Below are 71,706 nucleotides of genomic sequence, written 5' to 3'. Positions count from 1 at the left end.
AATGACTCGACTGTTAACACCATGATGCATTTTTCAATTTTTTACCAAGTAAATGACACGTCTGCTTGGGGGATGATCCTTGTCACTAATATTTAGAAAAGTTAATGACACGTCTTTGGTAGGGTTGACTCATGTTAGATTGGCTCAAACTGATTAGATCATTGGTTTAAGTTGGTTCGACAAGTTTTCATCAAGCCCATTTCTTAAAAAATCCAAGTTGAGAACCAAACCTGGGTCAATTGTGTAAACAATAAAACGATGTGTTTTTGGCATGCTGTGGAAAGGAATGCTACAAAATATATTATTAACATGAAAGAGATATCTTTTATGGAAATCTCAAATTTTATGGAATATTCCACACACATTTATATATATATATATATATATATATATATATAATTTGAATTTAAGAAATGTGTTTTATGTTTATGAAAAATAACACAACTTTTTAGGGAAAATTCATTTAAATCATAGAAACGAAGATCGCACTGAATTAGCTAGCTTTTCAGACACTGCCCTCGGTGGACTATGACCAAGCAGACCCTAAAACTTATCCAAATGGATCCGCATTGTACTTGGAGATTTCATGAGTTGTTTCGAAACTAAAAAAGTGGAAACAAACACAAATATGTTTTTATTAGACAAATGACATAATATTTGTGTGGAAAGGCAGCTTGAACCAACCGACAAACAGGGAGAAGCATGAGTTTTTAGTTTTCTTGGCTTGGAATTGAAGGGATATGAATAGGCATGGCAGTTAGAACCACTACTCTCTTCCCCTTTCACTCCCTCACTCACCACTCTCTCTTTCTCCCACAGACGTACGGACCTAAGCTCCTTGGTTTGTTTGACCGGTGGCGCCACCACCACAATGTAATAGAAAAAGTCTCTAGCCCTCTTAACCTCCCACCACTTGGCACCATATTCTCAACTATTATTTACTCTTACCTCTCTCTAAACCATGGCTATATCTAGAAGCTAGGTCTGGCTAGCACTCCTCTTAACCATACAACCCTACAGCAAGTTGCGCTACGAGAACAAACTTCGCCCCATTCGATCTCTTACACCATTAGTTAACCTCACTTCATTGATTAATATTCATTAATTCTTTCTCTCTTAGTTTTTCATTTCTTTCGTTTATTGTTTTTTGTTTCCCACTTTATATGGCTTTGCTTGTGGATCAACAACCAAACTTCAAGCACTTTTGTAAAATATGCAAGAAAGGATTTATGTGTGGAAGAGCACTAGGAGGGCACATGAGAGCACACGGAATAGGTGATGAGAATGTCAACATGGAAGATGAAGATCCTGCTAGTGACTGGGAAGATAAGTTGGGAGCCACCGTGCCCCCTGGAACCAGGCGTATGTATGCGTTAAGAACGAATCCAAATCGATTAAAGAGCTGTCGGGTTTGTGAAAATTGTGGCAAAGAATTCTTGTCATGGAAGTCTTTTCTTGAACATGGAAGATGCACGTCCGAGGATGCAGATCAATTGCTTGTTTCCTCTCCAGGATCGGACGAGGAGGGTGGAACTCCAAGAAGGGACTGCTGTTGGTCTAAAAGAAAACGATCATTGAGAGCTAAAGTTGGCAATTTTAACTCCAGCTGCCCGTCAAGCGAAGAGGAAGATCTTGCTAATTGCCTCATGATGCTATCTAATGCAACAGTTGATCCCTTAGAAGCCGAGCCTGAGGAGTCTTGTGCATCTGCTAGTAAAGAAGAAGAGCGAAGAAATCCGTTGAATTTTATGGCTAATGTGGAATACAAGCCACCATTAGACAAGGCCAAGGTGATTGCTAAAGGAATGTTTGAATGCAAAGCATGCAAGAAAGTTTTCAATTCACATCAAGCATTGGGTGGACATAGAGCTAGCCACAAGAAGGTTAAAGGATGCTATGCAGCCCGGCTTGATCAGGGAATGGAAGATAGCCTAGCTGATCATGATGAAGATTTCATCACAAATGATGAATTCTTTTCAACAAAATCGACATCGACTTTGCAATTCGATCATGGTTCAACTCCTCCATTGGCTTCCACTTCGAAAAGGAAATCCAAAGTGCACGAATGTTCCATATGTCATCGTGTATTTTCATCCGGACAAGCATTAGGTGGCCATAAAAGGTGTCATTGGCTCATTTCAAATTCTCCAGACACTTCATCTTTCCCCAAGTTCCATCAATTTCAGGATCACTTGGACCAAATTCAACGACGACCGAAGTTTATCAACAATTCTGAGCCATTAGATCTCACACTTGATCTCAATCTTCCTGCTCATCCACCTGTTGCAGACCCTTCAAATATTGAGGTTTCTACTGAGATTTACCTACAGCCTTGGACGAGAGTTGATGCAAAAGTAAAGGACGACAACAATCATCGGCACCAAAATGAAAAGGATCATCGTGACACCAAAGACAACAATAACGATGATAATAATAATAATTATAGTTCAGTCCAGAATGTGAATGATGAAGCAGATAGTAAGGTGAAGTTAGCAAAACTTAGTGAATTAAAAGGCATGAGCACTAGTGGAAGTTCATCTCCATGGTTGCAGGTGGGAATTGGTTCAACTACTGATGTGAGGGCTGACCAGTTATAAAGTCTTGAGACCCAACACGGGCCGGGTTTCAAGTTTTTCTTTTCTTCTTTTTTCATTTGTCCAATTTTGTATTTAAAAACTGTAATTACAAGAAAATTTTGTAACTATAATTGTTACACCAATCACTGCAATTATGTGTTCATTGGGCTGGTAATGTGGCGCCCTTCAAATAATTTTTGCCTTTTGTTGGTACATCGATGAACAGGTGTGGAAATGAATTAAATTAACAATTTTAATTGTATTTCTTTTACAAGAATCATTCTTTGCTCCAGTTAATTTCATGGCAGACCCTTTGTATTTCTTAGTTTTCTGTCTTATATTGATTCTAGCTGCAACTGCCCATAATCTTCAATCCAATGAAGATGGATACATCTCTCTAGTATTATCCAGCAAAGGAGTTGACTTTGCTGAAGATATACTGATAAACAAGGCACAGTATCCACCATAATCCCACTTCAACTACCTGATATTAAAACGTCTGTCAAAATCCCACTGATTGGCAAAGTACAATTTTAGCGTCGATATTTCTTCTTCGAATGTTGAAACTAGAAACCCGGGTTTTGTCCTTGTTGCTTGAGGTGCTGCTGCCAGCCTGAGCTTGAAATGGGCTTTACTCTTATTGCACCTGGTTGCTTGTCATTTCAGACAGCAGATATGCTTTAGTTCAGCTACCTATATATGGCACAGAAGTTTATTTATTTACGTCTTTTTTCCCATTACATGTGTGTTTTTTTTCAAGTCAACACAAGTACTTGGATTCGGTAAAATATGAAATGGTAAAGAGTAGTTATAGGGGTTTTGACAGAAAAGAAAAGGGTATTTTTAGAATTTTATTATTTGAAAATTACCGTAATAAATTAGAGCATCTTCTTTCTTATTTGCTTTTACTATTTTTTATTATTTAAATTATATTTGAAGTTCATTTTAATATCTCCAGAAGAATTTTATTAAATTTTCTATTAGTTTTTTTATTAAATTTTATTTAAATCAATGTTATTTTTAGAACATAAAACGTGCATATTAGACAAATCATTTAAAGAATTGGTAAATGCCAGAGTTGATAAATGTGGGAGATATTTGAGGTTTAATCTATAAAATTTATAAATCCGGTACTACGCTGAGTTCATTTTCCAAAGCTTAAAGAAATCATCGGAATTAAGTTCATTTCCCTATACGGTCAAAAGAAACCACCCTATTAGATCTAGCATATTCTTGAGAATTTCATTTCTCACGACCGAATCTAAAGTTCGAAACATAAAGAAAATAAAAATAGCTCTTGTTTAAATTGATTTGTTGCTGGGATCGGAACATGATGGAAGGTATATCAATCTCGAGGGTTGGTGAGTCCTAAATCAAATTTCTTAATCAATCTGTAAGAACTGTCCTATTAAAAAAAAAAAAACTAAAAATAGCAAGAAAGAAGACCTTAATTGCTTATATATATATATATAAAAGAAGACGACGAAGAAGACTTGCAAATGAACGATGGAATCGTGTATGAAGACACAATTAATTATTCCACTGCGCAACTTGTCCACCATCATGTAATTTGAAGATATGCCGTGCTTAAAAAGTATTAGAATAAATGATCATAAAGATTTGCACAATATATCTTGACATAACAATCAAGATTATTTGCCAAGAATAACAGTACATGGTATCTCTGACCTGGTAATAAGTTCAATTGAGGAAAACATGCTAGAACTCACTACGAACAGCCACCACTCCTCCACCTCAGGAGTAACCAATCTGTTACCGCCAATGGAATCGAATACTTTGTTATATAAATCCTCTCTGCTAAGTTAACCGACATTTCAACAGGTTAAATGTTGGAGAACGCAGCTCTGCTAAGTTAACCGACATTTCAACAGGATAGATGCCGGAGAGTGCAGTAAAAATTATTTTTTAAAATAATTTTTACTTGATAATATATTAAAATAATATTTTTTATTTTAAAAGAATATTTTTAATATTTATACTTTAAAACAAACAAAAAATAATTAAAAAATAATAAAATTTAAAATTTAAAATTAAAGTATTCCAAACATATCTTTAATTAGTAACTCCCATATAAATGTATTTATAATTTGGTTTGATTTAGTTTAAACTAAAATATCTAACCAAATCAAAAAATATTATTTTTAAAAATATAACTTGAATCGAACCGAATACTAGTTTGCTTTGGTTAAAATTAATTTTTAAAAAAAAATAAAAAAAAATAAAAATATATTCTCAAATAACACCCATTTTCAATGGGTGAATCTTAATGTAAAATCAGGAAAACTGATTTGAAGTTTAGAACAATACAAGATTAATGGATTCTTCGTGCCTTCTCTACTCGTCGCCCTCCTTATCTTGGAGTTAGAATCTTCCAATAAAGTACATGCCACTAAAAACTTTGGCTATAAATACTCGATTGTGTTTCCAGCACTTGCAACCATGTTTTGGCATGTTGATTGGGCACCCTGCCCTAGCTAGCTAGCTAGCTCTTCCTTCAACTATGCAGGGATCAGCTCCGAATAGGATCGTTAAGATGTACCAAATAAAAATAAGGTATTCTTTCACTTAACAATCGATGCTCTTGACAGCAATAAAGTGTAGCCGTTTTGTTGGACTGGGGGAGTAGTGAATGATTCTCCATTTTGCTGTTGTAGGATTTGGCAACATTTTAGAGTTGCTGGATAGTATTTCCATTAGTTCAAATCACCTTGTAAATTGTAACCACGTTTGTCAATTTATGGTAGGCCTGTTGAAAACATTAAGTTGCTTGTAGTACTTCCACTGTCGGATACAGCTCAACCCATAAAAATTGTGCAATTTAGATAAAATAGCTCACAATAATAGGTTAAAAACTCTATGAAATGGATATTTTAGAAACTTAGTTAACGCATGATTTGTTAGCACTTAAATCACAACTACGAGGTTGCGGGTTCAAGTGCGCTAGCACTGTTATTTTCAGATAGAGGACTTGTCATTTGAGTCTTTTTTGAAAAATAAAAGGCGTACATCCCCTTAATAAAAAAATAAAACAAGGAGCCTAAATTTGCTAGGCCAAGTGCTAGGGTTGGCCTCTTTTTTTATTTTTCCTTTTTTAAAAAAATGTTTTTTTTTGGCACTCTAAACAAATATTTATTAGATTACTCTATTTTTCAGTTTTGATATAGTTTTTAAATATTATTATAATTTTTTATTTGAATTTTAATAATTTTTTAAATTATTTTTTTCTAATATGAAAATAACAATACTAATAATAAATTGTTTATGAAGATTAGACTCAAATGATTTTGTATTCTTAACATTTTTAAATAGGTTTTGAAAATAATTTTATTACATTTATAATTTTTTTTAGTTTTCAAATATACTATTTTAATATTTTTTATTAATTGCCTTTAACAATCATAAACTAATTATGTTTTAGGAGAAACAATGATTCATATAAAAACATTACACTTGTTAAGATAAATAAAAGATAGTCAACAGAAAAATTATTTTGATCGAAGACAAAATCAATCGACTATATTTTCTTATATAATAATAATACTAAAGAATTTCTCGAGACCTGAATATTTTTTTATATTTAAAATTTTTTTATCCTAATAATGTAACACTTTAGTGCTCGTTCAGGGTTGTATTTGCTCCGAAATTTCAGCGTACTTTCAACAATATACTCCTAAACCTGGCTTTAGATGGGTGGACGCCTTGGCCCTCTCGCTCCAGCAGAATTCTCAATTATTTGGTGGCCTTCTTATCAAGCAACAGTTGAAATTATGAATGACTCGGAATTCAAAACTCTGGTGCAAGGATACTATTTCCTGGTTAGCGAGGGCCCATCAATCCCATCTCAGCCCCGGTCCATCATAACTAGCTTTTAACCTCTCTAATTTTTTTTACACCAAGCTTAAATCAAATCCGATTTGTGAATGCATAATTTGATTTAAATCCTAGAAGGTTAGCGTATTGCTTAAATTTAAGAATGTATGCTCTGTTTTTTTATTAAAATTCAAATTTAAAATGTGCAAAGTAATTTTTTTATAAATTTTGAATCCAATATAAGTATAAATATGAGACAGTTCAACACGCCAAATAATAATAAAACGTCAAGAAAGAAATGGCTGCTTGGTTTAGTATACATGTACAAATGATCCAGCTATATATAGTCTATATGAATATTATCAGATACCATGAAAACCAGCCTTTTGGAAATAAGTTTTGAAAAGTGCTTTCCGTTTCATGGCGGCAGGTGCTTTTCGCAGTTTGCGTACCATTGCCACCGATAAAAAAGAAAAGCAAGAACAAATCCCCGGGTATTGGTGACTTTACAACCTTTATCTCATTCAGTCCCTTCACTCTTTAAATTCTCTTAATATGGTTTCTCTAGTTTTATTTTTATTATTTTCATCCCTGTACTTTTGGTCTGTTGAAATGTAGTCCCTCTATCACTAATATTGTTATCTTACAATAATTCAAGTCAAATTCTCTTATTTTAATCTCGAATTGACCGAAAAGGAAAGGCATTAGAGGTGGAGGGAGCACATGCTCGAGAAGCCAAGAGTAGAAGGACATGTCTAAGCAAAATTTAATAGCAGAATAGACGATTTACTCATTGACCCGTTCTAATTGTATTTTTTTTTTATCGAATTTACCTGTCGTGCAATAATCTTTCAAGGCAATAATCATGAAAGAAGCTTTTTTTTTTTTCGTGGAAGGACCCATGTTTTTTAATGCTTCATGGACTCCTGAAGTCTAATATCATATTAATTAATTTGTTAATTCAATGAGATTATAGTTAAACCCCGTTTAGAATCATGGTGGTTGAGCATAATTTTCTTTTTAAAAAAATAAGGGCCAATTAATAGCAACATGCTTTAGGAGGTTACCTGACCGATCCTCCAAGCATATCTTTAGAAGCTTAAACAAATGAATCTATCCCAAACAGTTGACCACAGGCTCTTCTCTTGAAAATGATCAAAAACCTTTCTGGCAATGGACTAGCGAGCAGACTTTCTTCAGAGTAATTATGAGGCCTTCTACTTAATCATATATGTTTAAATTGTACCTACTTCATCTCTCAACCAAAAGAGGGACCTCGCATGATCACAATGAGATTTCGAAGATCTAAAGTTGTTAGTGTGCTGCATAAAGTGTTCAAGGTTCCTAGCATTGAAGAAAATTATCGTATTTATTTTCTGTTTAGATTTTTTTTTTTTAAGATCTTTGAGAACATCTTCTTTTTTTTTTAACATCTTGATTTTGTTGATGGTGGACTCTAGTTGTGCCAAGATTGATCATTCCATGGGGATCCTAGGATTTAATTTTCATTCACTCATTTCCCAAAGTACTGGGTGTAAAATATTAAGTTAATTGCATCACGTTTAATTTTGATCAATGCCATGGAAACTGGAGCAAAATGGGGTCCGAAAATCCATCCCAGATGATAACGTCAATTATCTATGGTGATTTATTTTTTTGTAATAAAAATAAAAACATCAAGACCTATAACAGGTTCAAAATTAGTCTTTTTAACAATTTGTGGTAGCTAAATCGATCGGCTTTACCAGTTAGGATGGATTCGATAATATTTTTCTCCTAAGAAATTGTAAATTCCATAAAATATTAATTATATGTATACATGCAATTTCAAAGAACAAGTATGGTGGTAAAAAAAAATGTTCATTTTCTTCAGATTCGAATTTTAAATTTATTTTTTAATTTATTAATCAAAACGAGAACTAAAAATGTTTAAATATAAAATCTTGTCATAATTAATGTATAAATTGTTTTATTTTTAGTCGGTGTTGAATAGCTCCCACAGTCGAAATAATTCGAATGCCCAATCATTTGGAAATCCCGAAAGGTCACCCTGATCTCGACTTATAATCAAATTTAGAGTCTTAACAAGTGATCATAATATGTGATTAGACCAGCTCTACTTGCTTAACCTTAGCTAGTGAAGGTGAAGGTTTGATGGGATTATCTCACCAGTTGGTGGGTCCTTCCTCCTTATAGCACCCACCGTGTCCTTGTTAGATAGAAGCTCCAGTGATAAAATACTGCTTCTGAAAATACCTTTTTATCTGGTAAAATATTAAAATGATTAATTTAAAATAAAGAATAATAATAAAAAATATTAAAATAATTAATTTAAAATAAAGAATAATAATATTTTTTTTGAAAGATTATCATCTAACCGCATGTACATGGTCAGTCCATGTTGTGCCACATCAACATGGCTCTATGCATGGTCTCTGCTCATGTTAAGCCACATAACCATGATGGATATGTACAATAGATATACATTTTGTACTTGAAAGCTTACACAATCTGCCTCTACTGCTAACGTGCACTGTGGTGAGCTTCAGTTCACTCCAAATTGAGTGGCTGTGCAAAACAATTGGTACAAGACCTTCTTTTTTCACTGTATTTCCATCAAACTCCAGCAGTGGTTGGTTCGTAATTTTGCGAGAATATATCAATAAAATAAAGGGTAATTTAAATTAATTCTTTTTTTTTCCATGGTGTATTTTATGGAAATTAAGAATGTATTTGTCCTCGGGGGTAGTTGAAAGTTATGTTTTTAGTGTGTGTCATCCCTAAAAATAAAACACACAGCAGCAAAAACATGATATATATATATATATGATAAAATATTATTTTGCTATTTTTTAATTACATACTTCTCGTATATCAATACATGTAAAAAGTTAAAATTGTAAGTTATTAAACTTAAAAATGAAGCTTTTCTCCTTTCTATTACGGGCTTAGTAGAATTCAACGATGGCATTGATGTAAAAGCCCCACAATCTTATCCCAAACGCGGTCCCAGCATAGTAAAGTCTAATTCAATCTCAATTATTATTTTTTGTAATTATAATTGCAAAATTTATTAAAAACAAACTTTCCAGAAGTTGGTTTAGAATTTGAATAATGATAATTAAAAAGAAAGAAAGAATGTGTATCCTTGACCATTAGATCCAACAGGATTCACAAAGTGACTAATGAACAATTATTTCTTGTGATATATTTCATGGCAATCTTGAAAACACCTGTTTTCAACATGAGAATTTTATTTTATTTTATTTTATATATTAATCCAAGTTCTTGGTGGAGTTGACTCGGTGTGTTTTAGCATTGCGTGTTATTACATGCTGTCCTTTTGTAATTATAGAATTTGCTCGCTTTTACTATTAATAATAATAATTTTCTCGACTGGTAAAAAAATTAACCAGAAGCATTGATCTGGTGTTTTCGATTAAAATACGTCATGAATTTATCTGCCAGTGAAACCATGCGGTGGCCCCATACTATTTATGGTTTTCGGCTTCACAAAGCTGTTAACATCGTATACATAAACAGACAAAAAAAAAATGTAATCAATCAGCAGTACCTGATCTTTAATTCAGAAAAATATATATATAGTCAGGCACTAAATTCAAATAATCTGTAATGTAACCCCCTTGAAATAATTAAAAGACTAATATTGTTTATTATTTTATAAGATTGAATAGTAATATTTTACATCATTGAAAAACGATATCTTATATTCACTATATATTTTGAGTCAAGTATTAATTTTTCAAATTAATACATGAAAATCATAGATACTTTTTAAATATCTTGATAAATTTATTTGTTTAGTTAAAAAAACCCGTTAATATTTTTATTTTAAATTTTTATTTTATTTTTTAAAATTAATTTTTTTTTAAATTGTTTTGATGTGTTGATATTAAAAATAAATTTTAAAAAATAAAAAATACTTTAATATGTTTTAAAATAAAAAATATTTTAAAAATAACTCAATTAGCCATAAAAATATCTTGATTAATTGCATAAACAGATAATAATTTAAGACCAAACTAAAAATCTCAAATATTTTTAGTGTTTTCTAAAGAAGATAAACTTTTTGGACACATGATCCCTCAATATATGGACATTGGACAGGTCAATTTATGAACATCAATGAGTTTGTTTATATATTAATCAACATATTAATTAATATATACACTGTTATATATCATAATCATATTAATGTATCCATGTACACAACAAGTAATATATTTATACTATGGTTGTCACTTTAATAAAATTATTAATATGGATATGCTAATATGTCCCGGTCTTGGACCCTCGTAATGATGACATAGTTAAGCATTGAACTGGTATTTCAATTTGTGATTAAATTCATAATTATGTTTTACTGATTAATTAATCCTTCTTTACGGCGTTGAATGAAGTAAAGAATCCTCTCCTCTGTGCCTTCCTGTTAAAATTTCTTGCTGGTTCGATGTGGTCTCGAGCAGAAGTAAAAATCAAAGGTGTAGACGATGCTGCAATATATAAAAATATATTACTTTTTTAAAATGGTTAAAATATATTTTTAGTTAGTTCTCAAAAATTAAAACTAGATTTATCGAGTTTAAAAGGATCATTCACATCTCGTGTGATATATTTATTTCAGTTGCTACTTTTGCTACAACAGCTGTTCTAGTGGATTGCATTGTACAGTGCAATCTTCAAAATTTCAATTTGGTCTCTTGTGTTTTCAAAATAATTCAATTCAATCACTAAAACTTTTAGATTTCTTATTTTTTTCATCCTTGTAGTTTTAAACATTTACATTTCGGTCCTGAAGCCACACAAAAGTGCAACCCCTAGAAGTTTAACATGGTCTCTAAAGTCTAAGAAAATCCAATCTGATCTCTGGAATTTTTAAGTTCTATATTTTCATCCTTGTAATTATAGGTATTTGTATCGTGGTCCTGAGACTTTATTTTTCATGTTTCATCTGGTGGATGTTGAAAAAAGATCAACTAAGTCCTTGAAGTTTTGCAAGAATTTAATTTAATTTCATTCCTTTTTTATTTTTACATTTTGGTTCCTGTAATTTAGTGATCATAATCTGATCTTGATCTTCTTCTTCTTCCTTTTTTGTTCTTTTTTTTTTTAATTTTTCCATGGTATTTTTAAATAAGTTCAATTTGGTCCTAAAACTTTTAGAATTTTGCATTCTCTTTCCCATGATACTAGGTATCTATGTTTCCATCATGAAACTTACTTTTGCTTATATTAATTACGTCACTGGATGTTGAGAGAGTTCAATTTAGTATTTGAAGCTCTCACAAAGTTTCAATTTCATTCCTAAAGTTTTATATTTCTATATTTTTTTGTTCTTGTAGTTTTAGGTTTTATATTTTGATCACAAAACCTTGAATTTCGACAAAGGAGAGAGGAATTCATCATAGAAATGAAGGGGAAAGTTCTTTGTTCGTCGCATTTCAGCCATAAAAAATGTTGACATTGATATCAATTGGTTCATCTTGTACGTGGAAGTTCAGGAAATGTAGCCTTGCCTTTTAAACAAGTTAGAAAAAGAAGACCAAGGATCATAAAGTGAGTTGTTTTTATTTTTATTTTCTAGACTAATTAAATATTGTTTTTAGGCGATAAATGAGGTTATTGAGGTTTTTTTAAAAAACAATTGGAATTCTTTTTTGATTAAAACAAGTTGAAATTTAGGTGTTGGACATTTGAAAAACCATGTTGTTAGCAAAAAAAAAGAAAAAAGAAAAAAGTGAAGATGTTTTATGAAAATTGAAAAAAAAATGCATAAATGAAAAAAATGAAGATTTTGACTACATCTTTTCCATAATTTTAATGTTTCAATGTCCTTGAAATATTTATTTTAATGGCTATAGAATTAAATAAAAATAGAATTTGAAAGTGGTCCCGCTCTTTTCTGTATTTCTAAGTTTACTATACATGTATTATCGTTAATTAGCATGACTTTTTATAACCTACATTTATAAAATAAGTACATATACATCTAATAAAAAGATAAACTTCAAGCTTTAGCCTTTAATTATTATTCATGTTCACGATTCTATTAAGTGCATTCTTTGTATTTTCATTTATTAAATAATAAATTTTATGATATTAAAAAATACTTTTATAAATCAACATCTTTTTTTTCTATGTTACAAATTAAATTCTAATAACATTAACAACTTAGAAACAATTTATTTTCATGGTCCAACCATGCATTTCACAAGCTTTAAATTTTATTTTTTTTAAAATTATTTTGATATATTAATATTAAAAATAATTTTTTTAACAAAAACAATAATTTAATATAATTTAAAATAAAAAATATATTTTTAAAAACAAAAACCACTAAACTAACAATCACCACCGCCTCAATGTACTATACGAAGAGACACTTTTTTCTCTTACAAAAAAGAACGTATAAATCGGAAGGAATCCACAGGGACCGCGTTTTGTTAGAATAAACGGGCGGTGCCAAGGGTTAGAAGGACTGGGTCTACCAACCCCTAACAAAACGGCATTTACTACCCTCCCATGGAAAACTCCTTTCTCAAAGGAAGGCACGAAGTATTTTTATTCCCATCAAGACGTTTCAACAAAAGATCCAAATTTAAAGGGAACTTTCCTAAGAAAAGCTAAAACCCAATTTGAATCAATACACGCACATATTACCCATTTAATTAATTTACTGCAGGAAAATCAATTCAATAATAATAATTATAATAATAATAATAATAACAGGAGGAAGCTAATAAGGTATGAAACGTAATATCCAATTCAGCATTTATTGAATTTAATTACCAAAATCAGTGATAAATAATAACACTACTATTTGGATCATTAAATATGAGATTTGATTGGATCTTATTTGCTTGTCACATCCTAAATATCACAGCTTGAGGATGGTAAGAGAGTGGAGTCGTATAGCATGTCTCGTCGCTGCAACAAACCCATCAGTTTTCCTGACTGGTACAAGTAAGCAACCGGTTTATTTTGGTAACCTTCTTCTTCTTCTTTTAATCCTAAATTGCCTTTATTTCTTACTAAATTAAATCATTTTTCACACTTGAAAGTAACAAGATTAAAATCAAACTTGAACAATACAAATATTCCGGACGATTTTTTTTCAAGTTGAATTTTAAATTCTTAAATAATTCATTAAACTAAATTATTTTTCATGATATTCTGGACAAACTAACTCTGCTTTTTATATCCCTAAAACCCACATTGAAATATTTTAAATCTTAAATCAATGAAAATGCGAAGCTGTTTTGTGTGTAAGCAGACGATTGATTTTAGAGACAAAGGTAGAAAAATTGAAGTTCGTGACTGAGAAATACTTTATGAAAATATATATTTTTCGTTCATTTCCATTGTAGGTTGTAGCATACTGTTTTTTTTTTAATTTTTTTTTTTTTGAATATCACCAGGTAGAAAGGGCAAGTTGGGAAACAACAGAGAGGTAAAGGTTGAAAGAAAGAATGGTTGGGAATAAATTCAGAAACGGGCAAGCCTCGCATGTTACATGTCCCTCTTTCTCCCTTCATGCAAGAGCTTTAATTAAATTTTATTTAATGTTTTAATATCCAACGTTTTAAAGAAAATCAATTAATCCTCTCAAAAAATCAAAATCAAAGCTATTAAGAAAAATATATACTTATTTATTTATTTTCTATCCTTGTATACATCTCTCTTGGTGGAGGAATGCTTGTCACCTACTCCTTTTAGTTTCCACTCTTTTCCTCAACTTCTTGACAACTCTTTCCAGTTTACCCTATAGAAAAAAGAAAAATCCACAAGTCACAATCTTTTTTCACAAAGAAGGAAAAATCTCTCTGTTTCTCTTGCTCTGTTTTCAAGTTAATGGAGAAGCACGAGTGCAAATTGTGCTTCAAAAGTTTCTCTAACGGTAGAGCTTTGGGCGGTCACATGAGGTCTCATTTGTTGAAGCTTCCAGTTCCTCCAAAACTAGAAGATCAATTCCCACATATTGAAGTTAGTGAAGACACTGAATCAATTTCATCTTCAGAGGAAGAAGCAGAAGAAGGACAAGGTGTAGAAGAAGAGGAGGAGGAGGAGGAGGAAGACGAGGAAGAAGAGAAGGGTATTTTTTATGGGCTCAGAGAGAACCCCAAAAGAAGTATTAGATTGGTTGATCCTGAGTTCTGTTTTGCTGCGGCTGATGCTGGTTCTGTTGTTCTTCAAGATAGAGAAAGTGAGACCGAGTCATCAAAGAACCCAACAAGAAGACGATCCAAGAGAACTAAGAGATTGTTAGAGAATCATCACCATCAATATCATCAGCAAAGACCAAGGCAAGAGCAAGAGAACAACAACATAGTAAAGAAGCTTGAACTCAAGAAAATGGGTACTGTTAAGGCAGCAGCTGAGTCATCATCGGGTCAAGAACCTGAACCGGTGAGTTCAATTTCTGACACTACAACAGAAGAAGATGTCGCTTTCTGTCTTATGATGCTTTCAAGAGACAGATGGAAGAGAAAAGAACAAGAGAATCAAGAAGAAGATCGGGAACTTGAAGAGGAAGTAGAAACTGAAACAGATGATTCTGGTGAGTTCAAATCTTGCAAGACAAAAGTAAGAGGGAAGTACAAATGTGAAACATGCAACAAAGTGTTTAAATCTTATCAAGCTTTAGGTGGGCATAGAGCAAGTCACAAGAAACTCAAAGTTTATACACCAAGTAAAGAACCAAACTTGGAGCCAACAGAAAATGCAGGTGCTTCAACTTCTCTGCCAGAGAAGAAAATCCATGGATGTCCATTTTGTTTTAGAGTATTTTCATCTGGGCAAGCTCTTGGTGGCCACAAAAGATCTCATGTAATTGGTGTAGCAGCTTCTTCAAGTACTCCTGCAAGAAGTTCCACAAAGTTTGGAGACAATAACTTGGGTTTGATAGATCTTAATCTTCCTGCTCCAGTTGATGATGATGATATTAGCCAAGCTGATAAGCTCTCTGCTGTGTCTGATGCAGAATTTGTTAGCTACATCAAACGGTGAATATTTTGCTTAATTTTAGTATGCTCTACACGAGTAACGGGTTTGATCCATAAAGTAAGAAATTTTCGACTACTTTTGCGTTTTTGCAGGATCTAAAACTATGCAAATTTGTTTTGGTCAACTGAGTATCATGCTTCTTATTTATCTCATCACTATTTCCTAGTTCAAAATCTCTAACTGCAATTCATTTCTTTAAGTACTGTTTCCTGTTCTGTTTATGTAACAAACTGATGATGAGTTAGATCAGCATCCATGAATGGAGGAAACTGAATGATTTTTACTTCAATTATTCTTTTTTTTCATATAACTTAGCGCTATAAATTCTGGGTTTTGTTTATTTTTAGTGATTATTTTTTGTTGATAAAGTGGTAAGCATTGCTGTAACTCCTAATGGCTGTTTCTGTTCAAAGTTCCAGTTGTCCCACGGGTCATTTTCTTAAAAATAGTTATTTTCTAATTAAGTTTGATCAAAGACCTGTTAATCTTCTTCTCCTTTTATTAATGGAAAAGTAACTTCCACCAACTGTCAATGCTGCCATTGTACAGTTCACGAGAGAGGGAGAAGCTTAGCCTGAGCCCTGGAGGAAGCCAATGAGGCCTCAATTCTGCCTCATGGAACTGTTTCATTTCATGATAAATTGATAATATAGTATCTCGTTCCTTTCTTTTCTCTCTTTCTCGGCATTTTCTTGCCGCTTCTCTGTCTCTGTCTGTCTGAAACAGTTCAACCTTTTTTACTTAACAGATCTGCTAAGCTATAAGCTATTCCAGAGAGGGTGGGACTAAAGAGGGAGATAGCACTTAGTTAATGACTTGAATAGCCTTGAAGCTGCATCTGATTTACATTTAATAACTCTCCTAATGTTGGTCCTTCGAAATCTGAAAAGCTGATTGAGAAAGAAAAAAAAGTTAAAAAATCCCTCTGTTTTTTTTTTTCTTTCCTTACGCAAGGAATAAATAACTTGTTTAGGGTCGGCCTGGCCACAGTGTCGAGCTGGCTCCCGAATATGGAAACTTAAATCTCATTCATTGAATTTGTAATAAATGAAAAATTAAGTATAATATTTATTCTTTTTAGTTTTTTTCCTGCCAGTTATCATAAGTTATTTTTAACTGTTAGGTTGTCCCAGTGGGATTTAGGGAGACCACCTGTCTCCAAACCAGTACATTAAAAAAAAAAGGAATTATTTAAGAATCCATTTTAGGTTGAAATTAAAAATGATAAAATTCGGAGAACAAAACCAGAGAGCCAACAGTGCAAGTGTTTTTATCTACAGATTGAAACCTGACCCGTCCAGTTAGGGTCAAAAAGTTGAAAGCGGGGGAGATAATTTGGGGCGTGGGGAATATATTTTTCAACTTGCGAAAAAAGGTGGCGTGATTAAGCTAATGGAGCATGAAAATAGGTGTTTAGCCTTGAATGGCTAAACAACCACCCAGCCTTCGGAAGTGGCAGGGGGGCATTTAGAATGAGTCCATGACCATGAGACAGGGTTGTGTTCTGACAAGGGACTGCTAAACCAGGGGTCAGAAATCCTGCCAAAAAGCGTGCACTCGGGCCCGATCACTTGACACATACCAAGTGAATGACTGTACTTTCCTTGTAAGTTACATAATCCATGATTCAGTTCAGTAGGCGCTGTCGTTTCTTCTGGATGCTAAACTAAACTGTCATCTTGTCTAAGGGTTGGTATGAGATTTCAGTTAAAACCGAGTTTGGTTAAAAATAAAAATTTATAATCTTTTTTTTATAGTTTTGTTATTCAAAATATTATTTTTATGTATTTCTAAATCAAGAATAATTTAAAAGGCAATCACAAATAAACTCCTAAACATTTTCTTGATTTCATGACTATTTTGATTTTTATTTGGATTTTAAACCTATTTTTAAAATGATTTATTTTCCTTTTCAAGGAAGATTGCTTTTCCTTCAATCACATTGATTTGCCAAATTACGATGATTCAACGAGTACCATGATGGTGGGGGCAATGCGCATTTGGAGTTAACAGCTAAGTTTATGCATAATATGGTGTTATAAATTGTTTATTTTAATATAATTTTTTTATATTTTTTTACACCAATATATCACAACTATAAAAAATTAAGTATTAATTTGATATTTTTTTTAAATAAAATCAATTTTTAAAACATATTTAAAAATAAAAGCTACAGTATTCTTAAACATTCACTAAATTACTGTTAAGTATATATTTGTTTACACGGCTGTGATAATTTTTAAAATAGATCACAATCTACACAAAACTTACTTTATTGTTGATACAAAACCCATATAAATTGTAATTCAACCTCGAGTTTAAAAAAATCAACTCTTAGCTGCTCCACCTTCACCTTCCCAACATCAACATTTCATATAGTGTAAAGTTCCCATGCAGTTTAGAGTTTCATGTGAACAATAGAGACAATCTTCACTATTTTGACAGAATTGAATTTGGTCCAAAGCTAAATGCATTAAATCGGGTCCAATCCAGTTAAAGAAATTAATTTTTATTTTTATTTTTACTTGTATTTTATTTAAAAAATTAGAAGAAGATCGTTTAATGACATAATATTTGTAGAATTTGAACACAATCCTGGTTTTGCTATCCGTGATATTTTATCTAATGTTATTGCGCGCTTAGAGAAATCAAGAAAATTGTAGTATCCATTATTCTTGCCAGTCCGGGTCCTATCCAAAGTTAAATGCATTGAACTAGCTCCGATCCAGTTAAAAAAATCAATTTTATTTTTATTTTTAATTGTATTTTGTTAAAAAAATAAAATGAGATCGCTTGATGATATAATATCTGAAGAATTTGATTGCAATTTTAATTTTATTATTGATGATATTTTACTTGATGTTGTTGCGTGTTTAAAGAAATCAAGAAAATCATAGTCCTTGTCGATTAGATTTTGTGTATGATGAAATTATAGATAGTTTAATAGAAAAATAAAAAAATATTTTATATAAGTATTATTTATTTTATAATATAATAGCATTTGTTAAATCTATAATATTTAAATTAAAAACTATATATATATATATATATTATTTTATAACCTCAAGAAAACATTCTTTTAACTAAACACATTATATTACCTTTTATTCAACCTTAATTCCAACTATAATTTTAACCAGATATATATAAAAAATCAAATAAAGCTTAACTAAAAATATTTTTTAAAATTATAATTATAAAAGTTACCATAATATTAAATATATTCTAAATTTTTTAACCAGATATTTTTAATAAAAAATAAAGGAATTGGTGCATGATAGTTATTTCAGGAGGTAAGAATTGGTAGACGAGAAGTTTTTGTCCTTGGAAACTTTCCATGACAATACACACACTCATATGCCCTCAACTCAAGATTAGGTCTAATGTTTTATTTCTTCGACGGGAAGGGCCAAGATTGGCTAAGCAGACGTGTTGCTTATTTGGCTAATCACTCTGACTTATTTAATTTAATTTTAAATGCTATTATCATTTCAAGTTACTCATCATAATTAATATTTTGTTTTCAAGCGATTTGATTTCCTAGCTAGGCAAGCAAGCCCCGATCCCAAGGAAAACCATGCGGGAGTGTATTTTAGAATTCCATCGCATGTCTTCGTATGCACGGGTCCTACTCAGCCATCGAAGTCGAGAACTTGGGTGGAGTGTAGAATGTTGTCGCTAAAATTTAGATATTGGTCAAATGGCTTTAAGTATCTAGATAATGTTTGATTAATATATATTTTGTAACAGAACAAACAAAAATAATTGAAATGGAGATAACATATTTATATACATATATTTTATATAAATTTATTTTATATTTATATTTTTATCTTAACAACTAAAAACTTTTTTTTTTAAATTTAAAAAAACCCACCATTCAAAAAATATATTTTATAGTTTCAGATAAACAAATAAAATCTAGGTTATTACAGAATTTTACAAAAAATACACATCTTAATTTTATTTTGAAAACTATTATTTAAATTTTAATTTTTTTTATCATCATTCTATGTTAAAGGAACAACCACTAAAAAGATACATCCCATTTTCATATTTATTTATTATGTTGTAGGAATAATAATAAAATATAATTTAATATTTTAGTATTGCTCTTGAAAGGGTCATATGTTAATTTTTTTTTAATTTGATAAAATTTAAAGTGGTTTATATATATAAAAAAACTCTAGTTTGTATAGCTTGTATAGCAGTTTTTACTGTTTTAAGATGAAGTAAAACTGAATGTAACCCCTGTCTTTCAGTCTCCCATTCAAACTTGTCTCAAACAAAATTATTTATAACTAAGCTACACTTTTCGATCTTAACAAGAATTAGCTTTTTATATATATAAATAATTTCCTTTTTTCTATAAAGTACAAAATTAAACCACTCTTTTTTTTTTTTAAGATTCTTTTTGGAACACGTTTATGTACTTGCTCATCCAAAAAAAAGAAGAAGTTGATGTACTTGATTTTTAGAGACCGGGGATATTACTATTATTTCTTAAAAGTTATTAACACAAATTTCACACCCTATCAAGCACTAATAGCATGATTAGAGTTCTTTTTTCCGTACTCTGTATGTTGATGCATTTATTTATTATTTAGCCACTATCGATCACATTACAAATCCCTAGTCAAATATGTCTAATATAATTAGCTACCCTCGTCAAAAAAAAAATCACCAAAAAAATCGTATGTTCATGTGAATGCATGAGTCACTTCGACAAAGGACGAGTTTAAGGAGGGCCCGGGATACCCCCTTCTTTAAAATGTTCAAAATCTCCCCTAATTTTGCAAGAGTTTTTAAATTAACTATACGAAATGACCCTTCTAGATTAATAATTAAATAAATACGACGTCTTGGTTTCGTGCCTAACCATCGTATGGTAAACATAAGTTGTGGACAAGAAACAGGGTGCGTGGAATCAGTGGCCTGAAAATAGGCTCTCATTGTGGAGTGCGTGCACATAGGAGTTTTATCATGCATCACATGTCATTGTGTATTATTTACTTCTAATTAAAAAAAAAAAACGTAAAAACGTAATGGTGCTTGTCTGGGAATGAACTGGGTATATACTGCTGCGTTCATCTTGCAAGGCATGTATTCTGCTTCTTTGTATCTCCACATTTTAGCTAGGAATTTTTGGTGATTAGGTCAACATTATCAGACTAATATATATCCTTGGTATAACGCTTTAAAAATATTCCCGTATATATACCTTTATCATAGTCCTCCCACTTCCCAAAGAGGAAAAAGAAAAAGAAAAGTATGCTCTTAATAATTAATTAACGTCGTGAGAAAAAGGCCCGTGACCTAGAATTCAACTGCTATTCTTTTTTTAAAAAGAAAAGAAAAAAGGGGATGAATTAGGTATATTGAATGGATGGATAGGGGGGGAATGCATGATTTACCATCATTCTACTTGTTAATTGACTAAGCAAGAAGAAGAAGGATGAGAATCAATCCATCCAAATTGAAAACATTAAAAAATTATAAAGAAAAGGTAGGATATGAGACAATCCACGGGTTGAAATGATAAAAGAAGTATTGGAGGGATCTCTCCAATCTTTCATTGAATCCTCATTCAATCAAAACATGTAGCAAGAAGAATAAGGATTCAATGAGGGATTGAACAAGAAGAATATAAAATATTTATCAAATCCCTTCGTTGAATCTTTATTTTTCTTTCAAGAGATAGAGGGATATGAGTCGATATCCACTCAATTTTGTGTACAAATATAAATACTTTTTTTTTAATTACCCCTCATGTTTATACAACAATTTCTTTCAAAACCTATCCTTAGTTCCAGAAAAACGATTTCGTTGAAGAGAAATACGAGTGAATAAAAAAATACTTGTGTTTCTCGTATTTAAATTAACCGTAATTTTTTCTCAATTTTTATCTTTAATTCTGGCCAACAAAATATTTGTGTGCACATAAACATGGGAGAGAATTACTAAGAGATAGATAGATATAACTGGTTATTTCACTTGCTCTTCGTCCTGGTTGAGTAATTGTTTTTAGAAAAAAATAATTATACAAGCTTTTTAAATATTTTTTTAACCTAATTATAAATCAAAAGATGTATTTATGCATTTAATTATTTATATAAAAAAATATCTATACCAATAAATGCTCACGTATCTATTCAATTTGCTTTGCTATAAATTGAATAATTATTTTTTCTAACATAAAAAATAATATATAAGTGTTTTTAATTTGTTTTTTTATTTTTTAACATCAAGTAAAAATATAAATGTAAATAAAATTTTGATAATATAATTGTGAAAAAAAAATCAAAACTTGTATATAATAAAACATAGTAAAGATTATATGTATCAATAAAAACACTTAAAATTTTAAGCTAATTTTTAACTTAGTAGAAAAATAAAATATTATTACAGTAAAATATTATTTCCTCAGTTTTTAAATAATAATTTCTCATAAAAAAGTACAAAGAAATTTTTTTAAAAAAAATAATAATAAAAGGGTATAAATAAGCCAGAGATAAATATTAAATATTTAAAAAATAATATTTTTTCTCTAAATAAGAGTAAAGAAAAAAATAAAAAATAAATACAAAAAATAAATATAAAAAAAGAATGATAAATAAATCAAGTGTAAAATGATAAAAATTATCAAGTATTAAAAAAGATAATAAAAACTTGTTTTCTATTAAAAAAACAATAATTTTGTTATGTTAAAAAATCAGCAAAATTTATAATTATATAATTTCTACACGAAAACTTTATTTACTTTTAGTGTGTGTATATATATATGTCCTTCTTCAAAATAAGCTTATTAAATCAATATTGATATTTACTAAATGATTGACACGCCCCCCCCCCCCCACCTATTAGCATATGTCCACTTCAAGTGTAACTTTTCACCAGGGCTTTCCATCGCCATTCTTGGGAAAAGGAACGAGCTCCCATGTCGCATGACGTACCTTTCTTCTTCAATTCACTATTTCACGATGCTTCTTATCTCTAATGCTGATCTCATGAGCCAAACTATTTCAAAACTGTAGGCATTACAGTGGCCAAGATAGATTGGGTTGGCTGACTGGCTAGCTTTTATCGTTGAGAAATGAGATGGCCATATGAGTGATTGGGTCAGTCATGTCAGTCATTTTGGTTCCATCTGAATAAAAAAAAAAAGGAGCCAAAAAGGCTAGCAAAGAAGGTAAAAAGGGTGAAGATTATATGAATGAGTGCCACTTTATATTAACTTCCACTCTTTTTTTTAGTGGTGGGGATTGTAGAAGTTTGAGCAATGGGATAGAGAAGAAAAAACAAACAAGATCCCCTTAATTTGCCGGCTTATGGCCTCCAAAAAAGACGAGTCAAACACTGTGATCTTTTTCTTATTTTTCTGTATTTCTTCGAACTTACAACAAACACTACACCATCATCATCGTCATCATGAACATTGTTGAAAGAGGACTCTCCCCTCCAGCTCAATTCACTTTATAGTAATTACAGTGAGTAATTTCTTGCTGGGTGTTAATGGCAGAAAGCTAGTCCATTTGACGCGGCATGGTGGAACAGTCTAACTTCCAAGCCACTAGCTAGATAAAGCATTCGTGATAGGACATGGCATGACTTTCTCCTTGTGCATCTGTTGGTATTCTAGGGTGTGCCCATATTTGACATTCTACCATGTTGTGAAGCTTGCTTAAGTATACCATGTGCTATTTTTCGAGGCTATGGCATTTATTGATGTAGTAGCCAGTGGATGTTCTTTGTACCGAACTCTTTAACAGATATAAATTGTACTAGAAGGAATCAGATGCAATCCCGGTTAATGCAATATTTTGACTAAATTAAGTATAGTTAACGTGGCAAAATACCAAAAATCAAAATTCTCGAAATACATGTCACTCTTATACCTTTAATTACGATAGCTATTATCTTAAGATAAAAACAACAAAATAGATAGTATATGGCTCATCACGAGCATGATGGTCGTGTAGTCCGCCAAGTTATATCACCTGGCCATCTTGAGGAGCTCTTTCCCCAACCAATTGCAAGCAGAAATACACGAGAGACTGGTATCCGTCCTTGCCCTCAGGAGACTAGGGGAGTGGGGGCGACATATCTTTCTTATACTTTATGTTCTGAAAATAAAAAAATTTATACAAAAGCCACCTGTATTTTTATTTTATCTTTGTTTTTTCAATCAAATGTTTTTTTTTGTCCTCACAATTGCTATCTTTTATGTTGTCAAACAACAACTAAACACTGCCTAACAGGAATGATTTTTTTTTTTTTTAGTTTTCTACAATGCCATTCATCAAAACGAACATTATTCAGGAAAAATACATAAAACAACTAAGAAGATAAAAAATATTAAATCAAAGGTAGTAATTCCTTGGTAACATGTAGCAATAATTAACAATATTGAGCTTGACAAACAAGTACCGCAAAATCTAGGAATGATCATGCTGTCCAATTCCTGGCCACTACCGATCGAAGTGCACGACAAGGCAAGAAAAAAGTCAAACAGGTTTCACTTACACTTGTGGTGGTGTATGCTACCTCACACTCTAAGTAGCACTAAATTACAACCTAATTGCCATTAGGCCGAGAGACCTTGTATGAATTTATGACAACATGATTTCCATTACCTAACATGTGGTTGAGCAAGTCCCCAACTGCCGAGCCTTAGAAAATTGACACAATCTTGCAACCTCGGCTTGGATTAGCCAAAGGTGAGTGACATAAGAGGACAATGTCCATAAATATATGACAAGAAGAGGTGTCTAAATTTTCACCTATATTCTTTGTTTAATTATCAGCAAGCAAACAAAGGATTTTAACTTAAAGACTAGGTTAGTGTTCAGTCATAAAAATGACTCTTTAACCACCTGTGAAATAATTGAATGTATAGGACGTTATAAATCCTTTCCTTTTGGGATGCGTTATTTCTTCCACGCATTTCTTTTAGCCCCTTTCCTTCTTTTTGGGCTCTTTGTCTGTGGCTTTTTTTTTTTTTGTGGCACTGGCATCCTTTATGCGTGCTCTATGTAACATTGCCTTTGATTCACGCCATGAACTTTCTTTATTGCATTAGCATCCTTCTTTATGCATGCTCTATATATGTATGTAACATTGCCTTTGGTTCACGCCACAAACGCCATAATTCCATGCCCCTCCCTCAAGTCATGCACACAAATGCCTCCCACACTACCAAGTACTGCTGTTGTGTCTCACATCTCTGTAAACCATGGAGACGCCAACAACCCATGTAACTAACGGTAAATTGCCCTATATAATTACACAAGTTTTTTAATGTATTTTTAATAGAACAACTCATGCACATTCAATATCGTTTTTATATAACTAGATAAGTTGTTAAAATATCTTTAGATTTTTATATGTTCTTTTGTACAGTATAAAAATCTCCAATATATTTTTCTGTCGATTTTTTTAACCATTCAAATTGACAGAAGTGTATTTTCATGTCAAACACGTCATTTATTAGCCATTGGAATTTTAAGAATAGATATATTTTTATTTTAATATAATTATTTTCTTGTATAGTTTTATGGGTTTTTTCTGAATAAAAATATAATCATGTCAAATTGGACGAAAGATCTTGATAAAAGAATATATTGCAAAATTGAACATGTATATCCTTTAACTAAAATGGGTATAACTTATAAGTGAGTTTGATTTGACAATATTATCTCAATTAGTTAAAGAAACTTATGATCGGCTTTCGATGCAAATGGTCCCTCAGTAATACTGGTAAAAAAAATATTTTATTAGATCTTAATTTCAACCAATACAATATCATATATTATGTCTCTTGATGATGAAATTTTATTTAGAATTTATTTGATAATATAATTATAATTATTTTTTAAATATTTTTTTATAATAAAATACATATTAATAAATTTTTTATTTTTACAAAATTATTTTTGACATTAGCACATCAAAATGATTTAAAATTAATAAAAATATATTAATTTAAAATAAATTTTTAAATTTTTCAAAAACATTTTTAAAACACAAATACAAACATACAATATCAAATCATTGTTAATATTCGTTTGTTGACACCATTAAATGCTAATCGTTAATGAATGATATTGTGACACATGAATTGACATAATTTTTTACCAAAATTTATTTATTTGCAAAAATATCAAATATATAATTAGCTAGATAAAAGATAACAAGAGGGAAATAACTTAGGATTTCTAACTGGTTTCATTACTTCACTCTTCCACTTCCGCGAGGACATAGGAGGGAAAATTCTCAACTCTTAATTATTTCCTTTTGTTTTCTTCACGGCAAATCATTGATATTTTGTAAGAAAGAAAATTTAAGGTAAAAACAATGGTTTTAATTAGTTCACATGTCATATGATATCAATCGTCAATATGTAGTTAACTTCTAATGATGTCAACAAACGCACCTGACGAAGGATTGATATTAAATAGAATTTTCTTGTGTGGGAATACAATATGAAATTATATTAACAGAGAAAAAAATAATAAAGATTTTCTATTAGCAGAGAATCAATTATATCAAAGGCCAATTTATGGCACAACACAGTTTCATATGTGAATATCTTAAATTCTGGTTTAAGTACAAATTTAGTTTTATCGTGTGAAAACAGTTGATTCGAAAATACCCAGATCAATATATGTGAGGCAACGAGAGATTTCCCTTTCTTCTCTTATACTTAGCTTGGTATATAAATTATAATCCACCACTGCTCCTCTGGTGAGTCTGGCACAAGAATCGTGAAATTTATGACGATAGTAGCTTGGTGCTGTTTTATAGACCTTGTTATTTTTTTATTCGTGTTTTTTTATGATTATGTATTTTGTTTATTTAAAGAGATTTTTATAATTATTTTGTTGTAAATAAAGAATAAATACAAGTCAGCACATCAAGCACACCAAACTTTATAAAAATAACTTTTAATTTTTACTTTTCCCTTCAATAAAAAATTACACAATAAAAATATGTGCTATTGTGTTTTTTATAATACAGTAGCTGTTATTTAATAAAGTTTTTTTATTTGTAAATTTATTAAAAAAATATTTTTTTAATTTTTGAAATTTATATTTTATATTAATATATCAAAACATTAAAAAATAATTTATAACAAAAATAAAATAAATTTTATAGAAACCGCGATTAGACACAAACCTTCTACATGGATGGACGTGTCCTTGTTCTTTTCGATATACTGTGATAAATAAAGAAACAATAGTTTTTGTAAATAGTAAGTAAATTTTAGTCAAGTAATAGTAAAATTGTGGCGGTGTGCTAGAATTAAGACGGGCTGTTTAAAAAGTAAATTTTTTATTTAAAAATATATTAAAATAATATTTTTTATTTTTAAAAAAAATTATTTTTGACATTAAAATATTAAAAATAAAAAAATAATTTGAATCAACAAATAAAATTTAAAATTTTTAAAAAATATAATTAGACCACTTTTTTTAAAATATATTTTTATTTGAAATTATTAACATAATATTTTTTATTTTTTAAAATTTATTTTTTACTTCAAAACATTTAAACGATAAAAAAATTAATTTGAATAAAAAAAAATTTAATTTTTTTTTAAAATAATTAAATTATAATACAATATTAAATATGAGCTACAATAAAGTTAAGCGTGCTTGGTAGCTTAGGATTATTGGCTTATTTGAAAACATGGTTATACCTATATTTTTTTAAAAGTTTTAAATATTATTTTAATAGAAATTATTTTTAAAAAAATATTTTAGATTATTTGATGTGTTGATTTTAAAAATGACTTTAAAAAATAAAAAATATTATTTTAATATATTTAAATATAAAAAATATTTTAAAAAATATCTATAACCAATTCCTCGAATAAATCTTTAATCCCATGGCCCATCTTCCCACCCCAGAACGCGTAGGTAATTGATTCGAATAATATTTTTCTATTAAATGGAATAGAACAAATCGATTTATATGATTGTAACCGCAGTGAACCATTTATTTATAGGCATGATAAACCGTGTTTCACAATGGAAAGACCTAAATCCTTGATAGAGGAAGTATGGAATACCTATGCTTTGAACATTGCAATGTTAAAGTTTTTTTTTGAAATATATTGAATTTAAATAAAATAGCAAACCAATAAATTTGATTTAACACGTTAAAATTAAAATATAAATATTGATACAGCTCTATATAGAGATATACAAATTCTAAATTAAAAATATAGAAATAAATCTAGAAACAACAAAACACCAAATAATAGATTGATGGTATTACTAACACTGTTAAAGTTTCTATAACGTCATTTGTAATTATTATAATTCTGAATTCGATTTTTGACGAGGACACCGTAACTTAAATGCGACCAGGTTTGCTAAATGATAATTACTCCAACATACAAAAAAAAAAAAAAAAATGGTCAGATGACCACTCATAATATTATATTACCAAGACTGTCCTCCAATTTTATTTCTAACTCTCTCTTCCTTTCTCCAAACAAAAAAAGCTTTCTCCCTATTTTTTTTAAGGTTACTACACACACACACACAGAGAGAGAGAGAGAGAGAGAGAGAGAGAGAGAGAGAGAGAGAGAGAGAGAGAGAGAGTCCTGTCTCCCTCTCCCTTGAAATATATATCTAATAGTTTTTCGGCTACTTTAATTCTTTGTTGGGATGTCGGCCGCAGCTACCAAGAGTCATGCTCTTGCAGATGGATTGCACATTTGACTTCTTGTTCAAAATGATCATACTACGAAGAAGAAAAACTCATTGGGAAGTAAACTATGTCTTAGCTTTGGATTTTTACCCTCTTACAACTTAGTCCTTCATGTTTAAAAATTTATAGCTCTAATCACAAACTCTTGTTGGTCGATGTCTTATCCAAAGATTTTTTTTTGTAAATTCAAGCCTATCATTTGGCGATCTAAGTTCACATCGAATGATCAGCATAATGGGTTTCAGGAAAAAAAATGTTTTAATAAGACAATAATCAACAAGAAGTAAGAAATTAAGTTATAGATTTTCAAATATGAAGTATTAAGCAATAACCAAAATTTAAAACCCAGTGATTAACTAACAAGCTATTCAGTTTCTTTTGCTTGTGAGTGTGCACGCTTATGGTTTTACTAATACTAGAGAATGGATCCGTGGAATTCTTCGCCGGTGGATGATTCACCCCCCGTTTTCTTTTTTTAATTAATGTTTACCTCTCGTTTTGAGTTTCATGATTATGGACACTTATTTTCAACATGGAGGGACCTTTTAATATAACAACGATCAGGTGAAGTATATATTTGTTATTATAGTTGTTAAACTTAATTGGTATAGCAGTTCAATATGGTACTAACCTGTAAATTCAGCTCGAGTTAGGTTTTTTTTTTCAAATACTTTTAAATATTAACTTGATTAAATTTAAATATTTTAAATAGTTAATCTATAATTTGACAAGTCAATTTCTAACATAATTAAATTGATCAGGTTAACTTTAATTTTTTTTAAAATCTTGTTCAAAACTAGATTATTATTATTATTTTAAAAAATAATATTTTTTTTAATTCACTAAAACAGCATGGTTTTAGGATTGATCCCACAATCCGAGCTCTTAGTCAGTAGGTTATGACAGCTATATATGCTTTCATAGATTTATAAATACATTTGTCACTGGATTCCGAAAGTTTCAATATTAATGTTACTCTTAAATAACTAATAAAATTCAATGGAAATTTCATCCTTTTTTAATCATGTTCTTTATATTTTCTTGATTTTATCATCCTTTCTCTGAAATTCAGCATGTGATCATGTGTACAAGAATCTCAATTTTTTTTAAAAATAAATAAATAAAAGAAAGACCTCGCCTTTTGGAAGAATTTGAATAATGTAATGCTAAGGATTTGAGTCGAAATGCGAGAAAAATTAGGGCAATATAATCAACCCAAAATTTGCAAGATTGAAAACAATGTGCTCATCAAATATAAATAATGTACATTTACTTTCGTTCAAGTTGCAATCACTTAATCTTCAACATGGAAATTCTCGGTCCAACGTAATCTCCTCCTCCATTAATTTGTCTTATTGTATGAGCACAAAGAAAGTTACAGAAACAAGGTTAAAACGCCATCAAATCTTCAAGCTTCCACGATAATTCAAAGTATATCCTCTCTAACAATGAACAGTTGTGGACTACTTTTGTTACAATTAATGATTCTTGAATCAGAAATGGTCAATTTGGTAGGCATTGCTCAACAATGTAGTTAAAGGTGCATTGCACAGTTTCTGTGCTTAAGTTTTTATCTCCCCTCAACTTTACAAGAGCATGCCGTGAAGAAAGGGGTGAAGATTCCAAGATAATCATCTATCTTTATGCATGATTGGTCGTGAAGTTAGGCGAACTTGCCTGAAATTATCATAAGTTCTCTCCTATGTTAGTGCCACTAATTTGCTCCCACGTCAAAATTTGGACCAGTCAATTGACCATAAATGTACAAGGCACCGCTCATTGTGTTTAACTAATGATTAAAGATTTTGAGGAATGTTTATGAACGTTCTTAGATAACAGTACTACTTGAGCACTGATAATTCTATAATACTTTGGATTGGAGGGGTCTAATTTGCAATTCTCCTGTAAAAAAGGATTTTCCAACGCCACCGGACTTGCCTTTTTGGTGCTGTGTTTTTCAAACTTTGTTTGGAAGTGTTTTAAAAATGTATTATATGTGTTAATCCAATGGTGAAACTAGGGTTTGGCTAGGGTATGCCCTCCCAAAGTTCAAGAAGGTACCTAAGTTTAACAATGTTTTAAGTTTTGTTAATTTTTAATATAAAATGACCCTTCAAAATGAATGAAGTTACTGAGTAGTCCCTCGTAGGCTATTTCTAAATCCATCCTTTAGACGTTTGAATGACCTCTTAATCCTGGTAGATTTATCCAATCTCCACCATGAAATCCCTAACTCTTCCACTGATCCAGATCGTTAGTCAAGCGAAACACGCTAAATTTAATCCATTCTTATTCTGGAGATGGTGGGGTTTATGATTTTAATTTTCCAATTTCAGATAACAGCAGCAAAGTGCAAAATAAAGAGTTAAGTGAATAATGTATGTTGTCAATATCTAAGAATCTAAATAAATGTATAATTGAAGCTTCTTCTTCTTCTTCTTTTTTGTCTTGTTGGGAAAAAAGTTACGGGTGCTTGAATACAATTCCCTAACAGTGTAAATGATTCAGAGAGACAAATGTATGGCAATCAAAGAAATTTACTCGACGACACCCGTGCAGAATCTATGCCTCAAGAACATGGCTAGCTTCAATGCACGCTGGAATAGATCAGTTGCCAATATTTTACCTTGATCTTTGAATATTGTTTTTGGCTTCAACTTAGCAAGCATGTATCCTTTATCCGTTGAATTTTGTATACTCCTAAAATGCAACCAGCTGTTTCATTTGTTTTGTCCTCGAGAAAGTAAGTGAAGCTGCCATCATTTGTCAACAACTGTTTAAGTTTCAGTGGCATTTTCTGCGGAATTTTCAAACGTTCTTGGTGTGGGATTTTGCTCAAGGACTTTATACTCAATTCCCAATCCTGCTCCCAGATGGAGTTGGGAGAAGGGCAACCGGGCATTGAATTTGAAGAGGACTTGCCTCCAAATTTCCAGTGTCTTTAAGTCTTGTATGGTTGTCAGCTTGTAGACTTAATTAAAGTGAAACCACAAGTAGGGATGTCACTCGCTAGGCAGACATTGGACCCAGAATTGACATCCCCGAGCAAGAAAAGCAAAGAAAGAGGACAAATTTGTGAAAACATCGGATAGCGGCCCTCGTACGGAATTTCTCGCTTAGTAAATGGTGAGCCCGCAAGGGGTTTGCTCATGGGCCTAAACCCTGGCCTATACATTGAGGCACATACAATAAAAATACATTTTAAATTATAATAACGAGTTAAAATATTTTTTATTTAAAAATATATTAAAATAATTTATATTTTTTAAAGTATTTTTAATATCAACACATCAAAATAATCAAAACATATATTTTTTTTTATTTTAAATAAAAATAAATTTAAAATTTTAAAAAAATACTATTTTCATCGTGTTTCCAAAAATATTCTAAGCTGTGTAATTATAGTTGAAACTAACTTGGCAGAAGGGGGAGTTTGCTTTTTTGACAGGCTTCTTAATTTCGTGGTTTCATGTTACTAAATTTCTTCGATAGGAGCAGTATTTGATTATCCATTCATTTTTGGAGGGGGGATGTGGGTTGTTTCCTTCTTTAGATTTTACTTTGAATTTGAATCGGGGTGAGAGGGGATGATTTCGCTTGTATTTGGTGGAAGAATTAAGTTGGCCCACTTGAGGCGAAACGGAGGCCCATCAACCCAGTCTTGAGGATAGATAAGGCATAGACATGCTCCATATACCGATACGAGAAAACATTTGGGCTAAAAGGCTCAGATACTCACCGAATTGGTAAGTTTTTGGGTAGGGAAACATGGACTTACACCGCGGCCCATATTTTGTTGGCCTAGCGGGCTACAGGGTATAACTAGTGGCTTTTGCATTTTTAAAGTGTTTTACTGTTTAAAAAATATTTTTTATACATTTTTTTATAATTTAAATATATTAGTGTTAAAAAAATCATTATTTTAATATATTTTTATTTAAAAACTACTTTGCACAGCATTATCTAAAAACACATTTATAAGCTTATTCCGAGGGGTCCATATCATGTTAATATAATATTGAATGTCAAATTATAATTTTTTTTTAAAATAAATTAAAATAGTATTTTATTATCAAAACATTAAAAGAATAAAAAATCAAAAATCAATTTAAGAAACTCAAATTTTATAAAAAACATAACCTAACCACAAAAACAAATAATAATCAAATATGACATGACAATCATCCAGTTTTTATTTAATTTAGATTTTTAATGAATCAATTAAACTCACTAATTCCATCCAAATTAAATCCAAGAATAAGAAAAAAGATAACAAAATGTTGATATTTAAATAAAAACAATTTACATGAATTAATTTAATTATCCAGGAGTTGAACCAATAACGAAATAATCCCCTCATCAAGAGGGACACCTATGATGTCATACACAGTCAATTACTCAGACAAGCACCAACAATTTCTCCACTAGCCAATCCCGTAGAAGGATGCTAGGCCCTGGAAGGTAGATTTGGCGCTTATCACTCACTTGTCATGCTTTCTTTTCAAACTTCTCTCCACAATCCACATCATCTCCTTCTCCCTTCCTCTTCTCTCTCCCTCCCACCCATATTCATGCTCCTTGCTCCCTGCAACAAAAATGTCCGTACCAAACCCCAATAATATTTTTTCAAAGCACCAAAATATCCCTAACGCGGTCATGACTCAGAACCACCTTATGGGCTCACTCACCTCTCACATCTCTCTCTACCACTCCCAATCCAACCCCCCCTCCTCTCCAAACCCTAACCCTAGATCGTCAATCTTAAAATGGTTTAAATCTCTCTCCGTTCATCAACGCCAATCCCACTTAACTACCATTGATTTCAAATTCACTCAAATACTCCTTCAAATGTTAGCCAAATTACACTCTCACGGTCACTGCCGTTTCATTATCCTCCCCGATCTCCTCTCACGCGACCTCCCTAGCCTCTGCTTTAAGAAATCACGTGGGCTGCTGTCCAGAGTCGCTGAGTCTAACGAAGCGGAACGACTGATTTTTGAGTCGATTCGGTTGTTTAGTTCTAGAGAAGGGGAGAAAGTGGACGATTGCAGGAGTGGAGCTGAGGGTCTGGATTCGGTTACGGTTAGCGAGGATTTAATTGAAAATGTTGAAAAGTTTGTGGAGTTGATGGATGACATTTCGAATGGGGGGTTTTTGAGAGGGGAAGGGAGCGAGTTAGGGACGGATTGGGTGGAATTGGAGTGGTTAAAAGCGAGAGGTTATTATTGTATCGAGGCGTTTTTAGCGAACAAGTTAGAAGTGGCTTTGAGGCTGGCGTGGTTGAATTGTGGAAATGGGAAGAAAAGAGGGGTGAAGTTGAAAGAGAAATTGAGTGCCGCAGGTGTGGCAGCTAATGTGTTTTGGAGGAGGAAAGGGTGTGTTGATTGGTGGAGGAATTTGGATGCGGAAGTAAGGAGGAAGGTTTTAAATTTTGCGCTTGGGAAGGCGGCAAAATCATTGGTACGTTTACTCTTGCAATTTTTATTGTTTTGTTTCATTGTTAAAATATACTAGCGGTATTAAATTCTTTGAATTTGATTGACAAAGTAGTGGCTGTTTCAAGTGAGTGACTGATTATGCTCTTGTACATTATTGCTCAATGCTGTAGTAAATCGCATAACGTAGTTATATGGGACATAGGGATTTGCCCATTGTGTACTGCTTTTACTCAATATGTGAATCCCATTAATAAAAAGCTTGCCTTGGAAACTTTGCGAGTTGCTATAACTCTCCAAGATTGTGGAGATGCAATATTTGAGAACGAAATTAATGTTTTGATGACATTTTGCCTTTTGAACTCTTTCCATAAAAGAATATATATTGTGGCCTAATTTTTGGTCATTACAAGTTCTCAGACTCGTGAAATTCTGAAGGATGTGTGTGGTGCATCGGGGGATGAGCTGTCACTGTTTAGAGCAGGAGTGCAACAACCTTGGAGGAACTTGCATGCTGAATCACGGCAAAGGATTTTCCTAAAACTTCCAGCTGATGCGGAATTCGGTTTGGCCCCAAAGCCTTCTTTTTCTGGGAAAGATGCTTCTTTTGCAAATATATTTAATAGTTTATTCGTGCTTCACGATATTGTTAGTTTGGTGTTGCCAGATCAGTGTAGTGAGTATGATACATCACATATATTTTTTAGCATGTTGGGTTCTCTCGGCACCCTTTCTGATTGTATATTAAGAAAACTACGAGGACTTGTGATGGTTATTTCACTTGATTGCACAAGGCTTGAACTTCTCGGAGAGGGAACATCAAAGTCTTCAGCCAATAAACCTAGCGAAAAGCTCGGTGGAGGTAGTCGTAGAAAAAAGGGGAGGACTCACAATATGAAAAAGCCAAACCCCGCACCAGTGAAAAGTGTTGATGAGTCTTCCTTTAAGAAACTTGCTGAGGTATCATTTCCTCTATGGTTAAGTTTCTAGAAGTACTTTTGCTTTTAAACATATGTGTTGAGATCAGTTAGTTGTGAATCATACGGATATTTCTTAGGATATCAAATGTGCACCGACCTGTATCAAGAAGACAGAGTTGATGGAGTCCAATGAGATGCCTGGCATTCCTCATGAGAATGAAAATCACAGAGACATATCATCTTCAACAGTTGAAATGGTAACACATCTTTTCATTTGGATAATCTTTCAATTTCATCATTTGAATGGTTTATAACTGGTGGCCTATCCTCAGGAACACACACAAGGATTGGTTCATGAAAAAAAACGAACTGCTGGAAGGAAGAACAGGAAAGGAAGAAACAAAAAGAAAAAATCTAGCTTTAGCAATCCGGTTGAAGTAAGAAAACCTGAAATTGCTGTTTCAGAGGCTTGTTCCTTTTCTGTTTACTCATCAGACGAGGAAGCAAAGCTTTGTGGGTTATCTGATAATTTGGCTACACAGAAAGCATCAAATGATAGTTTAATTGATCCTTCAATTAATGAGCCCACCAGGGAGGAGATAGATGCCCTTGGCATTCCAGAAGATCACGCTGTTGGTTGCACTGAAGGCATCTCCGATGCAGGTCTGGAGCATTACCGATCTTCAAACGGTTTTGTTGACAATAAAAGTATGCCATCCAGAAGAGAGACATGTTGCGGGGCAAGCCAGAATATAATATATCAAGTTGCAACCACAAAGGAGCTAATAACTGTTTCTAGCAATGAAGGCACCAGCTTTTTGAACAAAAAAACTGAGGTTAAATCAGATGTTGGCAACAAATTAGTCAGAACCCTTGATGTGAAAGAGGTACCCACCTTAAATCGGGGAGAAGAGAGTGAAAATTTTCATGAAAGTGGGTCCAAAGGCCTTTCAGATTGCCTTTCATACGAGTGGCCTAGTTTAGGCCCTGTCTACTTTCCATCTATAAATTCACATCTTCCACCTGCTACATATAGATTACATTTGGATGTTGGTCACAACTGGCATAATCACATTCATCAACCTTTTTTACCTACGGTGCATCAGGCTAGAAATTCTCCTGTTGAAGGTGGTTCCAATAGGATGTTGTCTCAACCATTGCCAATGAGTTTAGATTGGCCTCCAATGGTTAGGAGCAATTGTGGATTAGCTCCGACTATGACATGCAATTATGATTCAGGATTTATCTCGAGGTGGCAATCTACTTTTCAGAAAAGTTACACTGCTAAGAACATGCAGTACATCTCAAAAACATTTGATGATGAGAGGAGGTGTTCTGGGGATGCAATTGACTTTACTGATGCAACAAGTTCACAGGAACTAATGGATGAATACGAAAACCATTGGATATCAGAGGAAGAATATGAGGTGCATGCAGTTTCTGGGATAGACTATAATCAGCACTTCGGTGGCGGTGTGATGTACTGGGATCCTTCTGATCATCCAGGTACTGGTTTCTCTCGACCACCTTCCCTTAGTTCTGATGATAGCGGATGGCCTTGGCATGAAGCAGAGCTGAATAGGGCAGTTGATGATATGGTTGCCTTCTCGTCTTCTTATAGTACAACTGGATTGACTTCCCCAACTGCTGCTTCATTCTGTTCTGCTTTTGATCCTTTGGTCCCTGGACACCAGGCGCTTGGTTATGTTATGTCAGGAAATGAAGTACCTGGTAAAGCTATGCTTTCATCAACCATGACAGATGCTGCTGCAGAGGAGGATGTCTCCGGATCTTTGGCCAGTTTATCTAGTGATGCTGAAGGCAAGACAGGAGATTCACTTCCTTACCCAATTTTGCGGCCTATTATCATTCCAAATATGTCAAGGGAAAGATCAAGATCTGATTTCAAGCGAAGTCTTGATCACAAAAGCCCTTGTGTTCCTCCTACTAGAAGGGAGCATCCCCGGATAAAGCGGCCACCATCACCTGTAGTGCTTTGTGTTCCACGGGCTCCCCGTCCTCCACCACCCTCTCCTGTGAGTGACTCTAGAAAGCACAGGGGTTTTCCAACTGTTAGGTCTGGTAGCTCCAGCCCAAGACATTGGGGTGTGAGAGGTTGGTACCATGATGGAACTAATTTGGAGGAAGCTTGTGTACGCATGGATGGTGCTGAAGTTGTTTGGCCTTCTTGGAGAAATAAAAAACTTTCAACTCATCCAATGGTGCAGCCACTCCCTGGGCCTTTGCTGCAAGATCGTCTAATTGCAATGTCCCACCTAGCTCGTGACCAGGATCATGTGAGTGTGCTTCTGTACTGTGCTATTGTAAGTGTATTACTAGATGTGTTTTGAGTTGATTATTTGATACAATTTTGATGCAGCCAGATGTTTTGTTTCCTCTTCAACGAGCTGAGATACAGAATTGCCCTACGCGAAAGGCATCTCTTTGCTTAGTACAGAGCCTTCTTCATGATGAAATTGACTCTTTTTGTAAGCAGGTATCAGGCTTAAATTTGTTCACGTTTTTTTTCTGGAATTACCTTAACTTTTTCATAGAATTTTGTAGTATCATGTTTTGAGCTTTTATTTCCTTTCATTAAGTATGCCACTGTCTCTGATTACATGTTTGACATGATGTTACCCAAGGTTGCTACAGCAAATATGGCTAGGAAACCTTTCATTAATTGGGCTGTCAAGCGGGTTACTAGGTCTCTCCAAGTGCTATGGCCTAGGTCCAGGATAAATATCTTTGGATCAAGTGCAACTGGTTTGTCCCTTCCAACAAGTGATGTGGATCTTGTGGTTTGCCTCCCTCCAGTGAGGAACTTGGTAATAACTTTCTTTATGTTTTTATTTTATCACTTAGACTTGTTATGCTTGTACTTTTAAGAGGAGAAACTTATTGCAGAGCTTTTTCTAGGAACCTATCAAGGAGGCTGGAATTTTAGAGGGTCGTAATGGTATTAAAGAAACTTGTCTTCAGGTATGTTGATGGCCTTCTAAATTGATACTGCAGTAGATGAGGCAATTGTGTTATGGATTGCTTGTGATGTTTGTATCTCTAGCTTTTAATTTGATTTTCCAAAAAACTCTTGATCTCTGGTTAGGCTTTTTTGTTGAGATGGAACTTGGGAATATGTTTTTTTATTTTTTTATTTTGAAGCTTTTAACTAATCATTAGACAAAACTTTTAACTTTTATCTTTCTCATAGCTTTTTGTAGAATTAAATTCTCCATTAATTTTCCAGCATGCAGCTCGGTATCTTGCCAATCAGGAGTGGGTAAAAAATGATTCACTGAAGACTGTGGAGAATACTGCTGTAATGTCTTGTATCTCAGAACTGTTTGAGCTTTCCTTGCCTTTTTATCTTAGTCTTTTTCTTCTCTGTTTCCTCTCTTACCATACCTCCCTTTCTTGCAGATACCTGTTATTATGCTTGTAGTGGAGGTTCCCACTGATCTGATCACCTCTGCTGCTTCTAATGTACAATCACCAAAGGAGGAGCCAATTCATTTGACTGGTGAACATGACATCCAAGTCCAGCCCAATATGGTTGTTTTAGAGGACTCAATTTCACCGAAGTGCGCACAACTTAATTGTGATAGCAAAAGGGATGTGAAATCAATTCGTCTTGATATCAGTTTCAAGTCTCCATCTCATACAGGGCTCCAAACAACTCAACTGGTATACTTTGTTAAGAACGTATTGCTTCATAAATTCAAATTTTAATGATGGCTATAAATTATGTGATTTTCCTCTAAATTCTGTCCGAAGAGTTTAACTAGTCTAGGCATATGTGGAGGCTATTATCTCTTGATGCCTGTTCCATTTAGCAATGGTAGCATGATGGAGGATTCTCAGATTTCTGCATCAATTTTTATTCCAAACTTTAGCCTCTTTCTTGACAGGTGAAGGGCAATTCAGGAAGATTATTGTCTAAGAAGGACTAATACATGAATTGAATTCTTTGCTTGTGCATCTTGGATTGGGAATTTATGAGAGGCATGTTACAAGTGTAATTTTTTTAACCCTAGGTGAATGTTGCTAAGATGGATTAAGCATTCGATACTGGAGATCAATGAAAGGTTGATATTCTGCTTAAATGCTTAGATGCATACTGATTGTTGATCTTGGATATCAGATTATCAGCAAACTAAAACTCAAGTAAACCCTGACATTTGTGCTTTCCACAAGGAAATTTGATGTTCTACTCAAATATATGTGTGTCAACACATCTTGTGTCGTGGTTATTAGACCAGCTTTGTCAAAATTGAATGGCATGTTTGGTGAAACATAATGCAATGCATTGAAATTGAGGCCAATTCTACTACATTAGAAATTGAGTCTTACTTGTGGTTCATTTGTTCTGAATTTTGATACAATTTTTCTTCTTTAGTTTTTATGATGGTTTTTACTACATTTACATTGAAACTCATGATGATATTATTCTCATATCTTTAAATAATCTTTGTGCAGGTTAAAGATCTCACGGAACAATTTCCAGCTGCAACACCTCTTGCTTTGGTACTGAAGCAGTTCTTGGCAGATCGTAGCCTTGACCAGTCCTATTCTGGAGGTTTAAGTTCCTATTGCTTGGTAATTTATACTGCATGCCATTCTAATATCTTTACAACTTTTCAAGTACATGTGAGACTCAATTGCTGTGTAGTTAGTGTTTCCTTCATATTCTTTATTGAGCTAATAGGTGATGCTATTATCAGACTGAACTCATACATGCTTTCTTGCATGTGCATATACACATTTGGCAAACTAAAAGAGGGCAACATAAATTCTCACTCTCTCGTTTTTTTGTTTTTTTTTTGCTAATGATTGCAATGCAATCTTGGATCATGATAGAGGCTTTGCCCTGGTTTTATGTTGTTTATTCATACAAGTTTATTTCTGATAGCTTTTTAATAATCTTTTAAGTTTTCTGTCTATTCAAAATGCTGAACTGTCATAATCCCTTGGTTTTTTTATAATCATATAGTTTAAATCTTGTATTTTCTTTCATCGTACCTTGTAAATTGAAATGCACATTGGAAGTCAACTGATCACATCTGTTGGACTATGAAGTTTCTCTCTTCACTTTAGCAGGGCTGGATATCCAAGCACTTATTCAGAATTTGTGGTTGGGTGAAACTGGATGCGCTCTTGTGGTTGTTCTTGACTTGATGTGAGTGTATATCTTCAGTTCTGCATTTCTTACCTTGCTGTCCACTCCTTTTGCAGGTGTTGCTAATTATACGTTTTCTACAGCATGAGCATCATCTTGGCCGGCCTATCAATCAAGTAATGTGTTTTGTACTCTAGATGGGACATTTTACATGTTTTCTATGATGCCTGTCTCCCAATAGACACACAGACATAAGTCTTTTCATTTTTTGTTTAGTAGTACTATTAAAGTGACGGTTATATCATTGGCCTGTGTTAGGCCATTTGATGGCTACTAGAAGTATATTCTTTATTCATCTTTTTTTTTAATTGATTTATGGCGTATTAGTAGATATTTTTTATGGCTTAGAGTTGACCATTCACTTAAATTGCTATTTTAGTAACTAGCTTTGAACTTCAAATTAATTTGATAGTGCTCATTGCTCAAGACCTCTGAATGTTTTCGTAAAATTTACCAAAGGCGTGCACATGCAAAGTGTAACCACCATTTATGAACTTTGGCTTTTTGTAGATTTTATTGCCTTTTATGGTGTTTCATGTGTTCCTTTGCTCATGAATGCCACTTATGCTTATCAAGAATTTATAGCAACTGTGAACTGATTACAAGTTAGGCCTTGAGTCTCTTAACAGCTTCTGTCTCCACTTCTTGGCTAGCTTGCAAACCTCTAATTATAACCCAGCCGTTATTAGAGTAGTAGAGAAACAAAGCTATGTATACGTATTTCACAAAAGATATCTTAGTTTGATGCTGTAAGATGTGTGCAGAATTTGATGTTCAAATTCCTGTTTTTTCAACCATTCTCTGTTGGAATTTTATACACGAGTGCTTTTACCTACCTTGCAATTTTGGGTGTCCTTTCAGAATGTCGGAAGCCTTCTAATGGATCTTCTTTACTTCTTCGGGTGAGTTAAATATTGTTTTTCTTTCATTTCATGGTTGAATTGTTTATCCTTCGCAACTTAGTGTTGTAATTATAAATTGATTTTTTCACATTTAATATACTCTCACTAATTTCTTTTCTTGTGAATACAGGAATGTGTTTGATCCTCGCCAAATGCGTATCTCAGTGCAGGGAAGTGGAGTATATATAAATAGGGAAAGAGGTTATAGGTAAGCACTGCACTATCTCTATTGTTGTTTTTTCACAAATGACAGGGCATTGTTCATGCTGTTCTTTTCTATCATGAATTGATTGATCTACCACTTGATGCTGTAGTATTGATCCAATACACATTGATGACCCTCTTTTTCCAACAAATAATGTGGGGAGAAATTGCTTTCGAATACATCAGTGCATCAAGGTCAGCCTCCACATAATCTTTGTTGCATTTACTATTATGACAACACGACACTCAATTATATGCAAATATATAGATTTTTCTCAATATTCAAGCAGATATTTTAGGCTTACCTTTTTGTTGAAGATGTGAAACTTGCAACATTTTACCTTTCTTCTTATCTTACAAAATATTCTTCCACAAGAGAAATGTGAAATTGGTGGGTCCTGCCGGTTAATGACTGATGCTTCATGTGCTATGTTTGTGACAGATTTTTCTTTTTTCTTTTCTTTTTTATTTTTTCTTTAAACAGTACCGCTATTGTGAATTGAGAAACTAAAGTCCTGTGTTTGCAATCACCTTCTTGCAATAGTCTTTGCTTGAGTCTACTGGTTGTCACAACAGTGAACCCAATTAAACTGCTGTGATTAAGGGCATAGCTCCTTGAACTGGAATGTTGCTGGTTTTATTTTAAACCCAAGAAAATGGAGAAATGGGTGATTAAAGCTACAAATGCTCGCCTAGTTAAGCCTTTATGTATAATAACAGCTCACTAAAAATCTTTGAACAGAATGATTTGAGATTCCACTTGGCATTTTTTGAGGCTGATCTTATCTTTTTGAGAACCGGTAATACCTGTGGTTCTTATATACACAAAATGTTATCTGTTGCAGGCTTTTTCAGAAGCTTATTCTGTTTTGGAGAAGGAGCTGGCATGCCTTCCTGATGAAGGTGATACATGTTCAAGGCCAGCACACAGATTACTTCCAAAAATTATCCCAAGTATTGATAGTACGGGGAGTTTAATTATCTGAAGAATTTATCTTCTTTGAAGGTATTCATATAGCACTTGTAATATTGCTCACAAATGTGTTAGCATACTAAATTCTGGCTCAAAGAAAGCTTGTTGCTCCCTACGTCCCAAAGCCAATGGCCACTACAGATTACAGGGTAAATTTTTAATTTATTTCTAATTGATTTTCAGATTAGGAAATAAAAGGAAAATAATGTTCAGCTTGTAGAAGATTAAAAAAATCAATAATTTGAATAAAGAGTATTGTAGTTTGTAATTTCAAAAAATGAATTAGGAAATAATGAAACCTTACCATAAAATCTTAGTGGCATTTATGTTTGGTAAAAGGGATTATTAATTTTAGGTTAAGTTGGACTGTTCTGTTTGGTTGTGGAAGGTTTTCTTTATAGCATAAAATAGCCCACTCTTTTTTGTGATCATGCTTTAGTCAAGCTATCTCGAGAGAGATTACTTGAAGAGAAATCTATCGAGTTTTATATTTTGATTGAATGCTCTCTATAGACTCTGCCTTTTCTTAGCTGATCCCCTTCTTTCTTCTCAAGGGTGACCATACATAAAAATGTTGGCCTGATTTTTTTTTTTAATTTTCTGTTTAAATCTGCTGTTGTTGAAGTCCTGCCCTGCAATTTTGGCAATGTCATGTTGATTCTGGATTAAGACAGTGTAAAGATTTGAGCTGGCTGCTTTTGTTGATTCCAGTTCCACTCTTTCATTCTCTTGGGAAAAGTTTAGACGTCATAATTCTTTCATTAAGGAATCTGCATCTGTGATTTGTTTATCGAATTAAATGAAAAGAAATCCAGTTTTGATGCCAGTTAAATTTCACTTGGTTCTACATAAGAAATTAATCACGTGAAAAATGTGATGAAGCTAATTGATTTTCTTTTCTCAGGAAATTATTTCTAGGGACTGTTTCCATGACGTTGATTTCCAGCTTAGATGTGGAAGATACCTGTCAATGGCTGGTGCTTCCATATTTCTGTTTGGCCTGTCAGACTTGGGATGTCCTGCATTTTCCAGGAAGTTCAGCTTGAGTTGACATGTCATCTGGTAATTTAAACTTAGCCAATTAAACACTTCTCCCTTTTCTAAATGCAAATACTTGTGCCAGCAGATGAACTTCGTTGTATTATTGCTTCCTTAAATTCCCAAGTTCAATGCTTTGTTATTTTTTTCTTGCAATTTGTTTTACATATTGAATGACATGGTAGCTGCCTGTCTGGAGCTTTCTGGTCACTGCTTTGAAATTCTGAATGAACTATTCTACAATAGGTAGATAGCAATTCATGTCTGCATGTCTTTGTGTTGATTGATGTGTTATATTGTATTATCGTCTGTAATTTTTAATTTCATGTTGTGTCCATTATTGCGACACCTTCCTGTTTTTTCTATTCTAGAAAAGCTAGTTGTTTGGCCAATTTCAGATTGGTTACTTTCATATCATATTGATTTCAGGTTTCACTCAGTAATGTGTCTGACAATGGAATTTATTGCACGCATTTTCCTAGTCATAATTGTTTTGATTTGGAGTGTTGTGTTTGTTTCTTAGATAGTTTATTTAGAATTTTAGAACTTTTGTATTCATTTAATTTCTGGGAATTCATGATGTTTTTCAGGTGTTGGACCTACTGAATTGGGTTGAAAATGAGATCATGTTAAGAGGCAGGCTATGGGCTGAGTTTAGAGTTCAAATCTTAGTTGGTCTGTTCTAATGAAGCCAGGATGCTGATTGGTTTTTCAGGTTATAACTGGAAATATAAAACTTGGTTTCATGTGCTCCTTACCTTTTTAAAAAAGGTGAGACATAGGGCTATAGCGTAGAACCCAGTTTTCTTGTTTTCAAGCCCAAAAGGTGAGTTGAAATACAGTCTGAATCAATCCAGAGTCTGCGGCTGACACTGTCGGTTTTCAGCCAATATCTGGAGTTGTAAAAGTCAGGAAAATGCAAGATCAGATGCGTTGAAAGATGATTTGAAGGGATACAATTGTTCTAGAAATAAAAAAATTGTAATTCACACGTTTACTTCCTCAAAATCAGCCGGCAACCTAAGCAAAAATATCTGGCAGGCAAGGAAAACGAGTTCCCTGTCTTGGGAGGATACGACCAAGATATAAAACCTCTTCATAACAACTGCTGGAGATGGAGAACAGAAGGACACACTATACACAATACAATAGAGAGGAGGCAGCATTTGGAGGAAAAAAGAAGCAAAGGATGATTGACGCAAGAGACGGGTATCCTTCAAGAAGTCAATTTCTTCAACTCTAGAGATGTTTATCATCGTATCAGATATAATTTCTTTTAATTTGACTTAAATAATATCTATATTCTGGGATTTTTGATATAGCCTAATCATAACTATGATTATGGAAATATTTTTTTATTGAATTAATTCAGGATTTGTTGAGTATTTCATTATGAATTTAATGTTTGAATATGTTTGAACACTGTTTGCATGATTTGGAATTCAATTTAAAACAACTGAGAAGGGATAAGTGTTCGTGATAAATATCTATGGACTTGTGTAATCTCTAATCTGTTTGACGGGTTAATTTTTGGAGATATAGAAAGTGTTAAAATAAATAATTAATACTCCAGAGAAATTGATGATTAAATTATTAGAACGTAATTATTAATAAAATATTTTTTAATAGGATTAGTTTAACTAAGATGGAGCCTCATTGTGAGTCAAAAATCCTAGAATTTGTCTAATCTTGATTTCAATTACTTGTTTAATTGTTTGTTTTATTTAGCTTGGAAAATTTCCATATTATATCTGATTTTTCAAAAAGATATTGATTCAATAAATTTTAGTAGTTATTGATAATTTTTTAATTTGACAGTACTTTTTACTTATTTATTTTATTACTTGTTTTACTTGTTATGATTCGCCCTTCAACCATCAGTTTTCGATTCTGTTTGAGTCTAATGTTGCTGCCCTTGTCCTCTATTCTAGAAAACTTATGTCTATGGAATGTGTTCTGTCAATTTGATTTTTCTGCCTGACCCTGCGTAATTTCACCGGATGTCGATTTTTCATATATAAATGTAACTAAAGGATTTCCCCATAATGACCATGAACAGGCCTGCTCTTGTAAGAAGTTGGATTGTCATCTGCCAATTTAAGATAGATAATGTTCTTCAAGCAAAACTTGGTGTACCCACTGCGGTGGAATTTGATACCGAAGTTGTTTTTCTCCGCACCACGCTTTTTTTGGGGCACGAGGTAAACCTAGCAGCGGTGTTCATATTCCAGTCAAGCATGACTCTGCTGAACTGTTCATATGATATTGGTGTAGGGGTCTCAACCCCTTCGTGCGACCCGTTAAATTGCTCTATGTTCTATAAGAACGGCTTTTGCACTCATTCTGCCCCTCGTACGAGCAATGATAAGATTTTTTATCACGTTCTTACATGTTAATTTCTTGTCTGCTTGCGGGTGAACAGAACAAGCTAGAACTTTTCTTGCAAGATGTCGACATGTTGGAATTATATTTTTTGATATTGTAAAAGGCTACTAGAGTTCTGTGATTTTGAACATCATTGAAAAAATAGTTTATTGCAATGTTAAGAGCTCTACTTTCTATGGAGCTTTCGTCACATCTATTATATCATAAAATTATTTGCCTTGTTTGTTAGCATTAGATTGACCAACACTGCAATTATAATTCATTCTTGCATTTCACCGCACTGAATTTCTCAAGCTTCTGTTTTTAGGACAGGGAATCACACAGCAGTAATTCTCAGCTGAAATCATATCCCAATTTCTTTGCTCCCTTCGGACTTGAGCTGATTATAGTACTGCTCTAGCTAGCAGTGCCTAAGTGAGGGCATGTAGCTCTTCTCTCTCTCCAGGGTTTCAGACCCATGATAGCAAAGACAGGAAAGAGAATGAGCAGGTGCAGAAAACTAGGTCCAGCCAAATGTGAAATGCAAGTTTAGTTGCTGCATCTTGCGCTCTTGCACGTCTTTGTAGTTGCTACTAAGGTACTGTATCCTGCACTGTCAGATTTTACTGTATTTTCGCTCATAATCTTGCCTCACCGATCTTTATATTCATGTATTCAGTAACAGGATAGCTACTATAATCAGAGATGGACGGGTTGAGCATAGATCATTGTGGGTGTTAGGCTTTTTGTCATTGCGCGTGCAATTGTATTGATGGAAGAACAAGTTGGATATGCAGTCGGATCCACCACTGGAAGCTTTAGTTTAGGTGTTTAAAGTGGAATTGACTTCAAATTCCCTCATGCTCGGGATGAGCAGGAAAACAGCGTTACCTGATTTGCACATTTGCCTGGAGAGGATTAGGATGCAGGAAAAAGGCAATCTAGGACCCTGGCACTGCAAGGAGAAATGTACCAGGCATTGGTAAATGTTCTGACAAGTTCCTCCATTTATCTGTAAGCTCATCCAAGGAGAAATGTATGATTGGCATGATACAAGTCTTATAGTGTTCGATCTTGGTTGTCTAGTATAGGAGATACTAACTAGATCATGAGAAAGCTAAATATTGTTCTTATGTTGAAGTTAAGCCTTAACAATTATTATGTTCATTGTTTCCAGACCATCTTCATTCTTTAAATCAGGTTCCAGATAGCTTTGGTATCCTTTATTAGTTATCTTTTTTCTTCTTTTTCTTTATTTTTCCCTCTTCTTTTTCAAGTTCCGGACAGGGACTGCAGTGCAGAGGTTTTGGTTGAAAGTAAATTCCAAGTGATTTTATAGTTATATTCTTGTTATGGTTTGGTGTATTCAGGCAATTTATTAAATTTTTTCCGACTGTTATTGGAGAAAGTATATTTAAAAGTTTCAATTAACATATAAATTAGTCCCGACATATCTTTACCATAAGAAAATATATATTTATATTAAAATGTGAACTGAACAGGTCAATCGATGGATCAATTTTTTTATTTGACAGCTGACTTATAAGGTGGAGATTTGTACACTTCCTGAAGTTAATTAAATTGTAGCTGTCATAAATAATTTGATTGTCACAAAGCAAATTCCAATTAGATTTGAAACAGCATATGGTTTTGGGGGTTGTTGAAGTATTGCTTCTCTTCTAATTAAAAATTAAAATTAAAAACAAAAACTAAAGTGAAAGAGGTTTTCACTGTACACCAACATATATTACAATAATGTAATTACTTTATCACTCTTCTAAGAAAAAATTAAAATAAAATATAGACCCTAGAAGCTGGGGTAATTCAATCTTTCGGCACAAATCATTAGTTATTAAAAAGTTAATAGAAGATAAATGTATCTTTTTCAATTTCTGTAAGCAGAGTAAATTTATAAACAATTTTTAAAGTTGACAAACAAGAAATTTTTTATTTTTTATTTTTAAAAAAATATAGTAAAATGACAACTTTATTTTTAAAAACAAAAATTTTCACAGGTTTTTTAATCTTTTCACCATGATTTTTTTTAATTATAAAATAAAGCGAAGACAACTTGCATTCAAGGTTTTTTAATTTTGATTTTTTTTTTGTTATTATCAAGTAGAGCAAAAACAATTTAATATTTTAATAAATAATTAATATTATTTAAATTAAAAAAAACTACTAATACATAGAAAGCATCCACACTATTCAAGCAAAGGGTGTGGCACCACCAAATAGCTAAAATTATTATTTTTTTGTGTTTTTAGAATTATAATTATATTTTTTTTATTTTAGCTAATATGTAGGCATCGACAAGATAATTTATTGTCAATATAGCTTTATATTAGATTATCTTGATCTTATAATTTAAATAGCAAATTTGATAGATTAACTTCAGTTGTCCCACCTCTTATTACTCGAGTTATATTTCTATAATGTTAACTTGATTTGATTTAGATTTATTTTTTATTTAATTTTTCATTTCATATTTAATTAGTTGAAAATTGAATTAAATTATTTTTTTCTTTTAAAAATTTTTTTTTCCAATTATTGTAATTTTTTTTCTAATCCTAGTTCATTTACTGTAATTGTTTATTAAAGTAAAATTAATTTATTTAAATAATCAATATATAACTCAATTTTTATTCTTTATCTTAAGCCCGCTTGCTATTCTTAAACATATTTTTTTATAAAATAAAACGATAAAAAGATAATGCAGCCTGGCAGCGAATCTACATCTAGGAGAGCCTGTAGGGGCATTTAGCAATCATCATATGGCGTATAATTGACTTAGCAAGAGAAAATGAAGTCAAAACTCGAAAGGATTCGGTGCTCCTCTGCTTATCAGCACGGCGACGCATCCCCTCTCTGTTAAAAAAAAACCCTGTAGTGAAGTATGGAGTCTCTCTAGCTTGTCTCAAAAAAATTAGAAAGAAATCATATAACATTTTTTTCAATCATCATATTTTACTCAAGAGCACTGGATGAGCTTGTCATGTACACATTGGATCAACTAGCTTCTTATGTGATATAAGTATGTCTCGTTAAAAAAAAAAAAAAAAAAACACTAACTAATCTCCTTATCAAGTTTATCATAACTCGATTAAATGTGTTGGTTTAATTGAAAAATTGATAAATCAATTATTAAACTATATTATTTTTTGAATTGGTTGTTTATGCATACGTATCAATAAAAACCAGTTAATATAATTAATTTAAACAGGGAATAGAGTCCAAATGTGAGAATACCAATTACCTATAATGTAAATCGCGTGGGAGAAATTTTTTTTCCATTTTTCCCTTACAAAAAGCACTCTTGTTGGCTGCCTTGAAAACAATTAGGAGTAAAAAGATCATTTTAGGGAATATAAATGTCAATGTATAATTAACAGTTTTTTATAACTGTTTTGAACCTGAAAATACTACATTGCCCTTGAACAAAAAAAAGAAGAATAAGAAATGCCTTAAGCTTAGGGGTGTGATGGGATTTTCCAATTTTTTCACAGTCTAATAACTTAATTAACCTTGGACTTAAATTCTTTAAAACTATTTTCAGGATCTTTTTTATATTTTCACACATGCATTTTTTGTTATTATTAGATGTTATTGGAGGTATTTTTGGTTTTTCACACTTATTTTTTTTTAAGGTTTTTTTAAGAATTTAGGAGAGGTTAGTTTGGTCTTTCAATGGATAAAAAAAAAAGAGTTATAGAAATATACGGAGCAACCACAAATGTATGAGACACCCCATCATATTCAAGCAATAAATACAGTCTTATGCTTGCCAAAAAATATTGTTCAAAGTTTTTTTTTATTAGTCATGACAAAGCTAATCATGTTAGGTGACGCGTGTGTAAGTTTATTCGTGTTGGTTTAGTTCTAATTTGATTTTTTTTCTTTCTTTCTCAAATTCGGTGTTGAATATGTAAAAAATGATACTAACCGTTTAATTTTTCTTTTGATTTAGTCCCTCTTCTCTTCATTACAATTATTTTATTTATATTAATTATTTTCAATTAGATTTTATTTTTTTTATTGTGTCCCTAGTCATTTAACTTTTTTATCAAATTTGATCCTCGTTTTTTTAATTGTTATTTATTTATTTTTTAATTTCATCCCTAAACATTTATTTTCATTTAATTTTTAAGTCAAATTTGGTTCTAATTATTTTAATTGTTATTTTTTTAATAATTTTCTTAATTGATTTGTTTTTTTTCAATTACTTTCCTAAACATTTAATTTCATTTAATTTTCTCCCGAAAATTTAATTTAATTTTTTTATGTTGAATTTACTCCTAATTATTTTAATTGTTATTTGTTTTGTTTTGTATTTTTTTTATAGATTTTCTTTTCTTAATTCCATCCATCAATATTTATTTAATTAAAAATGTTGATTCTTTGTTTTTTCAGGTTTGCTTTTAATAGAGCCACTCCAATCTTATGATTCGGGTCATAGATCTAAAAAAATAACCCGAGTCAACTTTTTTTTTTATCAAAGCATTTTATTTCAAATATTTTTTTCGCTTTTCTAGTTATGGGGTCATTTTAATTTCATGTCTTAGGCTATATGTTTGATTTATTGACTTAGGCTAGCTGTCGGTTTCGCTCAAGACCTTTTTTGTTAATTTTTTTATATCTTTTTATCATATCAACAAGTGTATATTCCTTTCATTTTAATTTTTATTTAAGTTATTTGAAATTTTTTAATTAAATCAGTTTGATTACTCAAATCTTAAATTTTCTTTTAGTTCTTTAAAAACGAGTGTCTTGAATTTATTTTTTATTTTTGTGTTTAGGATATATAATTTTTTCCCGACCATGGTTTAGCAATTACTCAGATTCTGAAGATTACTTGATTTTTTTTATTCTTTGTTTTTTGGGGGATTTTGCTCTATTGTTTCTTACTAATTTTAAAAATAACTATGGCTATCTTGAATTTTTAAATTAATTGTTTTTGATAAATTTATGTCTTTTTTAAAGTAAATTTGATTTTAAATTAAATTAGTTTCTTTTTTAAAAAAAATATTTTCCAACATGCCACAATCTTCATATTTATTCTTAATTTTTTAAAAAAAATTAGGAAAAAACAGAGCTTACATACACTACAGGTCAAATTATTTTTTTCCTAACTTAAAAAATTATTGAGATGCTAGGAAGTTTGAAATTTGATATATTAAAATTAAAATACATTGAATGATATATTAAAAAAATGATATATTTTATTAATTTATACCCGCCATGATTAATATATAAAATTAAATATGTTAATTAAATTAAATTAAATAAATTGATATGTTGTGAGCATAAGATTTTAACTTCATTATATTTTTTACATGCTTGTGAGGTATAATTTCATCTTCCGTGATTAACTTTATTTTTAGAGATTAAGAAAAATTATTTTGTGGTAAAAAATAAGTTTTGCCATGAGTAAAAACACATTTGTATTAAATAAAAATCTTGATTTTGGATATCAAGCTTATTTATATTTTATTTTTACCTGAGAATTTTCTTTTGATTTTTCTATAATTTCATCAATGTAAATGTAGCAGAGTAGTTCGAATTGGAACTCCAATATATATATTTTTTTCATAGGTGGTTCTCGAGCTTTTGAAAAAACATACCCTCATTTTTTTAACAAGGCGCTAGTTAACATGGTTCTCAAGGTTTTTTTTCTTCTCAAATCCACGGAACAGAAATGATACAGTACCCCCAAGGAGGGGTAAGATGCACCAGAAGGAAAGCTGTAGCAAGGGCGCCGGCGAAGAGGCGGATGTTGCCGAAAAGTCTCCGGTAAACTAATTCCAGGCTCCGCGGGATCGCCTTGGCCACCGATGCTGTGGCGTATGTAAATAGAGCGGCCAAAAAGGCTGACATGACCCTCTTGTGAGTATCGCAAGGAGAAGGAGGCATTGATTGGTATTTCACTTGGATTTGTTTATTTAATGTGTCCACGTGCAAAGGAAATTAATTGGTTCTATTGTCGAGGAAGTTAATTGGTAAGAAAAGGAAATTAGTACTAACTTGATTAAATAATTAAGTAAAAGAAAAGAAGATGAAGAAGAAAGCAAAGAGATTTATAAGAACCTGTCTCTCTCGAAACCAAGATCTGGCCTATGGTTTGCAGCCATTTTCTTCTGCTTCCTTTTTCTACGGTGATGTCTTCGAGGTCGAGGAAGTTATCGGATGGGCGCGGAGTGGCGGGGCCTCGTCCTTTTTTATAGGCGAGTCACAGCTGGAGCTTTCTAGTAAACGATGTATTTTTAGTTAAAATTCTCCACTTTTCTTTATGCATTTCCATTTTTATATGACAAGGCCATCAATTTTTTTTTTCAGCACATAATATTTTGAATAAAAAATTAAAAGTATTGGATTATTTGAATATTTTATCAACACATAATATTTTAATCTCATTGAATATTCATGTGCCTTTTTTAGAATATAATGTATAGTAGTTTCATATATGATTATAAAAAAAATGTAAATATAACCATAAAAACTTATAATTTTATTTTAAAAAATATAACATAATTGGGTGATTTTTAAAACATCATTATATTTTTTTATTTTAAAATTATTTTATTTTTAAAAAAATTTATTTTCAATCACCTTGGAGCTCATCTGAAAATATAGGTTTGTGTTTTTTAAAAATTTAAATTTTTATAAGTTTTAAATTATTTTGATGTGATGATTTTAAAAATAATTTTTTAAAAAATAAAAATATATATTATTTTATTACATTTCAGCATTAAAAACACTTTAAAAAATAACCACAATCACATTTCGAAATAAAATCTTATAATTAAAAAAAATAAGACAAAATCTTATAATTAAAAAAAATGAGGTTCATTAATTTCTAACACTAAAAACCCTTAAAATAACTCTAAAAAATGAAAATCAAACTAAATAAAAAATATTTATATACTCTAATCTACTTTTTAATGTACATCATCTTCATTAAACTCCATAGTACATCAAACTCTCATAGTAAAGATAGTCTTCTTTAACACCAAAATTATTTTTTTTAGATTCAAAATATAATTTACTAAATATTTTTTCTTATGTCTTCATTATGATTTTTTTCTCTCATTTATAAAAGTTGAAAGATTGAAATGCAATAAAAATAAAATTTAGAATTCAAATATAAATAAATAAAAGAACAAGGTCTGAAAAAACAAAATTTGAAGGGCCAAATTGAAGTTTGTCATGCTTTAAATGAAAGATTTCTGAGCAATAATTTAAAATTTTATTTTGTAAAATCATTTTTATTTCAACATCAAATAATATATGACATATTGGATATGATCTCATGTAAATAAAAAATGATACCATCACATAATGCGTGGGAGTAATTGTGAGATTACAAGCTAGAAATACAATTAATTGGTTGTTGTATAAACAATAAACAAACGTGCCAGTCCTATTTAATAAAATACAAAAAACGAAAAAAAATTATTTCATTACATTTTTCACATGCCAAGTAAATTCCTCGTAATCAACATCTTCTCAACTCTTCCTCTTCAACCATCCAAAGATTTCTTTGAAGGTCAAAAAAAAAACAGAGAGGGTGGGGAGGAGAACAACCAGAACTACTCCCAAACACGTATTTTCCTATGCCAATTACTCTAAGGGCATGTAGTGAGCTAGACACGTGGCTGATTCAGATCCTCCTTGCGGCTCCTCACGCGTGCAATTAGCCTGGACAACATGTCATGTAACTTACTAGTTAGCTGGCTTAAAATGTTGGACACTTCTCGGCTTGATTCATATGCGACTCCCGTAAATAAACAGGCCCATATGACGGAAATAACGCACCCCAGAATTGGAGCAAGAATTGCTAGAAGCAATATCGCAGCAAGGGCACTGGCGAAGAGTCGGAGATTGCCAACCAGTGTGTAGTAAGTTGATTGTCATACGAAGAAAAGTGATTATATAAACAGTCAGCGCAAAGTCTTCTGCCACATAATTACAGGAACAATAAGAAAGTTCATACGAAGAAAAGTGATTATATAAACAGTCAGCGCAAAGTCTTCTGCCACATAATTACAGGAACAATAAGAAAGTTCATACGAAGAAAAGTGATTATATAAACAGTCAGCGCAAAGTCTTCTGCCACATAATTACAGGAACAATAAGAAAGTTCATACGAAGAAAAGTGATTATATAAACAGTCAGCTTGTGACATGTTTTGGTTATAATACTTTCAAGGCCTCCTTTTTTCAAGAAAAAAGAAAAACTGAGAGAAAAAATAAAATTAATTTCTACCCAGCTTGCGATCAAAACCATGCAATTATATGATTTTAATGTAGATTCTTCTTCTATTATATATTCAAACACCGTTTCTCCTTCTTTCTTCTTTCTGTTTTTATTTTCATTTTTCAATGCAACAAGCCCGCGATCTCTCTAAAAAAAACAAGACGAATGAAGATCGGGTTGGGAAATACAGGAGTTTTGCAATTGTGTTGTTGGAAGAAAAAATAAGAGTGAAATTTGTGGTAAAAAATAATTGGATTGTTTGAAAATTAGACTTGATATTGGATTAATTAAAAATTAAATTTTATATTTTTTTATTTGTTTTTCATAGAATTATCCAGATCTTTTTATTTTGATTTGATAAGTGAACCTAAATCAATAATTTTATCTTTTTTATTTTATTTTATTTTTAATTTAATTATTTAACATTGAATTTATTAGAAATTGAGATTTATAATTTATTTTTTTATTTTTTTATGAATTATCACTATCTTATAATCCGGGTTGTGGGTTAAGTCAGTTGACCTAGGTTTCTTTTATTCCTTTTTAGTTAATTTTATTTTAATCACATCCTTTAATATTAAGTTAATTAAGAATTAGATTTTATAATTTATTTTAGTTTGCATTTTATAAGGTTATCATAGTCTCATAACTTGAGATACGAGTTTATTCGGTTGACTTAGGTGTTTTTTATTTTATTTATTTTAACTTTATTTTTTAATATTAATTGATTGTAAATTAAGCTTCATAATTTATTTTAATTTATTTTTTATAGAGTTATCCCGGGATTTCATGACCTAGATTTGACAAGTTGATTTAGCTTATTCCTTTGGTTAAATTTTGTTTTTAATTTTATTTTTTAATACTAAGTTGATTAGAAATCGGGTTTAATATATTTTCTTTCAATAGAATTATTAGAGTCTCATGTGCTAAGTAGTGAATTTACAGTTTAACCCAAGTTGATCTTAATCGATTTAATTTATTATTATTTTTATACTTAAAAAATAATATTATCTTGATTTTTTTTAGTTAAACTATATTTTTATTAGTTATCTAATTTTTTATATATATACTAAGTCAACTAGGTCACATATAATCAATTCCAATATATTTTTTTAATTGAGATAATATTAAAAATACCTAATTAATTTTTATATTTAAAAAATAATAATTTAACCCACCACACCACTTTAGCAATTATCTGGTATAAACTGAAGGCCATTTAGCAATCATCATTAGGCTTATAGCCGGCTTCGCAAGTGAAAATGAAGTCAAAAGGATTCGGTGCTGCCCTCTGCTTATCATTAAGTCGACGTGACTTTTTTATTTGGATAAATAAAGAGGAAAAAAGAGAAGTGGTGAAGTATGATATCTCTCTAGTTAGTCTCTAGAAAATTATAAAGAAATCGTATAACATTTTTTTCAATCATGCTATTTTATACAACAGCTCTGAATGAGCCTTTCAACTAGCATCTTATGTGAATAAGTTGTCTTAGTAAGAAAAGGCTAACTAATTTTCTTGGATTAAATATGCTAGTTTAATTGAAAAATCAATTATTAAACCACATTGATATTTGACTTAGATTGTGCGTGAATATGAATCAATAAGAACCAGTTACTCTAATTAATTTAAAGTGGATTATCCAAAGGTCATATATCATTTTTTTATTAAAAAAGAAAAAAGAAAAGAAGCAGCAGCAGGAGATAGAGTTCAAAGGAGTGAGAACACCAATTCTCCTTTATTATGAAGAACAGACTCTAGCCTTCTAACGTGGATATCTTTCTATGTCTGAACAGGAAGCATGGCACCAAGGTGGGATTTTTGGTCCACCAGGAGGTCCATACCCCATGCACTCAATCTAAATTATTTTGTTCACAGGCTGAGCCTGAGGTTCATTTAAAAGTTTGTTTAAATCAAAATATAAGCCCGGCCCATAAGTAGAATATCTCCCTCACGCAACCACTAAAGGATAGAAACCTCCAGGACTCGAAGTCTTGCCATTTGCTAACGTTGCGTTTTGAAGGATGAGGAGTGTTTTAGGTGGGGGCTCCAGCACAAACTTCGCAACTAGCTCCTCTCTATAAGCTTGCTGACCATCAAAGCTTTTGGTAGCGATTAGCAGGTTAACCATGGCTAATAAATCTAGCTAAGAAAACTTTGCTAGTCCCATATATGCAAAAAGAATACACAGGTCACAGAAAAAATGACCTCTTCTCTATTCAATTCTCTTGTACAACAACAAATACAATACATGTGATGAGAATGGGTAGGCAGAAGAAAGTGAATCGAAGGCAATCATTTAATACAATGCTAATCCGTCTCGAGACTTTGTAATTAGCTGCACTTTCTGCTGACTAGCTTGGGTCCTCTTCACGGTTTCTCTCATCATCAAATAGCTTTTCCAACATGTCAGTATATGCGTGGCTTAGCAATTGGTAGAATTGTTGACATGATTCATATGCTAGTGACCCCAATAAACAAATCCACAGAATAGAAATGATAGAGTACCCCCAAGGTGGGGTTAGAAGCACCAGAAGGAAAACTGTAGCAAGGGCGCTTGCAAAGAGGCGGATGTTGCCGAAAAGCCTCTGGTAAACTGATTCCTGGCCCCGCGGTATCGCCTCGGCCACCGATGCTGTGGCGTATATAAATAGAGCGGCCAAAAACGCTGACATGACCCTCTTGTGAGTATCGTATGGAGAAATAGGCATTGATTGGTATTTCACTAGGATTTGTTTATTTAATGTGTCCACGAGCAGAGCGAAGGCTCCATGATGCACAACGATGCTGTCACCATTAACAAAATTAAAATTGCTTCAGCAAGATCGTTTTACAAAACAATGTATGTATATAACTTCTGTTCTGATGTCGAGGAAGTTAATGGGTAAGAAAAGGAAATTAGTACTAACTTGATTAAATAATTAAGTAAAAGAAAAGAAGATGAAGAAGAAAGCAAAGAGATTTATAAGAACCTGTCTCTCTCGAAACCAAGATCTGGCCTATGGTTTGCAGCCATTTTCTTCTGCTTTCCTTTTCTATGGAGATGTCTTCGAAATTGAGTTGGTTCCCCGGATGTTCGAAGAGGAGCAGGGCCCCGTCGATTTATAGGCGAAACAAAGCTGGAGCTTCCTCGTCGAGCAAAATAAAAGTCAAGTTGAGTGTGGGTCCTCGAGACGTCTTTAGTCCTTGGGACGTTTTTTCGAGACCCGGCGTCTCGAGCTAAATAAAAATTAAAGAACCCTCCCGTTCGCTAAAATGTTAACTTCGTCTACTTGTTTAAAAAACACGGCACTCGTCACCAAACTTGACATGAATGATTAGAAATTCAGTCAGGTTTTAATGTGCAAGCGACATCCGATAATTTTTAAAATCAATTAAATTAATTAATTTCACAGTGATTAAAAAATTACTTAAAAGAATTTCAAATAATTTAATTTTTAGAGAAAAAGATTTATTTTTTTAGTAAAAATTCTCTATTTTCCTTTATACATTTCTATTTTGATATGACACAGCCATTAATTTTTTTAGCAACAACATAATTTTTTGAATAAAAAATTAAAAGAATTAAAATAAAAAGTTATAGTAGTTTAAATTATTTAAATTTAGGATGAAAAAATTATTTATTTAACTGGTCTTTTATCTTAATTATTCATTTATTTATTTTTATTTTGATAAAATAAAATTATAAAAAATCTGTTTTTTTATAAATATTTATCATAATCTCTTAATTGATTATTTTTAGATGGCTATATGAAAAATAAAATGAGTAAACAGGATAAAGAATTGAAAGTAAAACCAAAAACAATATATATATTATTTTTATTGAACATTCACGTGCTTTATTTAAAAATATTATGTATAGTAGTTTCAATATGATTATAAAAGAAATATAAATATAACCAAAAAGAATTATAATCTTTTTTTTTTAAATATAACATAATTGAGTGATTTTTAAAACATTATTATAATTATTTAATTAAAGAGGGTCATGTTTTAATAAAAGAAATTAAAAAAAAGGTCGATTAGACGCGCATGAGCTGAGTTTGCTAGGCTCGCATGCCTTAACAATAAAAACTTTGACATGCATGGACCTAAAAGATGAGGCTTAAGTGCCTACCATTCTTGCAAAAAACTCAAGTGACGACATGTCATTTGTCTAGCCACATGACATGCATCCACCATAACAAATTTTAATCATCTTTACCAAGTAAAAAATCAAGTTCCAAGGTATTTTAAATTAAAAACCCTAAACTTCAAAAACACCCTCTTACTAGTCTAGAAACTAAAAATTAAATTGAATTAAAAAATTCTTTCCAAACCATGATTTTTTTTTTTTTACATGATTAGAGATCTAAATCACCTCATTTGATTACTTCTATTGATTATTTCTTTTCTATATAAATCCACCAAGAATCAACTTTTAAAACATTTTATTCACTTAGAAGCAATCGTTTATTAAATGAGAAAAAAAAGTGAAGGGTTCCCTTATTGTGTTCATAGGAAATACAAGTTTATTACAAGAGAAGTAGCAAACAGTTCTAGTTTTATGATAAATTTCCACCTTCTTTTCTGAGAGTGTGCCTATTTAAAAAAATATATATCTATCAAAATATTTTTAAATATTGGACCACAAACTATCTAAATAAAAAGCACAACAGGATCAAATTAAACAGGGCTGGCCTGTACATTTAATTATTCTTGATTTTTTTCTCTTCCAAATTGTAAAGGTGGAAAAGGGTAAGAATTAATATACGATCAGATTTCAAAGTTAAATTGACAACAGCTAAGAATTATTTTATTATTTTTAAATTTTATGATTGACCAGATTAATTAATATTTCAATTATAACATCTTCAAGTTATAAATCTTGAGTTATATTTTTTTGTGTTGTGAAAACTTATCTTATCAGTTCGTGTTGCATTAATTGTGAACGAAACACGATAATCATACGAATCAAAGAGTTCATTTAGCCTTAAAAGTAAGAGTGTCTTCGGTTCATAATAAGTCATTTAAGTATACCTTTTCACTTAAGTAATTAATTATGTCCATTTATATTTATCCATGATTTTGCAATTGAGCTAACTGTTCTATAATTACGATAACTATGAAAGGTCAAGTACAGTTTCATAAAAAACAAACTCGTTATTTTCAAAAAGAAAAAATACCCCTTTTTCTTTTTTATGGAAAGCCATTTTTGAAGTAATAAATGCTTGAAATTAATTCGTCGTCATCTTATTTTGATATTTCTTATTATTTAAAGGCATTAGAGTCATAATATTTTCAAGTAACCGTAACAACACCTATGTGACTTGACTTTCTTAGTGTTTTGAGTATTAGAAGAAGAATATATATATATATATATATATATATAGAGAGAGAGAGAGAGAGAGAGATGTGCAGGAGACATGGGTGTAAGACCAAAGAGTTGTCTTTGTATGGGGATACTGGTGGAGGGGTTAAAAAAAAATATGGAAAAACGCTTGAGAGTCTCAGACGTCTGCACTGTTTATATTTTATAGTCAAAGACGAATACTCCTCCACTTCACATCAGCACATTTCAAAGTCCATGCTCCGTAGACACCATCCACGCGTTAGAGAGATGGGAATCCATTTAAGGCATCAATGGCTTGATCAGGGGCGGAGCTAGATTCATTCTTTAGGGGACGCCAAATCTAATATAAGAATATATATATTATTACAAAGTTTATTTATTCCAATTAAAAATATTAAATAATAAAATATTTTAAAATGTTTTGCAGGGGCTCGGGCCCCTGCTTGCCACCCCCTAGTTCCGCCCCTGGGCTTGATGACAGCCACGTGGAACCGGTAAGATTTTTAGAGCCCAGCGCTCTCTGCTGTCTAACAGCGATCGAAACCTAGTGAGAGAATGAGCCAAATATTATCAGCAAGTTGCGCCTCCCCATTTTGTATAAGACATCCACCAAATGTCTTGGTCGCTGAAAGCCCATCTTGAACCGAAGATCCACCACCGGTCGAGTTATGGAAGTGCTTTAAAAAGATTTATATGAAATTATGATTGTAGTTATTTTTAAAGTATTTTTTATATTAAAATAAATTTTAAATTTTATTTTAATTGTATTAGAAACACAGGTTGGTCTGCTTTCTCTACATGCTAAAGTTATTGAACATGTTTGATTTAGTAGTTGATTTGGATAATATTCCGAGTTAAATTAAAGACATAGCAGCATTAAATGCTAACATGACCCTCTCGTGGGTGTCAAATGGAGAAACTGGCATTGACTGGTAGTGCACTTGGATTAGGTTGCTTAAAATGTCCACGAGCAGGGTAAAAATAGCATGCTGCGCTACGATGCTGTCATCATAACAAAATTAAAATTACTTAAACACAAGAATGGAAAACAGTGAAATAAAGGGAAAAGGGAATTTAGTTTGAATATGAAACAAAAAATAAATAAATAAAGACAAGAGGATCTACAGTAGCCTGTCTCCTTTGAAACCAAGATCAGACGGGTGGTTTTCTGCCATTTTCACAGCTTTCTTTAGCTAGAGTGATGTCGTCTTTGGGGTTTGGAGTTCTAGACAAATGGGTGACGTGTCGTTGGTTACGGGGCATTTTATAGGAGAGGAAAAGTGTTAAAAGTCTCGAATTAGTTCACCCCCCAAATGGGTGGGGGGTGGGGTCTTCAAAAGACGTCTTCCGTTTGGTCAGAGGCGTATTCTTCAATCGCCAATACTAATAACTAAATTCTATCCAGTCTCTTATTAATAAACCTGTCAATATTGCTACTATTATTTTAAAAGACTATTGATTCCCGAGCAATAGGATATTTTTTTAAATGAATCCTAAAATATAGGTTAATTATGTTGCTTTATATTATATCTACACCATGAAAAATTCTAAATAACATAAAATAAATTATTCTTAAACTATACAGTGCTACATTGATACTTTAATTTTATTACGATGACTTTAAAAAGGCTTAGAAATAATCTAATAAGAAAGATGGAGTATAAAAAATTGAAAATATTTAAATTACATAAAATTGTTAAATTGAATTCTTAGTTATTTTTTCTATACATTGCTTCTGGTTCTGGACAAATACTAATAGTATTAAAAAATCAATATCTTCTTAATACTTAGTTAATTAATATTTTTATTCATGTATTTATTGCTAATTTGTACTCATCTTTACATAATTAAAAATAAATATTAAAAAAAAAAGGTTCATGGTGATATAATGTCAAGGGGAAATTGTTTAGTAATTTTTATTTTTAAGGATTATATATATATTTAACATAACTATTAATTATTAATTTATGAGCGATAATTCAATTCATGATTCTAATATTAATTCACTTAAGTTAAAGAAATATTTTACAAGATTCCGATTTTAAAGAGGTTAATTTAATTATAATTATCAAGATTTTATGAAAGTATTTAAAAATAAAACATGTTTATTTAATAAACACTAAATTTTTATTCATTTATAAATCTCTAACAATCTATTAGAAGATAGAAAAAAAAATCATAGATTAATTAAATAATACAACTTTGAAGTACCTGTCAAGAAACGAGTAATTAAAGATAACAAATAGATTTATGCTAAGAGTACGATTAATGGATATTTTCAGAAAACCTGTTAATAATCTTTTAACATTGTTAGTCAATCATAGTATTTTTTTTTATTGTAAATATTTAAAAATATTACATGCAAAACAGCGAGTATTTTACATTTTTAATGAATAAAATTTTTTATATTTTTTTAACACAAATCAAGAATACATAAAATTTCTAAAATAGACAAATACAATTCTAATGGATATGATACAGAGGGAAGGTTTTTTTTTTCAAGCAACACAAAAGGATGAAAATGATTGCAATTTTAAGGCAGAGGTTTTTTTTTTTCTCTTTAAAACAGTTAAGAAAGCAGACGGACGAGACGTCCTCGAGCTTGTTGACACCCAAAAAAAAAAAAAAAGCTTTCAGTCCTATTTAATAAAATACATGAAAAAGAAAAAAATTAAAGATAAATTATAATAATTAGTTTTTGGTACTATGAAATTGTAAAAATCCTTTTTTAAAAGACTAATTCATGCAAAAATAATAATTAAACAAAACAATTTCAACGAGATGAGGGGAAAGACTAATTCATTTGACGTGCTTTAAATGAAAAAAAAAAGACTCTTTCATGTTTCATTCTTTAAAAAATAATTTAAAATTCTATTTTGTAAAATCAATTTTTATTTCAACATCAAAATAATATATTGCATTGGATAACCAAGATCATGTAAATAAAAAATAATAACATCACATAATGCGTGGGAGTGATTGTGAGATTATGAGCTAGAAATACAATTAATTGGTTGCTGTATAAACAGTAAACAAACGTGCCAGTCCTATTTAATAAAATACAAAAAACGAAAAAAAATTATTTCATTACATTTTTTACATGCCAAGTAAATTCCTCGTAATCAACACCTTCTCAACTCTTCCTCTTCAAACATCCAAAGATTTCTTTAAAGGTAAAAAAAAACAGAGAGGGTGGGGAAGAGAACAACCAGAACTACTCCCAAACACGTATTTTCCTATGCCAATTACTCTAAGGACATGTAGTGAGCTAGACACGTGGCTGATTCAGATCCTCCTTGCGGCTCCTCACGCGTGCAATTAGCCTGGACAACATGTCATGTAACTTACTAGTTAACTGCCTTAAAATGTTGGACATCTCTCGGCTTGATTCATATGCGACTCCCATAAATAAACAGGCCCATATGACGGAAATAACGCACCCCAGAATTGGAGCAAGAATTGCTAGAAGCAATATCGCAGCAAGGGCACTGGCGAAGAGTCGGAGATTGCCAACCAGGGTGTAGTAAGTTGATTGTCGAGCTCGGAGCATAACTTCGGCCACCGATGCCGTGGCATAGATAAACAGAGCAACAAGGAAAACTGACATAATAACGTCGTGGCTGTCGAATGGAGAGCCTTTAATTGATTGGTACTTCACTTGGATTTGATTGTTTAGCGTCCCAACCAAGAGGGCAAATATTCCATGTTGCATAATAATGCTGTCATCACAACAAAAATTAAAATCGCTAGGTACGCAAAAATCAAGGACAATTTAAGAGGCTAATTCCTTGGCTGGAAAAATAGATGTATAGATATTAAAGTGAAGGTAGCATTAATACAAGAAAGAGAAAGTGACGGGCTTACAAGAACATAAAGGAAACAAAGCAAAAGAAATTTAATTTAGACTAACCTTTCTTTTTCGAAGGCAGGATTTTCCCTGGGGTTTTCAGCCATTCTGCTCAGCTCTATTTCTCTTCTCTACACAGATACTGTCTTTGTAATCGAGGAGGCTCAAATGGTTTCAAGTGTTTCTGCTGAATTTGGTGGTAGAGATGGGGGGGCCTTTTTTATATACGTTGAGGAATGAGGGAGAGGGAATTTCAGGCTGACCTTTTCGGTATTTTCTGATTGGTGGAACTTTGTGTGGGGCCTTTCTTGGAAGCTTGGATAACCAATAAAATGTCGGGAAGTCAAAATACGTCTTCAATTTTGTACAGAGACGCAATTTCAGATCCCTGTGTCTCACTAGAAGATCCAAGTCAGTCCCTGGAGGAAGAAAACTTGGAATCGTTCGTCAAAATATCAGCAGGCCACTCGAAGTCTGTAATTACAAGAACAATAAGAAAGTTCGTGAGAAGAAATGCGTTTATGTAAACAGCCAGCTCGTGACATGTTTTGGCTATAATACTTTGAAGGCCTCCTTTTTGAAGAAAATCAAAATTCCTTTTTACTCTGCTTGCGATCAACTGTATGATTTTAATGAAGATTTCTCATTCTTCTTCTTCTTCTTCTTATATATATATAATCAAGCATCCCCTCTCCTTCTTTCTTTTTTTCCCTTCATTTTTCAATGGAACAAGCCCACAATCCCTCTAAAAAAACCAAGACGAAAGAAGATTTGGTAATTACTAGTTAATATCATTCCACTCCATCCCAATTATGAGCTTGACTTCTCTAACAATCTTTCTTTTAAAGTAATGACTGTATGTTGGAGGAACTATATATAGAGAGAGACCAAAAATAAGAAAGATAGTGGTTTGTGTGTAGAGGGTGACCAGTGCAATGCACATATCTTTCAAGTTTATTTCTCATCCTCCTTTCTTTTAAGAAAAGGTGATTGAAGGAATTAGCCTTCATATATCTGGAAAAATATTTTACCGTTAAATATTTTTCATTTTTATGTTTGGCTCACTTTAAAAAATTTAGTCACTAATAAAAGAATATTTTATGATCAAAGAAATAATTAGCTTAGAAGTTAGTAGAATCTTTACCGTCCCTGGAAAAAATTGAAAAAATATAGATAAGTTCATTTTTTAAATATAATTGTCCAATAAGTTTAGTTATTAAGTTTTTCTTTCTAACAAGTCCGTGTCTTGTTATATTAAATATAATTGTTCAATAAGTTTTTAAATATTAAGTTTTATGATTTGTTTTTACATAATAAACTTACAGAATCAACCTACCTTACCGAGTGACATAGCTCATGACTTGTCAAAGCCACCTCTACGTTTCCTTTAAACTAAATCCTGTTTTAATTTTAGTGCTACATAAAAAAAATATCCACAGAATTATCATTAAAAACGGAAAAGTCACCAAAATATCTCTGGATAACCTTGTCTGAATAGAATCAGTAAACTAAATTTTACCTCTTTTAATGGTGTTTGAACAAGAAGACACGGTGTAATTAATTTAATTAAGGGTATGCTTGTTTGTGTTGTTTGACTGTTTTTTAAATTATTTTTTATTTAAAATATATCAAAATATTCGCTATAGTTATTTTTCACAGGTTTTGATATTCTAATTTAAAAAATAAAAAATATTATTTTAATTAAAAATATTTTTACAGAAGTATGTAACTAAGTAGTTATAACAATAAATAAAAGTAATTTTTCCGTATTAACTCCATCACTTAATAATACAGGTTTGTTATAGACTTTTGAGCCAAGGCCGACAAGTATTTGCAGATGTAAAAAGACAGTATTAGAATAAAAAGATAAACAAATAAGTTGCCCATGAGAGAGGGCCCCTTTCAGAGCGCAGACGCCCGTCTTCAGACAAACGAGGCGTTTTTTTTTAAAAAAAAAAAAGAAAAATAAATACATGAGACGTCCTTGCTCGTGAAGCGCACGGACGTACAACAGTCTGCATCGTTAATCGTAATTTTAAAATCCCATTTAGTTTGGTTGGTAAGTTGATCTGAAATTTAGCTAAATCAAGATAATTAGAACTCTGGTGATATAATGGTTTGATTTAGTAATTTGATTTGAATTAGTAATTTGGTTGATTGGCAAAACCTAATTAAAAATTTAGTTATAATTTATTCATTAATTTTTATCAAAATAATATCCTTTTTGATTTATAAAAAAAATTAAAGTTTACCTGGTTAAAATATGTAATCCAACTTTTTATACCGAGTTTAAAAACATTATAATTAATATTAAAAAATAAAATAAAAATTAAATAATTCTCTTTTATTATCAGGTTTTTTATTGACCAGGAATGTAAATGTATTTATGCATGATCTCGTAGGGTCAATCTATTGTTTACAAGTAATGTTTTATTATTAAATTGGTCTATGTGAAATGATAGAGGAATTTACCTTTGCTGAGCCAAAAAAACTCATATGAACAACATGTTATTTGTGAAATTTCATCCACTTTAACGAATTTCAATGAGCAAAAAATCATGTTTTAAGAGATTTTTATTAAAAAAAAAACCCACGAACTTCAACTAATTTTCATTCAAAATTCAAAAACATTATTTTATTAGTCTAAAAACTAAAAGTTAAATTGAATAAAAAAATATTTTCTGGCAATGATTAGATATCCAAATCATCTTTATTGGGTATTTTTTTCAGGATAAACTCATTTTTATTTTTATTAAAATTTATATTTTTTTATAACCGGAATGTAACTAATAAGAACTTTATCTCCACTGTTCTTTTCACTGAGAATTAACTTAAAAAAATATTTTATTACATCACTTAGAAGCAGTCGTTTATAAAATGAGAAAAAAAGAAAGTTAAGGGTTACTTTTATGTTTCCAATTTGAATCATTTACAATTGCATTGTTTGCTATGGAAAAGCCTTTTCTTTTAGTTATAGGTTTGCTTGGCCTTATTGTGTTCATAAGAAATACAAGTTTATTACAAGAGAAGTAGGAAACCAGTAAGCAGTCACATTCTTTTCTTAGATACCGCCTATTTTTCCCATTAAATGCTGTATTATAAGCTGTCTACCTAGATAGATAGCTCTGGATGAAAATTTAAATTTATTTATTTTAGATATTATTGGTTTAAATTTTATAAATTTTAATATTATTAAAAGTTTACATAATCGTTAATTTAAGAATCTATAAAATTATTTAAGGTATATATAAATTGATTTGATATTTATATTCATAAAAAAAAACATAATAAAGTTATTAAAGATTCATGTAATTGTTAATTTTAGAACTCATAAAATCAATCGAGATATATACAAACTTATTTTAACATCTATATTAATAATAATAATTAAAAAAAATCACAATAATATGAAATCAAATAAAGTCTGTATATTCAATTATTCTTGATTTTTGTTTCCTCTAAATTTCAACAAGTGAGTATAAAAATAAATGAAAAATGATAAGAATATACAACTAGATTCCAAAGCTAGATTGATAATAACTAAAAAATATTCTATTATTTTTAAATTTTATGATTGATCAAATTAATATTTTAATTATAACATCTTTAAATTATAAATTATGAAGTATATTTTCTCGTCTTGTAAGAACCTATCTTTTTGATTCGTGCTGCATTAATTATGAATGATGTAGGATAATCATATGAATTAAAAATCTATTCAACCTTATAATTAGACTGGTTAAATTAAATTAAAATTTAATTTGATATTTTTTTAAAAAAGTGTTAAAATAATATTATTTTTATTATTTTTAAATTTCATTTAAAAAAATTATTAACTGATGATGGATTTATATATAAAAAAAACTCCTCAGTATATTTGTGTTTATATATATATATATATATATATAGAGAGAGAGAGAGAGAGAGAGATGTAGGAGACGTGGGTGTGAGACCGAGGAGGTGTCTTTGTATTGGTTTATAGGGGCAGGGGAAAAAAGATGGAAAAACGCTTGGGACGTCCTGTTGGGTATCAGCGCACGGACGTATTGCACTGTTTATAGTCAAAGACGAATACTCCCCAACTTTTCACATCGCCACGTTTCAGAGTCGATGCTCCGTGGACATTATCCACGCGTCAGGTTTATTTTTAAATTAAACCAGTACTTGTTTATAATCTGATTAATCTAATTAAATCTAATAAATCTTGATTGAAATAGTTTTAATAATTTTTTTATCCAAAATAATACTATTTGAGCTAATTAAAACATTATTATTTTGTAATTGATCCGATAATCCATGAACTGAGATTTCAATCATACAATAACTATTATCTAAATATAAATAGGTGATTAACAAAATTAAAAGAAAAAAAAGATTGGGTGGGGAGCTCAAAATACGGTTTTCATTTTGTTCAGGATGCATTTTAACCTATCATTTTCTTTCATAGTAGATTGAGTTACAGAAAAAAAAAAAAATTGCAATCATTCATAAAACCTCTTTTGTTTTTACACAAAATGGGTGCACAGCCTGTACTTTAAAAACAGGTTGACCACGGGCTGATGAAGTCTTCTAACAGAGCATTGCAAAAATAATAAGTCAGTTCATTAAAAAAAAAACATAAAGTATAGTCTTACAAAAGTTTTTGCTACATCACTCTGAAGTACTCATTTGAATAGAAATGCGAAATAAAAAAAAAAAGATATACTTTCCACTGCTAGGAATCAAAACCATGTAAGAAGGAGATCTGTTATTTATGGAGATTTCTTATCCCTCTTTTATTAAATATTCAAATATTTTTTTAAAGAATAATGGGTGAGGAATGCCTTGAACTGGTGGTCTAAGCACAAACTCCATCCTATTTAGCCCCTCCGTGAGCTTGCCGACCACCAAATAAATCTAGCTCAGATAACTTTGCAAGTCTCGTTCCTCATACAAACAAAAAGAAGAGAAGGCCCATAAAAAGAGTGCAATATCCTTCAATAATCTAATTCTCTAGCGCGTTAGAAAAACAATATCACAACGTAAATATCAAAAAGCGGCTAGGAGCAACAAGTCCATAATTTAACACTATCCTAATCTGCCTCTGGACTTGTAAGGACCTGCACATTCGGCTCTGGAAGGACCTGTACATTCGACTGGTTTGGTTTCTCTTTGGGGCTCCTCACAATTGCAATTAGCTTTTTCAACAAGCGCAGTACCTCATCAGTTGTTTGGCTTAGCAACTGGCACAGATCTTGACATGATTCATATGCTAACTTCACAAATAAACAGGCCCACAAGACGGAAACGATGCAGGACACAACCAGGGAAAGAGTCACCAGAAGCAGAATTGTAGCAAGGGCGCTAGCAAAGAGGCGAATATTGCCGACAAGTCTTTGATGGACTGATTTCTGCGTCCGGAGTATAACCTCGGCAACTGATGTTGTGGCGTATATAAACAGAGCAGCAAAAAATGTTGACATGACCCCCTGGTGGGTGTCAAATGGAGAAACTCGCATTGACAGGTATTTCACTTGGATTTGGTTGCTTAACGTGTCCACAAGCAGGGCAAAAATGGCATGCTGCGCCACGATGCTGTCATCATAACAAAATTAAAATTACTTAAACACAAGAATTGAAGACGGTGAAAAAAAGGGAAAAAGGGAATTTAATTTGAATCCCTGTGAACTTGACGGGAAAAAAAAATATAAAGGCAAGAGGATAGAGAGTAACCTGTCTCCTTTGAAACCAAGCCGAGGCGGGTGGTTTTCTGCCATTTCCTGCAGCCTTCTTTTGCTAGAGAGATGTGGTCTTTTGGGTTAGGAGCTCTAGACAAATGGGTGAGGTGTCGATACTTCATTGATGGGGCGTTTTATAGGGGAGGAAAAGGGTTGAACTTTAAAGTCTCGAATGGGTGGGGTCTTCAAAAGACGTCTTTCGTTTTGTCAATTTTGTCAAAGACGTATTTTTCAAAAGCCGGCGTCCTGGGAAATTAATTAATCCTAGCTTCTCGCCAAAATATCAACTTCGTAGCTAAAGCTAATTTCAAAGGAGAAAAAAGAATCACGGCAACAGTTGTCACGGTATATATATATATTCATCTCATTAATATTAAATATAAAAAGCAATACAATTATAATGCCTTCGACGAATTATAGCAAAAACTATAATTCTAGTTTTATTTTATAGTAATTTAAAATTAGAAGAATAGGAGTCCTTTTTTCTTTGCAAGTGAGGAAAATCGACATATATTTTTCCTTAACCCGCAAATTAAATGAAAATCTTGTTTTTAATACTATAGTTGGGAGATACTATAAGAGTTGCATACGAGAAAAATTAAAAGGAAAAACATATCAACTCCCTTTTTAACTCTCTTCTCTTTAATATCTTTACATGAAGTCATTTTAAGTGGGGGGATCAGTAAAAAAATCAAACAATTAATTAAACTGAGAAAATTTAAAAAAAATAATTGAAATAACTAAATTAAAAAAAAAATTTAATTAAACTAATTACAATTTTAAAAAAACTCGGTCAATTTGATTCGATTTTATAAGAAAAAACTGAACTAAACTCGAATCGAAAAATAAAAAACTCAACTAAAATCAAGAGAAACCGGTTTGAATCAGTTTTTATCTTAAAAAATCAAGCCGAACCAAAACTAGTCGGTTTGAACTGGTTTTGATTTTAAAAAAAAATTAGCTTGATTATTTTTTTATTAAAACTTAACCAAACAAAAAATAATCATTCCTGATTTTAAACCATAAAATTAGTTTTTTTAGACTGAAATCCTAAAAAATTATCAATTTTCCCCATTATTATTCTATCAATAAATAAAGAAATCAATTAATAAAACAGTAGAATTAACATTATAGTATTTCTCCAATACTAATTAATAACTAAATTCTATCCAGTCTCTTATTAATAAAACTATCAATATTGCTACTATTATTTTAAAACATTATTGATTCCCGAGCACTAGGATTTTTTTTAAATGAATCCTAAAACATAGGTTAATTATATTGTTTTATATTACCTTAATTATGTTGCTTTATATTACCTTAACACCATGTAAAATTCTAAATAATATAAAAAAATAGAAAGAAAAAAAAAACAATATAGACTAATTAAATAATACAAGTTTGAAGTACCTGTCAATAAACTATAATGGTTACTTTTTGAAGAGTGGATCAGGTTAATATATTTTTAATGGTTAATGTGCAGAATATTGTTGAGGTCGCGGGTTTTTAATTTAGGGGGCGCATGGATCTGTCTTCAACCATGTGCCTGGTATTTTTTAATAAGCCTGACCTAGCTCATGCAAGAATTTTTTTTTATTTGGTATATTTTTTTTTATTTTTTTAAATTTTATTTTTTAATATTATATTTCTAGTTTATTTTAATATTTAATATTAAAATAATTATAAGTAAATTTTTATATTTTTTATCATATTATAAAAAAATATTTAAATCCAACATATTTTATAATTCAGGTTATAAGTTTTTTTATTTTTTTAATTTTTTTATTTAATTTTGAGTTTTTAATAAATTTTATTATTTAGTAATGAATTGATTATGAATTATAAATTAATTTTTATATTTTTATCATATTATAAAATATAAAAATCAATTCAATTTAGTAGAGTTTATAATGTTTTTGTGGTTAATTAAGATGAACATGATATTTTTTTTTAGATTTATCTAATGATTAAAGTTATATTAGAATATTTTTTATATGATTAAATTTCAAATAAATAAATATTTAGATTGAGATTTCAAATTTAAATTGCTTTACAGAGATTAATAATAAATACAAATACTTTTAATAATTTAAATATTACTTTTTTATATTCCAGAAAATTTAGATGCAACCCACACCGAAAGTGCGGGCTCTAAACTAGCAAGGGTAACTAAATGTACTGACGTGTACCATGCAGGGTGAAGAATATTTTAACTTCTAATTGGCTAACCGAATCTGTATTTACCCCTAACCAAGCTTGAAGACACAAACCTTTTTGTTAGTGTGTTGACCATAAGTCGAGATAAAAAAAATAAATAAATCTGACAGTCCTCTTTAATAAAAAAAACAAAAAATCTTATTTCATTTTATTTTTTTACATGCCAGGTAAATTCCTCGTAATCAACATCTTCTCAGATCTTCCTCTTCAAACATACAAATATTTCTTTAAAATAATAATAATAAAAAAAAAAAACAGAGAGGGCGGGGAGGAGAACAACCAGAAATAGTCCCAAACAAGTATTTTCCGCTGCCAATTACTCAATCTAAATTCTAAGGACACGCGGTGACCTAGACACGTGGCTGATTCAGATCCTCCTTGCGGCTACTCGCGCGTGCAATTAGCCTGGTCACCATGTCAAGTAACTTACTAGTTAGCTGGCTTAAAATGTTGGACACTTCTCGGCTTGATTCATATGCGACTCCCGTAAATAAACAGGCCCATATGACGGAAATAACGCACCCCAGAATTGGAGCAAGAATTGCTAGAAGCAATATCGCAGCAAGGGCACTGGCGAAGAGTCGGAGATTGCCAACCAGTGTGTAGTAAGTTGATTGTCGAGCTCGGAGCATAACTTCGGCCACCGATGCCGTGGCATAGATAAACAGAGCAACAAGGAAAACTGACATAATAACGTCGTGACTGTCAAATGGAGAGCCTTTAAGTGATTGGTACTTCACCTGGATTTGGTTGTTTAGCGTCCCAACCAGGAGGGCAAATATTCCATATTGCATAATAATGCTGTCATCACAACAACAATTAAAATCGATAAGTACGCAAATATCAAGGACAATTTAAGAGGCTAATTCCTTGACTGGAAAAATAGAGTCTAAAGTGAAGGAAGCATTAATACAAGAAAGAGAGAGTTTTTGCTGCACTACTTTGAAGTACTCATTTGAATAGAAATGGGAAATAAAAAAAGATATACTTTCCACTTCTTGGAATCAAAACTATGTAAGAATTAGAAGATCTGTCATTTATGGAGATTTCTTATTCCTCTTTTATTAAATATTCAAATATTTTTTTTAAATAATGGGTGAGGAATGCCTTGAACTGGTGGTCCAAGCACAAACTCCATCCTATTTAGCCCCTCCATGAGCTTGCCGACCACCAAATAAATCT

At 31.5% G+C, this 71,706-nt stretch overlaps 6 protein-coding genes across 13 annotated transcripts; 3 read left to right on the top strand and 3 right to left on the bottom strand.

Annotated features, from left to right (window-relative positions):
• Positions 1-794: 794 nt before the first annotated feature.
• Positions 795-2,758, top strand: LOC105132205 (zinc finger protein ZAT9-like). Its single transcript, XM_011035556.1, has one exon. The coding sequence runs from the start codon at positions 1,164-1,166 to the stop codon at positions 2,595-2,597; it is 1,434 nt and encodes a 477-aa protein (XP_011033858.1). The 5' UTR covers positions 795-1,163; the 3' UTR covers positions 2,598-2,758.
• An 11,350-nt stretch (positions 2,759-14,108) lies between these two features.
• On the top strand, positions 14,109-16,504 carry LOC105132190 (zinc finger protein ZAT9-like). Of its 2 annotated transcripts, none has more exons than XM_011035537.1 (2): positions 14,109-15,430; positions 15,981-16,146. In XM_011035537.1, exons 1-2 carry the CDS (start codon positions 14,280-14,282, stop codon positions 16,027-16,029), a joined length of 1,200 nt encoding a protein of 399 aa, XP_011033839.1. In that variant the 5' UTR covers positions 14,109-14,279; the 3' UTR covers positions 16,030-16,146. The 2 variants fall into 2 exon arrangements, with proteins under 2 accessions (XP_011033839.1, XP_011033847.1); XM_011035545.1 differs by lacking the exon at positions 15,981-16,146 and adding an exon at positions 16,180-16,504 and having other exon boundaries at positions 14,110-15,430.
• Positions 16,505-32,560: 16,056 nt separating this feature from the next.
• Positions 32,561-44,198, top strand: MEE44 (Nucleotidyltransferase family protein). 6 transcript variants are annotated; one of them, XM_011035414.1, is made up of 17 exons: positions 32,562-33,608; positions 34,004-34,543; positions 34,641-34,760; positions 34,836-36,800; positions 36,884-37,000; positions 37,149-37,331; positions 37,423-37,485; positions 37,751-37,822; positions 37,924-38,187; positions 38,980-39,099; positions 39,736-39,795; positions 40,541-40,581; positions 40,712-40,789; positions 40,896-40,980; positions 41,631-41,791; positions 42,677-42,820; positions 43,387-44,198. In XM_011035414.1, the coding sequence occupies exons 1-15, from the start codon at positions 32,745-32,747 to the stop codon at positions 41,769-41,771; spliced, it is 4,713 nt and encodes a 1,570-aa protein (XP_011033716.1). In that variant the 5' UTR covers positions 32,562-32,744; the 3' UTR covers positions 41,772-41,791; positions 42,677-42,820; positions 43,387-44,198. The 6 variants fall into 6 exon arrangements, with proteins under 6 accessions (XP_011033752.1, XP_011033743.1, XP_011033716.1 ...); XM_011035424.1 differs by having other exon boundaries at positions 42,663-42,820; XM_011035432.1 differs by having other exon boundaries at positions 41,631-41,907; positions 42,663-42,820.
• On the bottom strand, positions 39,125-56,535 carry LOC105132138 (uncharacterized). Of its 2 annotated transcripts, XR_843547.1 has the most exons (4): positions 56,384-56,535; positions 55,658-56,198; positions 52,083-52,088; positions 39,125-39,136 (listed from the first exon to the last, which is right to left on the bottom strand). XR_843547.1 is itself a non-coding variant. In XM_011035469.1 (2 exons), exons 1-2 carry the CDS (start codon positions 56,425-56,427, stop codon positions 55,766-55,768), a joined length of 477 nt encoding a protein of 158 aa, XP_011033771.1. In that variant the 5' UTR covers positions 56,428-56,533; the 3' UTR covers positions 55,585-55,765. The 2 variants fall into 2 exon arrangements, 1 of the variants encoding a protein (XP_011033771.1); XM_011035469.1 differs by lacking the exons at positions 39,125-39,136; positions 52,083-52,088 and having other exon boundaries at positions 55,585-56,198; positions 56,384-56,533.
• Positions 56,536-61,888: 5,353 nt separating this feature from the next.
• On the bottom strand, positions 61,889-62,735 carry LOC105132149 (uncharacterized). Its single transcript, XM_011035479.1, has 2 exons — positions 62,654-62,735; positions 61,889-62,462 (listed from the first exon to the last, which is right to left on the bottom strand). Exons 1-2 carry the CDS (start codon positions 62,695-62,697, stop codon positions 62,012-62,014), a joined length of 495 nt encoding a protein of 164 aa, XP_011033781.1. The 5' UTR covers positions 62,698-62,735; the 3' UTR covers positions 61,889-62,011.
• A 4,927-nt stretch (positions 62,736-67,662) lies between these two features.
• Positions 67,663-68,405, bottom strand: LOC105138173 (uncharacterized). The gene is made up of 2 exons (XM_011044198.1): positions 68,303-68,405; positions 67,663-68,164 (listed from the first exon to the last, which is right to left on the bottom strand). Exons 1-2 carry the CDS (start codon positions 68,344-68,346, stop codon positions 67,663-67,665), a joined length of 546 nt encoding a protein of 181 aa, XP_011042500.1. The 5' UTR covers positions 68,347-68,405.
• Between the last annotated feature and the right edge of the window lie 3,301 nt (positions 68,406-71,706).

Source organism: Populus euphratica, unplaced genomic scaffold, assembly GCF_000495115.2.
Source record: "Populus euphratica unplaced genomic scaffold, PopEup_1.0 scaffold2.1, whole genome shotgun sequence".
Classification (NCBI taxonomy): Eukaryota; Viridiplantae; Streptophyta; class Magnoliopsida; order Malpighiales; family Salicaceae; genus Populus; species Populus euphratica.
Note: the sequence above shows the minus strand (reverse complement) of the source record. Positions and strands in the feature narration are given on the sequence as shown.

Excerpts from the sequence above, each read along its gene's own strand:
- LOC105132205 (XM_011035556.1), top strand. The coding sequence starts at position 1,164 with ATGGCTTTGCTTGTGGATCAACAACCAAACTTCAAGCACTTTTGTAAA.
- LOC105132190 (XM_011035537.1), top strand. The coding sequence starts at position 14,280 with ATGGAGAAGCACGAGTGCAAATTGTGCTTCAAAAGTTTCTCTAACGGT. Across the intron at positions 15,431-15,980 it reads TTTGTTAGCTACATCAAACG|TTCACGAGAGAGGGAGAAGC; the intron begins GTGAATATTTTG and ends GCCATTGTACAG.
- MEE44 (XM_011035414.1), top strand. The coding sequence starts at position 32,745 with ATGTCCGTACCAAACCCCAATAATATTTTTTCAAAGCACCAAAATATC. Across the intron at positions 37,823-37,923 it reads AGACTGTGGAGAATACTGCT|ATACCTGTTATTATGCTTGT; the intron begins GTAATGTCTTGT and ends CCTTTCTTGCAG. Across the intron at positions 40,981-41,630 it reads GAATACATCAGTGCATCAAG|GCTTTTTCAGAAGCTTATTC; the intron begins GTCAGCCTCCAC and ends TATCTGTTGCAG.
- LOC105132138 (XM_011035469.1), bottom strand. The coding sequence starts at position 56,427 with ATGGCTGCAAACCATAGGCCAGATCTTGGTTTCGAGAGAGACAG. Across the intron at positions 56,199-56,383 it reads CTTGGTTTCGAGAGAGACAG|CATCGTTGTGCATCATGGAG; the intron begins GTTCTTATAAAT and ends TAATGGTGACAG.
- LOC105132149 (XM_011035479.1), bottom strand. The coding sequence starts at position 62,697 with ATGGCTGAAAACCCCAGGGAAAATCCTGCCTTCGAAAAAGAAAG. Across the intron at positions 62,463-62,653 it reads CCTGCCTTCGAAAAAGAAAG|CATTATTATGCAACATGGAA; the intron begins GTTAGTCTAAAT and ends TTGTGATGACAG.
- LOC105138173 (XM_011044198.1), bottom strand. The coding sequence starts at position 68,346 with ATGGCAGAAAACCACCCGCCTCGGCTTGGTTTCAAAGGAGACAG. Across the intron at positions 68,165-68,302 it reads CTTGGTTTCAAAGGAGACAG|CATCGTGGCGCAGCATGCCA; the intron begins GTTACTCTCTAT and ends TTATGATGACAG.